This window comes from Anomaloglossus baeobatrachus, unplaced genomic scaffold, assembly GCF_048569485.1.
Source record: "Anomaloglossus baeobatrachus isolate aAnoBae1 unplaced genomic scaffold, aAnoBae1.hap1 Scaffold_3734, whole genome shotgun sequence".
NCBI classification, from domain to species: Eukaryota; Metazoa; Chordata; class Amphibia; order Anura; family Aromobatidae; genus Anomaloglossus; species Anomaloglossus baeobatrachus.
In genome coordinates this window covers 1-60,978 of record NW_027443081.1, presented here as the reverse complement: position 1 = coordinate 60,978, position 60,978 = coordinate 1, and the positions used below count along the sequence as shown (strand labels likewise).

General features: G+C 47.2%; 1 protein-coding gene and 1 long non-coding RNA gene across 2 annotated transcripts; both read left to right on the top strand.

Moving 5' to 3' along the window:
- The first annotated feature begins 26,209 nt into the window (after window positions 1-26,209).
- On the top strand, window positions 26,210-27,089 carry LOC142274605 (uncharacterized). Its single transcript, XR_012738889.1, has 3 exons — window positions 26,210-26,242; window positions 26,798-26,947; window positions 27,077-27,089. It is a non-coding gene; the product is annotated as an uncharacterized LOC142274605 (long non-coding RNA).
- A 48-nt stretch (window positions 27,090-27,137) lies between these two features.
- Window positions 27,138-33,894, top strand: LOC142274606 (uncharacterized). The gene is made up of 4 exons (XM_075332564.1): window positions 27,138-27,256; window positions 27,338-27,461; window positions 27,545-27,658; window positions 32,324-33,894. Exons 1-4 carry the CDS (start codon window positions 27,233-27,235, stop codon window positions 33,742-33,744), a joined length of 1,683 nt encoding a protein of 560 aa, XP_075188679.1. The 5' UTR covers window positions 27,138-27,232; the 3' UTR covers window positions 33,745-33,894.
- Window positions 33,895-60,978: the final 27,084 nt, after the last annotated feature.

Sequence of the window (60,978 nt, the reverse complement as noted above, 5' to 3'; positions counted from 1 at the left end):
GGAGGAGTAGGTGCAGGGTATTATATATCTAGTGTGCGGCTCTGCAGGAGGAGGTAGGTGCAGGGTATTATATATCTAGTGTGCGGCTCTGCAGGTGGAGGTAGGTGCAGGGTATTATATATCTAGTGTGCGGCTCTGCAGGTGGAGGTAGGTGCGGGGTATTATATATCTAGTGTGCGGCTCTGCAGGTGGAGGTAGGTGCGGGGTATTATATATCTAGTGTGCGGCTCTGCAGGTGGAGGTAGGTGCGGGGTATTATATATCTAGTGTGCGGCTCTGCAGGTGGAGGTAGGTGCGGGGTATTATATATCTAGTGTGCGGCTCTGCAGGTGGAGGTAGGTGCAGGGTATTATATATCTAGTGTGCGGCTCTGCAGGAGGAGGTAGGTGCAGGGTATTATATATCTAGTGTGCGGCTCTGCAGGTGGAGGTAGGTGCAGGGTATTATATATCTAGTGTGCGGCTCTGCAGGTGGAGGTAGGTGCAGGGTATTATATATCTAGTGTGCGGCTCTGCAGGTGGAGGTAGGTGCAGGGTATTATATATCTAGTGTGCGGCTCTGCAGGTGGAGGTAGGTGCAGGGTATTATATATCTAGTGTGCGGCTCTGCAGGTGGAGGTAGGTGCAGGGTATTATATATCTAGTGTGCGGCTCTGCAGGTGGAGGTAGGTGCGGGGTATTATATATCTAGTGTGCGGCTCTGCAGGTGGAGGTAGGTGCGGGGTATTATATATCTAGTGTGCGGCTCTGCAGGTGGAGGTAGGTGCGGGGTATTATATATCTAGTGTGCGGCTCTGCAGGTGGAGGTAGGTGCAGGGTATTATATATCTAGTGTGCGGCTCTGCAGGTGGAGGTAGGTGCAGGGTATTATATATCTAGTGTGCGGCTCTGCAGGTGGAGGTAGGTGCAGGGTATTATATATCTAGTGTGCGGCTCTGCAGGTGGAGGTAGGTGCAGGGTATTATATATCTAGTGTGCGGCTCTGCAGGAGGAGGTAGGTGCAGGTTATTATATATCTAGTGTGCGGCTCTGCAGGTGGAGGTAGGTGCAGGTTATTATATATCTAGTGTGCGGCTCTGCAGGTGGAGGTAGGTGCAGGGTATTATATATCTAGTGTGCGGCTCTGCAGGAGGAGGTAGGTGCAGGTTATTATATATCTAGTGTGCGGCTCTGCAGGTGGAGGTAGGTGCAGGGTATTATATATCTGTGTGCGGCTCTGCAGGTGGAGGTAGGTGCAGGGTATTATATATCTAGTGTGCGGCTCTGCAGGAGGAGGTAGGTGCAGGGTATTATATATCTAGTGTGCGGCTCTGCAGGTGGAGGTAGGTGCAGGGTATTATATATCTAGTGTGCGGCTCTGCAGGTGGAGGTAGGTGCAGGGTATTATATATCTAGTGTGCGGCTCTGCAGGTGGAGGTAGGTGCAGGGTATTATATATCTAGTGTGCGGCTCTGCAGGTGGAGGTAGGTGCAGGGTATTATATATCTAGTGTGCGGCTCTGCAGGTGGAGGTAGGTGCAGGGTATTATATATCTAGTGTGCGGCTCTGCAGGAGGAGGTAGGTGCAGGGTATTATATATCTAGTGTGCGGCTCTGCAGGTGGAGGTAGGTGCAGGGCCGGCTCCAGGTTTTTGTGGGCCCCATCCACACGCAGACACGCACATACAGATACATACACATACAGGCAAATGTATACATACATATTTAAAGAGAAATTCAGAAAAATACATATAAACAGACATAAATCTATACACAGTCATACACATTGACATACATAGATATATCCATCATACACACACACAGACACATTAGAGGATTGAATATAGGGAGGCCGGCAGCAGCCTCACTCACCTCCCCGCTTGTCTCCTGTCCAGATTCTCCCAGGCATGGGGCTGTACTGCATGATGGCCGTCACTAAGGCTGCTTTCACACTACGTCTTTTTAACATGCGTCATGAACGTTTTTTTGCTGTAAAAGCGGATCCTGCTTTTACAGCAAAAAACGCATGCTAAAGCATGTGTTATTTTGCAGGATCCTGTCACTGGATGTTTAGGGGCGGGCATTGGAGTCATGTGATCGGGAGTGAGGGGAACTAAACGTGCCAGACTGGGAGCCAGCTTCTTACAACTGCGGAGGTTCGTAACCAAGGTAAACATCGGGTAACTTGCTTGGATACCCGATATTTATCTTGGTTACGAGCGTCTGTACACGTAACCAACGTAAACATTGGGTAACTAAGAGAAGTGGTTACCCGATATTTACCTTGGTTACGAGTGTCCGCAGCTCTCAGGTGGGAGAGAGAGACAGGAGAGGGAGGGGGAGAGACAGAGAGAGAGGGAGGAATGAGAGGGTGAGAGAGGGAGGAGAGAGGGGGGACTGATCACCCAAGACTGGTTTCTGTGCATGCTCAGTAGAGCAAGCAGGATCCTGCCTAGCAGCATGCCAGCGGTCACATGCGTTTGCATGCTGTTTAGTCAGGATCCAGCAATTTGCAGTATTTGGACGCAGCACAAAAACGCTACAAGTAGCGTTTTTGAAAAATGTTAAAAAACTGCAAGTCGCTGGATCCTCACTATAACACACGCAAACGCAGGTGAACGCATGTTAACTCGAGTCCATTGCAAATGCATTGAAATGAAAACGCATTTGCACTGGATCCGCTTTTGCGTTAAAAAAACGTTCATGACGGATGTTAAAAAAACGTAGTGTGAAAGCAGCCTAACAGACATAGCCATGCACACTGACACTGCACTGCTGTATATACATCACAGGAGGGGCTGGGGGCTACAATATATTCATCACAGGAGGGGCAGCGGGCATAGACATTACTGGGTGGCATAGATGTTACTGGAGTGGCAAACAGCTCTGGGGGCATACACATTACTGGGGTAGCCGGCATAGTGTTTTTTGAGGCCATACATATGGTTCTGGAGGCCGCACATATAGCTTTGGGGGACAGCACATGGGGAGCCACACGCACAGCTCTGCTGGACAGACACACACACACACACATCTTTGCTGCAGATGTACAGACACAAACACACACAGCTCTCCTGTCTTCATGCACACTGCACTACTGCACACAAAGCACTGCTGTATATACACACAGGACTCTGCTGCCCAAAGAATACATACTGTATACAGACAGCTCTGCTGCACACATGCACCCTGATAGCACTGTTGCACACATCTCTGATGCAGATGTACAAACAAAAAAAAAACACACAGCTCTGCTGCCTTCACATTCATACACACAGCTCTGCTGTACACATACATACACACAGCTGTGCTGCACACACATTCACACAGCTCTGTTGCACACACACATACAGCTCTGCTGCACACACATGCACAGCTCTGCTGCACACACACATACAGCTCTGCTGCACACACATGCACAGCTCTGCTGCACACACACATACAGATCTCTGCTGTACATACACAGCTCTGCTGCACACACATAAACAGCTCTGTTGCACACACTCATACAGCTCTGCTGCACACACATACACAGCTCTGCTGCACACACACATACACAGCTCTGCTGAACACATACACAGCTCTGCTGAACACACACATACACACAGCTTTGCTGCACACATACACACAGCTCTGCTGCACACACACAGCTCTGCTGCACACACATACAGCTCTTCAGCACATACATACAACTCTGCTGCACACACATACACAGCTCTGCTGCACACACACATACACAGAGTTTTGCTGTACACACACAAACACACAGCTCTGCTGCACACACAGCGTTTCTACACATACATCTCTGCTGCACATGCACACAGTTCTGCTGCACACACACATACACACAATTCTGCTGCACACACTTACACACAGCTCTGCTGCACACACATACACATAGCTCTGCTGCACACACACACATACCACTCTTCAGCACACACATACAGCTCTGCTGCACACATACAGCTCTACAGCACACACACACATACACAGCTCTGCTGCACACATACACACAGCTCTAGTGCACACACAGCTCTGCTGTAGCCACACATACCACTCTGCTGCACACACATACACAGCTCTGCTGCACACACACATACACAGCTCTGCTGAACACACACACATACACACAGCTTTGCTGCACACATACACACAGCTCTGCTGCACACACACATACAGCTCTTCAGCATATACATACAGCTCTGCTGCACACACATACAGCTCTGCTGCACACACATACACAGATTTGCTGCACACACATACACAGCTCTGCTGCACACACACATACACACAGCTCTGCTGTACACACACATACACACAGCTCTGCTGCACACACAGCTTTGCTGTACACACACATACATCTCTGCTGCACATACACACAGCTCTGCTGCGCACACACACATATACACAATTCTGCTGCACACACATACACACAGCTCTGCTGCACACACATACACATAGCTCTGCTGCACACACATATACCGCTCTTCAGCACACACACATACAGCTCTGCTGCACACATACAGCTCTGCAGCACACACATACATACAGGTCTGCTGCACACACACATACAGCTCTGCTGCACACACATACTGTTTTAGTTATCTCTTTTTTATACAAGGCTTGTAGCTTATGGTGGGAGAAGCTGAGACATATGCCGATAAGGCTCTGCGGGGGCGACACACAGCTCCAGGGACCAGCACATATGGCTGTGGGGGGCCAGCACATACAGTTCAGGGGAGAGGGGGAGCCCATACAGCTCACTGGCGCCCATTAGATCTTGGGGGGTAAGAAAAGGGGCACACACAGCTCAGGAGGGAGGGGGACATAGAGATCAGAAGGGGGAGGGTGTGTTTGGAACATACCGCTCAGGTCTGGTGAAGAGGGGAACCATACAGCGCCGGACAACAGCGCTGTGTTGGGGGTCGCTACAAATCATCTTCATCTATGGGACTGGAGCAGGCTGCGCGGTAGCTCCGCCCACAGATAAACTTCAGAACAGGAGCTGCATGCCAATGTGGCTTAAAGGTTCAGCAGCCGCACTTTCCTGCCAAGCACTGCGATCCCCGGAACTCGGCCCAGGGGACACAGAACTGACGGAGGCAAGTGGGCCCCCCAGGCTGTCCAGGGCCCCAACACTTGACCAGGTGGCCGGGTGCTGACGCCAGCCCTGATGCAGAGTCTATTATTTTGCTCGGCTTCATTTTCCTGTTACTGTTATCATCTTTTTTAACTTTTTATGATGACGCTGAAGTCGGTTTCTTATTCAGCAATTATTTTTTACTATTTATTTGGAGTCTTTTTTACAGGTTTTTATCTACAAAAATAAATACAATATAATACACTGCAGTGCGGAGCCCGGATGTGAATACACTGAAAAGCAGCAACAAAAATAATAAAACTGGAACAAATATGGGCATCAAAGTGGCAGCGAAGGGCGTTATGGAAAGGGTTAAAGGACTCTGCACTGCATTGTACTTTATTATTGTGTTTTTTTTTGTTTGCTGTTAAACCTGTAAAAAAAAAAATCCAAATAAGAAACCATCTTCAGCATCGAGTTTTTATTGCTGATGTCGAGCGATACTGGTGGGAAAATAAGGGAAATGTCTGCTATTACCACATATATACCCTGCCCCCCGCAGTGACTGACAGCCGCTCAGCATTAGAACCTGCTGTCAGTCAGTCCTGAGAGCATGTATACAACCACTGATCACTATTCACATGAAAAAGAGGCGATCCAGCACAGATCCAGTATTTAAAAATAAAAAATCCTTTATTTGGAAAGCATTAAAAGTCCATTATGCCATGCTGCGAGGATGCGTTTCAGACTTAACGTCCTTACTCAGTCTCTAGACATCTCACAATGAATACAGTCTGCAAACATATGGCACAGGACATGAGGTCAGCAATCAGACAAAATTTGAATATGCAAAGATACAAATTCTTTTGACAATATGCATGCAACCAGACAAGGAAATGCACAAAAAATTCAATAGAAATACATTACATCTTTTCTTATATTTAATTCAGATGGGACCCTCGTTTCCATCTCAAAAATCCATTTTACCTCTTTATATTGGAGCATTATTTTCACATCTCCTCCCCTCCTAGGTAGCAGAACCTTCTCTATGCCGCTCACCTGCAGACTGCTCAAATCACCTCCATGGACACTGACCAAATGCTGGGAGGCTCCCGAGGGACTCCTTGTTGAATTATTTAGGACATTGTACACATGTTCTGATATTCTTTTTCTCAGTGTCCTGGTGGTGTGACCTATGTACTGCAGTCGGCATGTAGTACAAGAAATCATATAAATGACATTCACAGAGCTACAGTTTATCATTGTTCTGATGCTATATTGCTTGCCATTAGTATAAGATGAAAAATTCTTTTTGTTAGTAACATATTTACACAGACCGCAAGTTTTTCCACCGCACTTATATGAACCATTTATTGACAACCAATTGGATTTATCTGCTTTTTTGGACTTGTTCATATGGTCACTGGGGGACAATAGTGTGCCTAATGTGGCGTTCTTTTGTGAAACAAACTTGACACCTCCCTCCAGTATGTTGACACCTCCCTCCATACAGATCCCTGCACGATCAGATGATCGTTTACACCTGGCATCAATTTCGGCAAAATCTCCCTAGATCCATCATGAGGAAAAAAGGAAAAAATAAATGTGTAGAAAATAGAGTGAGTTTTTCCTCTACAGAGCCTGAAACCTCTGATGGCAATACGGACTTTTCAGAAACTGAAACAGCTATGCCATCTACCTCTGCCCTATCGCCAAAAAACACGTTTTCCAGTTTGAAAAAATCAAGAAAAAAACAAGAAGGGCTGGTAGGAAACATTCAAACAGAACGAAATCACCAACGTGGGTATCACACCAGGAAACAGCAAATATATCTTCAGTAGTCAATGTATCTGCTACTATTCTTAATACACATGAAATTACATTGTTGGAAAAAGGTTTAACCTTTGTACCAAGTACGAAATTTAATTTACTGGGAACCATTCTTGGTGTGAACTATTTTGTAAGGAGACTGACTAAAAAAAACATTTCTATGATGAAAATTAATCTGTATTGCCGACTTTGTGTCAGGATGACTTAACTCCAATGGTTTCTTTTCAGGAACAAATGGCGCTGCAAAATTTGGGTGAATTAGGGGATAACAGCATGGCTGATATTAATATAAATGACAGAACTGTATGTAATAGAGTACCTAACCCATCTTATTACCCCACCCAAACCCGTTGTCAACAGATGGAGGAATTTCAGAACCTTGTAGAAAAAGAACTAATTAAATTAGATAAAGAAAGTGGTATAGTGTCCCGTAATTTAACATCAGGAGAAAAAAGGGCTGTAAAATAATTAACAAGTAACACCAATATAATAACAAGTTCTGATAAGGGGGATCGATTGTAGTTATGGATGTGGGGTTATATGAAAGGGAGGCACCCGGGATGTTAAAGGATAGCAGTATTTACAAAAAAATATCCCATAACCCTATTAATGACATCAGAAAATCATTGGAAATTTTGTTAGAGGAAGGGGTTTCATTAGGGTTAATAAATCAAAAGAAAAGGATTACTTTAACCCTTTGCATTCAATAACTCCCCTTATGCATGCTCTCCCTAAATCTCACAAAGACCAGTTCCCGCTGAGTTTCAGGCCCATTATTTCGGGCATAGGGTCTGTCACTGAACATCTCTCGGAGTGGCTGGACCAACACCTCCAATTCTTGGCTAAAGCCTCTTCGAGTTTTGTTCAGGATAGCAAACATGTACTTAATGTGTTAAATGGTATAAAGTGGCAGGTGGGCAATCGTTGGTTAACGTGTGGTGTATGCACATTGTATACCTCCATCCCGCATTACCTGGCCATAATGGCATTAAACACTCAAATGGAAAAATACTCTGACTTTTAACAGGAATTACAACAATACATCCTGGACGTCACAATTTTTTTGTTAAAAAACAACTATTTCACTTTTTTGGAGGATTTTTATTTATAGACACAAGGATGTTTAATGGGGTCACGTTTTTCACCATCTTTAGCGAATATTTATTTGTTTTGGTGGGAGGAGGAATTTATTTTTAATTTAAAAAATCCGTTCAGCCCAGACATACTGATATTCCTCAGATTTATTGATAATATTTTGATTATTTGGAAAAATAGAGCAAATAAAATGGAAAATTTTATTTCATTTATTAATAACAATCTATATAATCTGGGATTCACATATCAGAGTGATCCACTGCAAATCCAATTTTTGGATATGGTACTGATGGGAAACATGGAGAAGGGTATTATTGATTGTAAATTATACCGCAAGCCCTCAGCAGGAAATTCAATCCTACATGCGACTAGTTGCCATCCAAGGTTTGTAGTGGAAAATATCCCTACTGGGGAATATGTAAGGGCTAAACGCTGCTGTACAAAGATGTCTGATTTGGAGCAAGAGTATAGGGAAATAGACAGACGGTTTGTTGCTAGGGGTTACTACCAAAAAAATGTTGGAAAGATCTAAAACAAAAGCGTGCTCCAAATCTAGAGAGCAGTACCTTGAAGAGAACAAAAAGGGAAATTCTCACAATGCGCAACCAGTTTTTTCAACTAAATTCAGCAAGAATTACTATGACATAGTGCACATTGTGAGAAAATTTTTACCGATTTTGTCGGCTGATGAAACTCTAAACCGCATACTGGAGGGAGGTGTTAAATTTGTTTAAAAACGAACACCACATTGGGTGCATTATTGTCCCCCAGTGATCATATGAACAAGTCCAAAAAAAACAGATAAATTGACTTGGTTGTCAGTAAGTGGTTCATATAAGTGCGATGGAAAAACCTGCGGTTTGTGTAAATATGTTACTAACACAAAGAATGTTTCATCTTATACTAATGGCAAGCAATATAGCATCAGAACAATGATAAACTGTAGTTCTATGAATGTCATTTATGTGATTTCTTGCACTATGTGCCGACTGCAGTACATAGGTCATACCACCAGGACACTGAGAAAAAGAATATCGGAACATGTGTACGATGTCTTAAATAATTCAACAAGGAGCCCTTCGCGAGCCTCCCAGCATTTTCTCAGTGTCCATGGAGGTGATTTGAGTAGCCTGCAGGTGAGCGGCATGGAGAAGGTTCTGCTACCTAGGAGGGGAGGAGATATAAAAAGAATGTTAAAATATAAAGAGGTAAAATGGATTTTTGAGATGGAAACGAGGGTCCCATCTGGATTAAATATAAAAAATGATGTAATGTATTTCTATTGAAAATGTATTTGTTTGTTTCCTTCTCTGGTTGCATGTGTAATGTTGAATTAATTTGTATATTTGCATATTCAAATTTTGTACTGATTGCTGAACTCATGTCCTGTACCATATGTTTTTAATCTGGATTCATTGTGAGATGTTTTGAGACTGAGTTGAACGGTTAGTTAAAAACGCGTCCTCGCAGCATGGCATAATGGACTTTTAATGCTTTTCCAATAAAGGACTTTTAATTTTATATACTGGAACTGTGCTGGATCGACTTTTTCATTTGAATTGTGGATAGCAAAGGACAGAGGTGACTCCATTTGGATCCCTGCACGGTCAGATGATGGTCTCCTAAACAGAGAGGTGAGCTGGACGCACTTTTGTAAATGCTTTGCTTTATTTTTACTAGCCTTTCATAGAGTACAGTAATGGGTTAATCTTTTAGTAAAATTCCTAAGTATGCCATTGGCTATATTAAAACATATGCAGAAAACCTGTGACGTTTATACATTTTTTGAGACTTCCCCTCCACCCCCCTACTGTGTCTCCAACTCTTTATCTTGCAGAGATTTTGACACATAGCACCTCAGGCCATAAATTTGGACTTTCGCCAGTATTTGTTATCACATCTACATTCCGTTCCTTTGTATCAGTCTTCAGCTGCTGACCTTGATATACACATACTTGCTTTTCTGATTCCAGCAGTAATCAGAAAACAGACTCTTTCTTCTTACTCATATAAAAAAAAGTTTGGTTATAGAAGAGTCATTGTATTCTCACAGTAGAAAAGCACATAGAAAAATATTCTGCATTCTCACAGTCCCCCCTAAAATACTTTTCTATCTGATTCTGTCACTCTCCCCGGTCCCCGTGTCACGCTCCCTGGTCCCCGTGTCACGCTCCCCGGTCCCCGCCTCACGCTCCCCGGTCCCCGTGTCCTGCTCTCTGGTTCCCGACGGCGCTCCGTGCTCACTGCTCCGGTCTCCGGTCCTCTCCTCCACGGCCTTCCTGCTCCCTCTCCCTCGCCTGCGTCCTTCATGCATCCTCTTCCCCGCTCCCAGCACTTCTCTGCGATGCAGGACACTCTGCCGGGCACTCCTGCTTCCTCTGCACCGCTTCCTGCCCTGCCTTCTGGCACACGGGCCTCGCGCATGCGCATTAGGGCGCGCGCGCGGTCATTGGCCCTCTCTTAAAGGGCCAGCATCCAGAAACAGGATATTGCCTATGCATGTACAGGGTATAAGAGGATTCTCTTTCCAGGTGGGCGGGGCCTGTTCTACCTGTTTAGTAAGCTAGGAGTTCAGGTCCCCCTTTTGCGTTGTCCGGTATTAACCCTTGTCTGTCTCGCAGAGCCTGTCCTGCCACGCCAACCGGTCCTAACCACGACTGCTCCAGAACTCCTGTCGGCTGATATTCCACTACCTCTTCAGTCCCGCCAGTCTCCGGTCCCTGGCTCCGTTTGGTGACCTGCGATCTCGCTCAGCTGGTTCCGGATTATGTCTGACATCTCAACCCGGCCTCTGACCCTGAGCCTCGTCACCCGGACTACCTTCTGGAACTCTGTGATCCCAGGGACATCTACTTCCCAGTTCTCCGTACGGACTGTCTTGCTACTAGGAGTGCTTCGGCTGCCGTGCATCAAGGCCCTCTGGCGGGGTGACCGGCCTGGTTGCCTCACCAGGGGAATCCGGTATATGGTCCAGTGTTTCCACCACCAGGACCTAACAGCTAGAACAGGCCATGGATTCCGTCGAAGCACTGGCATCCCAGCTGGCTGGATTGCAGCAGGAACTGGGACGACAACACGAGACCCAATCCCGCATTCTAGCCTTCATGACATCTGTGGACACCCGCCTGAATATGCTTCAAGTGACTGCCATGTCCCTGGCGACTCAGTCCACGTCCGCAGCTCCCATGGCACCTTCCTCGAAGACCTCTAAACTCCGTCTGGCCTCTCCACCCCGGTATGCCGGAGATCCTAAGACCTGCAGGGGATTTTTGAATCAGTGCTCCCTCCACTTCAAGCTGCTTCCGCATCTTTTTGCCTCAGACCAAGCCAAAGTAGCTTTTGTGATGTCCCATCTAGAGGGTGAGGCACTGGCCTGGATGAATCCCCTGTGGGAGAAGGAGGACCCTGTGACCACCAACATCCAGGACTTCCTGCAAGCTTTTTGCACCACATTTGACGAACCCGGACGCGCCTCCGCGTCCGCCTCATCACTCCTCAGGTTATGTCAGGGGACCTTGACGGTGGGCCAGTATGCCATCTGCTTCCGCACCTTGGCTTCGGAATTAGGATGGAACAATGAGGCTTTAACTGCCGCATTCTGGGAAGGGCTCTCTGGTCGTATCAAGGACGAGCTGGCCGGCCGCGACGTTCCCTCCACCTTGGATGCCCTGATCGCTCTAGCAACCCGAGTGGACCTCCGCTTTCAGGAACGATCCAAAGAACTGCCCCGCAAGAGACGTCCGGTACGGCACTCCTCTCCTCCTCTGAAATCCGCCGCTCCCCAGGCGGCGTCATCTGGCGTTCCTGCCCACGAGCCTATGCAAATCGACTGAGGCAGTCTGAGCAACGCCGAGCAGAACGGCTCGCCAAGGGCCTCTGCTTCTACTGCGGAGATGGCACACACTTGCTACATTCCTGTCCAGAGAACCCGGGAAACTCCAAAGCCTAGGGTTGGTAGGAGAGGCCACCCTAGGTAATGGGACTCTCTCAGACCCAGTGACATGGACGGTACTGGTGTCAACAGAAATGACTCGGTTCACGGCGGAGGCATATCTCGATTCCGGGGCGGCAGGCAACTTCATCCAGCAGACTATGGGGGACAAGTACCAGGTGCCTGTTATTCCACTAGTAAAACCCCTCGTCATTGCTTCATTGGATGGGAGACTCCTCTCTGACACCATCTCGTTGATCACCAAGCCTGTGGAGCTTGGTATCGGGGCCCTGCACACCAAGAGAATAGCCCTCTATGTCCTTCCGCGCATGTCTCATCAGATCCTGATGGGACTGCCCTGGTTACGGCCACACGAACCTTCGGTCGACTGGCGTGCTGGTGAGATTACCCGATTGGGCACCTCTTGTCATGAGAACTGCCTGAAGTCCATACAGCCCATCCGACGATCTCCGGTCCTGAAGTCTCTACCAGGTCTGCCTACCGCCCATTGGTCTTTCGCGGACGTTTTCGATAAAAAGGAATCAGAGGTTCTACCGCCACATTGTCCCTACGACTGTGCCATCGACCTGCTGCCGGGAACCACACCTCCTCGAGGAAGGATATACCCCTTGTCCCCTTCTGAAACACGGGCCATGTCTGCCTACATCACCAAGAACCGGGCAAGGGGATTCATTCGGAGACCCTCGTCTCCTGCTGGAGCAGGCTTCTTCTTCGTTAAGAAGAAAGAAGGCGACCTGCGCCCCTGCATTGACTACCGGGGATTAAACCAGATCACCGTGAAAAATAAATACCCTCTGACGCTAATCCCCGAATTATTCGATCGGCTCAGAGGAGCCCGTGTGTTCACCAAGCTGGACCTCCGCGGTGCCTACAACCTGGTTCGCATTCGCTCTGGGGACGAATGGAAGACCGCATTCAACACTCGTGATGGGCACTACGAGTATTGTGTGATGCCCTTTGGCCTGTGTAATGCTCCGGCAGTCTTCCAGGAACTAGTGAACGACGTGTTCAGGCATCTCCTCTACGTCTGTGTGGTCTTATATCTGGACGACATCCTGGTCTTCTCCCCAGACCTACAGACCCACAATGAGAATGTGCAGCTGGTACTACAAAGGCTCAGAGAGAATCGTTTGTACACCAAGTACGAGAAGTACGTGTTCGAACAGTCGTCTCTTCCCTTCCTGGGTTACGTGATCTCCGACACCGGCCTGCAGATGGACCCAGAGAAAGGTCTCTTCTCAACTGGTCCCCTCCTTCCGGACTGAAGGCTATTCAGCGCTTTCTCGGCTTTGCCAACTGCTACCGGCAGTTCATTCCCCACTTCCCTGCTCTGACTGCGCCTCTCTCTGCCTTGACCAAGAAGGGGGCTAACCCGAAGGACTGGTCACATGCGGCTGACACCAAGTTCTGCTCCCTGAAGCTGGCGTTTGCTTTCTCTCCTGTTCTCCATCGTCCTGAATTGAACCGACAGTTCACCTTAGAGGTAGATGCCTCCTCCTCAGGGACCAGGGCAGTGCTTATGCAGAAATCCTCCACCGGGAAGATGGTCACTTGTTGATTCTTCTCCAAGAGCTTCTCGGCACCAGAACGTAACTACACCATCGGTGATCGAGAGCTACTGGCTGTCAAGCTGGCTTTGGAGGAATGGCGCTACCTCCTGGAGGGAGTAGTATACCCTGTGATCATCTACACTGACCACAAGAACCTGGAATACCTGCGGTCTGCCCAAAGATTGACCCCGCGACAAGCCCGCTGGTCCTTGTTTTTTGCCCGGTTCGATTTCCAACTCTATTTTCGGTCCGCGGATAAGAACGTGCAGGCAGACGCCTTGTCCAGGTCCTTCATTTCCGTAGAGCAGGTGGATGAGACGTTCCAGCGCATCATCTGTCCCAGTAAAGTCATTCCAGTGGCTCCTGTCACTCTGGCTCAGATACCCCCTGGGAAGACCTATGTCTTAGATACCGACAAACAAAGAGTCTTATACTGGGGTCATGCCTCGAAAATCGCCGGCCATGCTGGTCAGAAGAAAACATGGAGTACGATTGTCCGTCACTATTGGTGGCCGTCCCTCCGTAAAGACGTCGCATCCTTCGTCTCAGCCTGCCAATCCTGTGCCCGGAAGAAGACGCCCAGGCACCTGCCATACGGTCGTCTCCTGCCTCTGCCAATTCCCTCCGTTCCGTGGCAACACATTGCAATGGACTTTATTACGGACTTGCCCTTGTCCTCCGGACACACGGTCATATGGGTCGTGGTGGACCGTTTCTCAAAGATGGCTCACTTCGTTCGCATGGTCGGACTGCCCTCTGCCCAGGAGCTCGCTGACGCCTTCCTACAGCACATCTTCCTATTGCATGGCTTTCCTGCACACATTGTGTCCGACAGAGGAACTCCGTTTACCTCGCGCTTCTGAAGGGCCCTCTGCAAACACCTGGGAGTGTCTCTGGACTTTTCTTCGGCCTACCACCCTCAGTCGAATGGCCAAGTGGAGCAAGTCAATCAGATCCTGACCTCCTTCCTGCGCCACTACGTCAACATCCATCACGACGATTGGTCCACACTCCTTCCTTGGGCTGAATTCTCCCATAACCATCACATCAGCGAGTCCACCTCCAGCTCTCCCTTCCATGTCGTTTATGGACTTCAGCCCCCTGTCCCGTTACCAGTATCCTTGGCTTGAGATGTCCCTGCTGCTGATGCTCTAGTCCGGGACTTCTCAGCTATATGGAACTCTGTCAAGACTTCCCTTGAGTGCGCTTCCCTGCAGATGAAGAGACACGCGGACAAGAGGCGCCTGGATCCTCCGTTTTTCTCTCCAGGTGATCTGGTCTGGCTGGCTTCCAAATATGTCCGACTGAAGCTACCATCGTACAAGTTGGGTCCTCGATACCTCGATCGGGCCGTTTAAGGTTATCAGCCGGATCAATGAGGTCTCCTACAAGCTGCAGCTCCCGGCCACGATGCGGATACCTAACTCCTTCCTGGAGCTCCTCTGCGACGCAGGACACTCTGACGGGCACTCCTGCTTCCTCTGCACCGCTTCCTGCCCTGCCTTCTGGCACACGGGCCTCGCGCATGCGCATTAGGGCGCGCGGTCATTGACCCTCTCTTAAAGGGCCAGCGTCCAGAAACAGGATATTGCCTATGCAGGTACAGGGTATAAGAGGACTCTCTTTCCAGGTGGGCGGGGCCTGTTCTACGTGTTTAGTAAGATTTTGCTTTGTCTGGTATTAACCCTTGTCTGTCTCGCAGAGCCTGTCCTGCCACGCCAACCGGTCCTAACCACGACTGCTCCAGAACTCCTGTCGGGGACTGTCGGCTGATATTCCACTACCTCTTCAGTCCCGCCAGTCTCCGGTCCCTGGCTCCGTCTGGTGACCTGCGATCTCGCTCAGCTGGTTCCGGATTCCATCTGACATCTCAACCCGGCCTCTGACCCTGAGCCTCGTCACCAGGACTACCTTCTGGAACTCTGTGATCCCAGGGACATCTACTTCCCAGTTCTCCGTACGGACTGTCTTGCTACCAGGAGTGCTTCGGCTGCCGTGCATCAAGACCCTCTGGCGGGGTGATCGGCCTGGTTGCCTCACCAGGGGAATCCGGTGTACGGTCCAGTGTTTCCACCACCAGGACCTAACAGATTCCCTAAATCTATCCCTTTGAATCGGACTGGTCCCAAGCTGGGACTCTTAACAGGATTGAGATTAATGATCCCTTTTGGAGTATTCCCCTTTGTACCTGGATTTCTCAGGACCAGAAGATTCCCATTATCCCTGTTAGTTCCCTGTACTGTCATTATTTTCCTATGGCATCAATATAAACACAGGGGTCTAAACTTCCCTTGATCTGTACTTCCCTTCTATTTCTATGTATACCCGCATATTGTGAGGCTCCTGCTTCCTCAGAGATTATGTGAAAAAGATTAAGAACCTTGGCCTGGGTACACTGTCCTAGCCTTGTAGGTCCCCCAAACAAAATCTCATAGGGAGTTAGCCCTATAGATTGGCGTGGGGTGTTTCTGACTGAGTACATGGCTATGGGCAATATCTCAGGCCACGGAAGAGACAGTTCCTGACTTGCTTTTAGGATTTTATTTTTTAGGGTCCCATTGAGTGTTTCAAGTCTGCCACTGCTCTGGGGGAGGTAGGGTGTGTGAAGACCTAAGTTTGCTCCCACTGGGGACCAGAGCTCTCTGGTCACATTTGCTGTAAAGGCTGGGCCTTGATTGCTCTCTATAACTTCTGGGATTCCAAAGCGGCAGACTACTTTTGTAAGCAATTTCTTGATAGTTGTTTTGGCTGTCATGTTGGAGATGGGGTAGGCCTAGGGCCATGCTGAAGAACATATCTGTTACCACCAGTATATACTAATTTTTTCCAGCCTTGGTTAACTGCATTTGGTCAATTTGGATCCTTTGGAATGGGTATAGTGGTTTGGCCAGATGTTTAGCCGGTGTCTTCACTCATCCTCCCGCATTAAGTTGGTTAATGATTGAAGATATCCCTGGTGCCAGAAAGAGACCTTCAATCACCGAAAGTGTTTGGTTTCTTCCTCGGTGGGTGATCCCGTGAGCCCACTGGGATACCGCATGATACAGATTCCTTGGCAATGAATACACAGAAGTCAAAAGGTAACATGTAAAATGTCTGTAAATATCATGGGACCATGATATTTATAGACATTTTACATGTTACCTTTTGACTCCTGTGTATTTCTTGTTCATAATAAAATTATTTTATATGCATGAAATATGATTTGGGCTCTATTTATTATGTTGCATGGCACTTTAAGTCCTTTCTTTCTTAAGTTTTCATTCCTATTTGGTGGGGCATGCCAACACAGCCTACAGAGAGGTGTCTTAGTGTCCTTTTCCTTACGGATTTGTTTATTAAGACTCCTTGGTAGGCAGACTTTCATCCCTTTTCTCCAAATCCCGTCTGTGTCTTGCTCAGCACCTTCCTCTTTCCATTGAGTTTTTTCTTCAGGTAAAGCCTTGTCTTGGAAGATCTTGAATTGGTGTATTCCTCAGACATCTTGTTTGTTCTGTTCATCTTTCTTTTGTTGTCTTGTCATGACATAGACTCCTGCTTCCTCTTGAATGTCACAAATGGCTACTTGTTTGGCTGCTTGATATGATAGTTGATTCCCTTTAGCTTCTTTGTGAGCCATCCGTAAAGAATTGCAGATCTGCATCTGGCAATAGTGTCTCTGTAGCTGAGGGCAGGAGGGAGCACTCAGATCGCATAAGTTCAAAGCAATCATATTCTTGGTTGTCTGGGTCTGCATAGTCAACCTCCATAGGCCTGGAGAGGATATCCCATGTAGAGAAGTATTCCCTACTTGAAAAAGGAAGCAGAATCAATAAATTGAGAGTAGTACAGTGCCGGAGCGTAACATCGTAGGGAAGGAGCAAGGCACACTGGAGTCATGTATGCCTTTGCGAGGAGATATTTTTCTGTTCACTTGTTCGAGGATAGCCTTGAGATCATGTGGGACAAGAATAGTGATGGGGTGACTTAGCATAATATCTTCATTTTGTTTTGTTTTTGTTTTGTTTTTCTTCTTTTTGGTTCTTTCTTGGCAGTCTTCTTTTTTACCGGACAAAGAGGGGTATTGGCAGGAGAGACGTATCGTATCAGGGCACCATTTGCAAGGAGGGATTGAATTTGTTCCTCAAGGCATTTTTCTTGGTTGGCCTTCAGGGAATATTGAGGTATTCAAGGTATGGTGACTCCTGGTTTTAGGATAACCTGTAGAGGTGATGTCCAATATCATTTGGGCTTTTTGACCAGAGATGTGAAGGAATTTGATTGAAATAGTATTCAGGTATTGGAGGCGGTGCCGTGGCCATGAAGAGGAGTGGGGCGGCTTCGAGAAGGCAGGCATCTTCTGGCGTCAGAGAATAGGGCAGACAAGTGCATCCCATCTTCATTATATACAATTGAAGCTCTGAGATTATGTAGGAGATCTGCTCCAAGTAAATTAAGTGAGCAAGTGGGTAAGACAATTAGCCATGAAATAACCTTTTGTGCTTGTTCAACTGGAATAGGGTAAGTTAGTGGGGAAGAGATGTGCCTACTGTCAACCCCTACACAGGTGGGGCAATCTGGGCATATCAAAGATAGATCTTCTAAGTCCTGGAGGCGTATAACTGATTTGGCTGTGCCTGTGTTGACCAGGAAAGGCAAGGATTGAGCATTAACATCAAGAGATACTGTCGATATGGGGCCTTATATAGAAGGAATATTGGTGACAATAATATTTGTAAAAGCATTTGCCACAGGCTTGCCAAATTCCTATGGATGGGATATTTGTTGTGGATGGTTGCTGTAGTTGTTCTGTGGGTGACCACTGTTTCTGGCTGGGCGTGGTTACTGCATATGGGTCCTGCAGTATCTTCTGACATGTCCATAGTTTCTGCATCTGAAACAGATAGTATATTTAAGATTCCTGGGTGGGAGACGTTGCTGGAGGCCGCCTGGATATGGTTGTTGAGGTGAGTATACTTGGAGAGGGGGGTACATCTGGCATTGGGTTTGTTGGTCTTGGTTAACAGGAGCATTATACAGTACATAACCGGGGCAGTATCAGGGGTAGAATTGGTGGAGGCACATTTTTTCTCAATGGACTTAAGAATGAGAAGAACTTGTTTAGTGGGGAGCTCCAGGTATTCAGGTCTGGTGTCCTCAATTTTCAATCTGATAGAGTCCTTAAGTCCTTTAACAAAGGAAATTATGAAGTGAACATGTTGAAACGGGACAGACATGTCATAGCCTTGATCATAAAAGGAAGTGAATAATCTCATGTAGAATTTTTCAGCCGACTCATTGTCTTCTTGGGAAGCATTGGTGATATTGGTGACGATCTTTCGCTCATGCTTGGTCTTGGCAGCAGATCTCAACTCCGGATCTAAAGTCCCCCGTGGAATCCAGAGGGCTCTGGTCAAGAGCAGATTGAATTACTGGGTAAAAAAACAGTACTGGCTTTAATGCTAGCTGAGTTGGAGAGATCCTTCCAAGTTGCAGAATAGGTTGGACAGATTTCCTGAAGTTTTCTGTACAAAGGCATAGGCTGCTTCTCCGGGTTTGGTAACTGAGTGAGTAGGCTATTCACTTGGAGTGGAGTAAAGGGGACATACTTGGGTTTTTCTGATTTAGGAACCAGAATGGTTTCAACCATCGGGGCTAGTGGGAGCATGACAACAGGGGGTGCTGGTAGGCTGTGCAATAATTCATCCGATGCCTCTGGAGGTGGTGATGTGGAAATACGTTCTGGTTGCAGTAACTGACTGGGGTAGTTAGGCGTCATAGCCGAAGGACGAATTGTTTCTTTGAAGTACCGTGCGTTGTCAGGACTTGTAGTGACCAGATTTCTTCAAGTGAGGATATGGGACAGTAACTAATTATTGCAGCCACAATAGCCTGTGTGCATTGTTTGACTGGGAAACCAAAGATCCCAGAGCTGATTGCAGGAATGGCAATGGATTGAAGATATTTCTTCCTGGTCAGTTCAAGTACATGGAGTATGGTCAACTGTAGATCCTCCACACAGTGTTGGTGTTTGTCGGGGTCATACATTGGTCCCACTGCATGTATGATCATATTACAATAGAGATTTCCTGTTCCTGTAACAGCCAGATCCGTGAGTTGGATTTTGCCCTGTTTCTTTATGATGGATAGACAATCAGATTGTATTTCTGGTCACCCTGCTTGTACTATAGCTTTGGCAATTCCCCCAATATGGCGGAGGGCCAAATTGGCCGAATTGACAATAGCAGAAAGTGTTTGCGCCTCTATGGGCCCTATGGATAGTATTAGTCCATATTTCGGAATGCATGATTGGGTCGCAGATTTCGGGCACCTCTGAAACTAAGAGGGTGTCCCTCTGAAGGAATGTCCTCATCTAAAGTTAATGAGGAACGGTTAGGATTGGAGAAGGTTACCACTGCAGGTATCAGCCGACTGCGGGTCTGGGGATAGGGACCTGTTTTCCCGGGAGGGGCAGCTGATGGGTCAGGATCAGGGACAGTCTCACTGAGTTCAATAACATCACATTTTTTGCGGAGAGCATTTTTAAAAGCAGGAGTATAAAAAAAAAACTTTCCGGGGATGGTAAGTGTGGGAACAGGGCTGCTACATGTTCAGGAGGAATGTAGTAACTTCCATCAGCTGCCAATCATGGATATAAGGGAACATGGCTTGGACCGGGTATACACATTGGGTGAACCAAGACAGCCGTTTGGGGATTAGCTTTCCACATGGGTAACTGCGTCACTGAATGGAGGCAGGGTTACATCAGAGGGGCAAAGGATGTGGAAATACAGGGTGGTGTGTCGAGGGGCAGGCCGTCACACAAAAAACACAGAACAAAGGAGTGGGAGGATTTTGCTGGGCACAGTGTGTGCAGGTCCAAGAATGTGAACTATTGACGCCATTATAGGGCGGTGGATATGGCAGAGACTTGTAGTAAGCATAACACAATACATTGTCTTCCTTATCACATACGTCTTCTTCCAAATATAACATTATTTTACAATTGCACAGGCTACTCTATACCAAGCTTGAGCTGTCCCAAATAATCCTGCATTTTCCAAAGTTCCCCTCTGTTCTTTCAATGCCTTATTTCATTATTCATATTGTAATCTACCACATTCTGACATACTGCAAATTAACATCAACTTTTCATTTTGTCACATGTTTGCTTTCATGTTTCTGGGGGTTAAGCCACCCTCAGACTTAAAAATGGACTTAAAGGCATCCATTTACTGGGGAATTTTCCAACTATTTGTGAATTCTGAGACAGAAACCTAACCCTGTGTCAACTCAGGGGGACACCCAACCAGGACATTGATTGGCCTTTACCCACTACTCAGAAGATGGCTAGCCCGAAGTCTGTAGCAAGGGCATATACCTTGAACGAGCCTTATGACATTTAAGTCTGCCAAGAACTACCAATCAAGCGTACCTGATCTACACAATAAAATTCACACACAAAAACCAGCGTCAGAAAACACAACTAGCTAGACATATCCCCGAGAACAATTTCAGCAGACATCCACTTACAACCTTTTCGGGTTCTTTAAGGTCGCCCAGGAGGAAGCGAATCCAGTTGTAGAGATAGACTCACGAGACCGACTAGACCAGTGATGGCGAACCTATGGCACGCGTGCCAAACAGGGCACGCAGAGCCCTTGTTGCTGGCACGCGCGCTGTCGCCATATTCAGCCACTCTGCACTGTCGGTGTGGTCGCGCCGACGTGCAAAGTGGTGTTGGAGCAGAGGAGACATCTCTCCTCCTTCTGACACTCCTCCTCTCCTGGGCTGCAGGCCTGTTGCCTAGGAGACGGAGGAGCGTCAGTAGGCGGCGCCGGCGTCTTGTGGCCGCGCGGGACCTGAACTAACTGAGGACGCAGCGATGGAGCGGGTTCTGCAAGGTGAGTTTTTTTTTTAATTTTTAAGCTGTGTGCGGCTGTGCCAAGGTGTGGGGGACAGAGCCAGCACGGGGCAAACATGGAGCGCACGGGGGAAACGTGGAGCGCACGGGGGAAACGTGGAGCGCACGGGGGAAACGTGGAGCGCACGGGGGAAACGTGGAGCGCACGGGGGAAACGTGGAGCGCACGGGGGAAACGTAGAGCACACGGGGGAAACGTGAAGCGCACGGGGGAAACGTGAAGCGCACGGGGGAAACGTGGAGCAAAGGGGGAACATGGAGCGCACGGGGGAAACATGTGGAGCAAAGGGGGAACATGGAGCGCATGGGGGAAACGTGAAGCAAAGGGGGAACATGTGAAGCAAAGGGGGAACATGGAGCGCACGGGGAAAACATGTGGAGCAAAGGGGGAACATGGAGCGCACGGGGGAAACATGTGGAGCAAAGGAGGAACATGGAGCGCATGGGGAAAACATGTGGAGCAAAGGGGGAACATGGAGCGCATGGGGAAAACATGTGGAGCAAAGGGGGAACATGGAGCGCACGGGGGAAACATACAGAGCACGGGGCAAACATGGAACGCACGGGGGAAACATGGAACGCACGGGGGAAACATGGAGCGCACGGGGGAAACATGGAGCGCACGGGGCAAACATACAGAGCACGGGGCAAACATACAGAGCATGGGGCATACATACAGAGCACGGGGCATACATACAGAGCACGGGGCATACATACAGAGCACGGGGGCAAACATACAGAGCACGGGGCATACATACAGAGCACGGGGGCAAACATACAGAGCACGGGGTCAAACATACAGAGCATAGGGCATACATAAAGAGCACGGGGCATACATACAGAGCATGGGGCATACATACAGAGCACGGGGGCAAACATACAGAGCACGGGGACAAGCATACAGAGCACGGGGGCAAACCTACAGAGCACGGGGGCAAACCTACAGAGCACGGGGCAAACCTACAGAGCACGGGGCAAACCTACAGAGCACAGGGCAAACCTACAGAGCACGGGGACAAACCTACAGAGCACGGGGGCAAACCTACAGAGCACGGGGGCAAACATACAGAGCACGGGGCAAACAAACAGAGCATGGGGCAAACAAACAGAGCAAAACAGAGCACGGGGCAAGCAAACAGAGCATGGGGCAAACATAGCTGCAAGGATGGGAGAAACATGCAAAGATGGAGAGAAACGTGCAAAGATGGGGAAACATGGCTGCAAGGATGGGGGGGAAACATGGCTGCAAAGATGGGGGGGAAACATGGCTGCAAGCATGGGGGGAAACATGGTTGTAAGGATGGAGGAAACATGACTGCAAGGATGGGGGGAAACATGCCAGGATGGGGTACATTTAGCAGGAAGCGGAACATGCCAGTAAGGGGTACATTTACCAGGATGGGGGATACATTTACCAGGATGGGGGGGAAACATGAAAGGATGGGGGGAAATATGCCAGGATGGGGGTACATGAACATGCCAGGATGAGGACAAATGCCAGGATGGGGAACATTTAGCAGGAAGGGTGACATTTATCAGGCTGGGGTACATTTACCAGGAAAGGGGAAATTTACCAGGATAGGGGAACATGCCTGGATGAGGTACATTTACCAGGATGGGGTCATTTAACAGCATGGGGGAACATGCCAGGATGGGATACATTTACAATGATGGGGTACATTTACCAGGAATGGGGTACATTTACCAGAGTGGAGGACATTTACCAGGAATGGGGTACATGCCGGGATGGAGGAACATTTACCAGGATGGGGCCATGATGGGGACAAATATACCAGAATGTAGGAAATACATATCAGGATGGGGACATGTTTACCAGGAAGTGGCCTAGGAAGGGGGGCATAACTTCAGAATGAAAGGGGAGGGGAGCAACTCGTACATCTTTATGGGATTTCAGGATGTTCAAACTTTGAAATGTAGATGTGGATTAGAGGGTGAAATGTGATTGCATTCCATGCTAAAATCTCTGTCTAATATGCTGCAATTTTTTTCCAGAGGGATCAATCCAACTGCTGTGTCTGGAAAGGGCAGGGGCTCAGCTTCAATGTGTGGTAAGCATGAGCGTGATGCCCCCTGCTGAGGAGAAGAGAAGACGGCAAAGGTAAGGTTACAATCAATTATTCACATAATAGGATTGGTTGGCACTTCGGAAAAAAAAAATGGGTTTAAGGCTACAGTTTGGGCACTCGGCCTGTAAAAGGTTTGCCATGACTGGACTAGACTGTCCCAGGCTAATGAGAGACTTCCAATGACACAGATAAGAGAATGATTATAAATCAAAAATCTTACCGTAGTCCGTTGGAATTGATCAGGTTCCGAAATGGGCAGCCCACAGTCACCTCAGGGAGTCCGGTGTTGGTCTCCTAAGTCTCCATTCCTCCCTGGAGCGATCTGAGTCTGGCGCCATCTGTCAAGGAAGAATTCCATAGTTTCGCAAATCTCCTTCATAACCGTGAATGTCTGCTGTAATCTCAAATTAATAGTCCGAGTGCCGGCAGAGAAATCCACACCACACAGATTAGATGGTATGAATTCCTTCTCAGTTAAGATGCACATCATAGTGTTTTATTTTTACAAGCCTTTTATAGAGAACAGTAATGGGTTAATCTTTTAGTAAAATTCCTAAGTATGCCATTGGCTATATTAAAGCATAGGCAGAAAACCTGTGACGTTTATACATTTTTTTGGGACTTCCCAGCCCGCTCCTGTGTTTTTAACTCCATATCTTGCAGAGTTTTTGGCACATAGCACCTCAGGCCATAAATTTGGACTTGCGCCAGTCTTTGTTATCACTTCTTCATTCAGCTTCTTAGGCCTATATAAAACCTATCAAGACATAAACCTGTGCCTTGGTAGTAAGACTTTTAGTTTGTATGTGCACAGCTACAGTTGAAACTAGAAGTTTCCATCCAATATTTTTAAAGACACAACTGCAGGTTTTGCTCAATATCTAATGTGAAATCAGAATACACCTTTCCCATTTTAGGTTAATTGGGAACCAAAATTATTTATATTTGTCAAATGTCAGAATAATGAGAGAGAGAAAGAGAATGTCTCCTGGCTGCCTGCGGCTTTTGTACTTCTGCTACTCGTCCCCAATCTTCCAAGACCTCTGCTACGTGTCTGTTTGCAGCTTCCAGTGCCGCACTTTATGACTCCTCACAACACTTATATATATAAATAAAAATGGGAACACATCATATGCACACGGCCCAACTCCATACCCCTTATATACACACGGCTCCGCTCCATACACCTCATATATACACAGCCCCACTCCATACATGTCAAATACACACATGGCCCCACTCTGCACACATTGTACACCTGCCCCAACCTCCAGCAGGAATTCAGGGCCTACTTGATTTAGGATAAATGGCAGCCTGGATTTTTCCTTTCCACAGAGAGTTTCCTTCTCCTTACCAGACTCCGTCACTAGAGGATAGAAGTGACTGGAAATAGCTCACCGCCTCCAGCGTCATACACCTCTCCCCCCAATACTCAGTCCTCAGAAACAGACATCTTTCTCTATTTTTCCTGTCAGAAAAGGACCTGGAAGTTTCCTCACTGCTGTGTCACTTCCTTTTACCATATAAGACAAAGGTAGTTTTGAGAATGGCCAGCAGAGGTCAGTGTAGATGCTACAACTCTCAGAGCAAGGCTTCAGAAGGCACAGATAATGCGCAACATTATAGAGAAACAAACGGCCCATCAGGGGACATTCTAGTAGTGTCTACTCTGGGTCACTGCACACTCACAGCCCCACTCATTACATGTCCTACACACGCGGCTCCACTCAGTACACATCGTACACACACGGTTCCGCTCCATACACCTCGTACACACACGGCTCTGCTCCGTACACCTCGTACACACACGGCTCCGTTCCGTACACCTCGTATACACACGGCTCTGCTCCGTACACCTTGTACACACACGGCTCTGCTCCGTACACCTCGTACACACACGGCACTGCTACATCCACACATAAACTTCCCCTCCTCCAGCAGCTGATCATGTGACCCCTGACTCCTCCCCTCCATGTGACATCATCATAGGTCCTGTAAGCACAGAGCAGCCATATATTTAGTGTGCGGCTCTGCAGGTGGAGGTAGGTGCAGGGTCTCTATTATTTTCCTCTTCATTTTCCTGTTCCTGTCGTCGTCTTTATTGTTTCTTTGCTTTTATGATGAGGCTGAAGTCCGTTTCTTATTCGGGTTTGTTTCTGGCTTTTTTCACAGTTTTTATCAACAAAAATAAAAAAATTCAACAATAAAATCCAGTGCAGTGCGGAGCCCGGATGTGAATACCCTGAAAACCAGCAACAAAAATGATAAAACTGGCACAAAAATCAGCATCAAAGCGGCAGGGAAGGGTTAAATAACTCCTCGCTGTATTGTACTTTATTATTGGGATTTTTAACGTTTGTTGTTAAACCTGTAAAAAGAAAAACAAAAAAAAATCCAAGTAAGAAACCAACTTCAGTATCACATTTTTATTACTGATGTCGAGCGATACTGGTTGGAAAATAAGGGAAATGTCTGTTGTTACCACATATACAGTACAGACCAAAAGTTTGGACACACCTCATTCAAAGAGTTTTCTTTATTTTCATGACTCTGAAAATTGTAGATTCACATTGAAGGCATCAAAACTATGAATTAACACATATGGAATGAAATAATTAACAAAAAAGTGTGAAACAACTGAAAATATGTCTTATATTCTAGGTTCCTCAATCAGCCACCTTTTGCTTTGATTACTGCTTTGCACACTCTTGGGATTGCACCGCAGAGCTGTGTATACAGTAACAGAGAAGGCAGAAACAGTAATTAACGGTTGGTGCCTTATGTAGAGATGGACGGATTTCCTCTCCATTGCTACATGTTTGTGTATAGATGCACTGCTATGTAAAGACATTGTAAAACATCACTGCAGAGTAGGAGTCAGATGTCCCGGACGTGTAAAGTCTACGAGCTCCGAAACCAGTTTAGAATATCTAAACTTTTTTATTTACATAATTTTTCTAGTTTAGGAGTGAAATATAATGTGGACACATTTTGTAATTGGATTAATTTTCACTATTTTGCTGCATTCATACAAGAAATGGGTGGTAAATTCTGCCCCTTCTTAACCGAAAATCTGGGATTTTTTTATTTTTGCACTTTTGTATTTTCCTCCTCTTATTCCGGGAACAATTACTCTTTTATTTCTCCATTCACATTGTCGTATGAAGGATTGTGTTTTTTTTTATAAAAATAATCTGCTACTTTTATCGGTCGGTTTTACTACTTATATAGCACGTCAGGTTGAATTTTTTTCCTATCCAAATGATATCTCACCTCCCTTATCTCCATTAATTTTACATATGGGTTCATCTTCTCCCCATTCAGGTCCCTACAATATCGGATCCTCTCAGTGGAGATCTTCTATATAAGAGAATTCTCCTGATTGCGCCGTGAAGGATGGATATGGACAGGGACAAGATGGCGGAGAGGATATTACACCTCACCCTAGAGATCCTCTTCCGGCTTACTGGAGAGGTGAGAGATTCTGATGACGTCACATTACATCATTCTTATCTATGGGAATAACAGATGGACAGAACTGGAGAGGTGAGGACTCTGGAAATGTCTGGAGTGAGATTTATTACTGTGTCTCTCCATAACCAGGATTACACAGTAGTGAAGAAGACCTCTAGTGAGCGCTGTCAGGCCCCTGTGTCTGAGGGATGGGGAAGACCCCTGAGCCCAATCACGGGGCCTCCACCTCACCCCCTGATACATGAGGACATCAATGACCAGAAGATCCTAGAACTCACCTACAAGATGATTGAGCTGCTGACTGGAGAGGTGACACTGCTGGGAATGCTGGGACATTATACAGTAACGCTATGAAGGGATCGGGGGTGACGGTATCATTGTATGTGTCAGGTTCCTATAAGGTGTCAGGACGTCACCATCTATTTCTCCATGGAGGAGTGGGAGTATTTAGAAGGACACAAAGATCTATACAAGGACGTCATGATGGAGGATCCCCAGCCCCTCACATCACCAGGTAATAGACAGGACTAAATACACACGGCTTATAATAATCTGTATGTAGGGAATGAATTTAGTCCCTGTATGTGTCTCCTCCAGGTCTATCCAGTAAAAGGACAACACCAGAGAGATGTCCCCGTCCTCTTCTCCAACAGGACTGTAAACAAGAAGATCCTGATGTTCCTCAAGATGTGTTAACTCTAGTTCTATCCGGTAAGAGATATCTACTCATGTACTTTATGCACTAATTTTGTGTTTACATTTTTAGGCTTTCTGCTGTTTGTTTTTTTCAACTGTATTGTGTTTCCTTCTGTTTGTTTCTAGTGCCTTCTCTATGTTGTTATGAAGGCAACTAAAAGTCCTGCAGAGGGTTCATGAATATCCTGTTTCCCTGAAAATTGAACCTAGTCAGAAAATAAGATCTAGCACGATTTTATGGGATTTTTGAAGAATGATTGAAATATAAGACCTACTCCAAAAATAAACCCTAGTTACAGTCAGGGCCAGCGTTGGGAGGAGTCAAACTGCACAAATTCTCAAGACCATACTTTCTTAGGGACCACATTAGTTGTATTCTGAGGTTGATTGTGTAACGGGGTGCCAGGGGTGCCTTGGGGGTTGTAGTCGTGGCCCCTTTTTCTATCAGGCTTACCCCCGGCTCCGCCGTCACTTTAGGGACAGGAGATGACTTGGTGGGGCAGAGTGTGGTGATGCAGATAACGTCGTCAGATGTACAAACACTTTGCAGACGTAGATCGGTTGAACCAGACGGCATGTTTATTGTACACTTCTTCATAACAGAGGCAATAATCAGATGTTTTCACCACTTCTGCTGGGGGAAAACCTTTTCTGGATGTCTCCTCTAGTGGGGATGTGCCCGGCTACTCCACTTCACCTGGCTCCCACTCCGGCTAACACAGACTGGACCCACACCAATGCTGCTTCACCCTTGAGGACACTTCTCTTCTTTTCCTCCGCTTTCCTGTCCACCCAGCTCCCACACTCTGCCCCTTCTGCTTCCTCTCTCCTGTCCCGGACTCAACTGCCTCTGACTCAAACTTTTTCCCTTAACAACTCTTCCCCCCCCCCCCCCTTTCTGCTGCCGGCTCCTCCTTTCCTCTGCCCTGTTTCTATGGGGACAGCCGTCCCACCCGGCCACTAGGGGGACCCACTAAAACAGTAAAACATTTTTATTAAATATCATCAACATTAACCACTTTGAGGGGGAAACTGCGCCTCCTTGTAAGGGGTCTGCCCACCCCTTACATTCCTCCCCTCTTTCTGCCTAAGCCTCCCGGCAAGGCACGACCCTGAAATTAACACAATTTAGCAGCAAAGTCATTTTTATAAAACTCTAAACATGTTCACATCAAGGCACACTCAAGGGGCGCACAAGTCTGGCGCCCGGAGTCCCTCCTGGGAGCTCCCGGTCTTGGTAGATAGTGTGCCCGGAGGCCTTCAGCAGGCACTCCCGGTCTTTGCTGGACTTCTGCCCGGAGGCTTTCACAGCACTCCCGGTCTTGGAAGGCCGGAGCATAAACAACAAAGTCTTCTTTAACAACACAGAGGGAGCCCCTGGCTCAGTCCAGCATCAGGCTCCTTCCGGGCTTGGTAGCTTAAACATGGTTGCAAACTGTGGAACTTTTCCGGCTCTTGAACAATGCCGGTATTCAACATGAACATGTCCATTACCTCCGGTCATTACGGGTCACTCGGGATGGTAAGCGCGCTGCCATTCGGCCCGCTGAGCCCTCACGTAATCAGAAAGGGACTGACCTGGCAGGCGGCGCAGCCTCCGGAATGATTCGTAGTTGACGGGTGGTTCTGGCGCCTCGGTCTCCGGTTTTGCCTCCTCAACCCCCGACGGGGGTGACGGGGTCGCTGAACGGGACGGCTGTGGGCTGCCCACGACGATCACCGGGTGTGTGACCAGACTCTGGTGAATTGCCAACACCGCCGGGGTCCCCTTCTCTGGGTCAGCACTCAGTCCTGTCATGACTTCTGGCGACACCGCCAGCGTGTTTCTCGGCCGGGAAGACTCAGCCAGCACCGGTCTCTGTTGGGTACGCCTCCGGTATTGGCACTCTTCCCATTCGATTTCTTGCTGCCACTGTGCGGCCTCTTGTGTAGTGGGCATCCGGGTCACTCCCACGGCAAATAGGCCCCGGCATCCCACTTCTCTCCGGAATTTCACTTTTTCTCCCGGGTACAAGGTATGAAGGCGTTGTGGTAAGCCCTCAGTGTCCAGGTTTACCCGGTTGTAGAAGAAATGGTCACCGGTCTCCTCGTCCTCAATGAATCCATAGCCCTCTTTCTGGTTAAATTTGACTACGGTGCCAACGGTGCACTACCGTTCAAACTCGTCGCTAAGGGGACCGGCCATCATTTCGCGGACCACGGTCTCGGCCAGTAACCTCTCCTGCACCGGATCGGGTTCAGGCGATGGGGACTTTCGCTGAGTCAGGGACGTCGGCTTCACCGGCTCCCAAAAGAATCCCCACTCGTCCTCTTCTAGCTCCCGGGCGTGTTGCTCTTCCGGGGCCGGAACTGCAGTGTGGGTTGGAGTTTCCAGGACTTTGTTTCTCGGTTGTAGCTGCGCCTTGTAGGTGGCCCGGACTTCAGTCGAGGTCTCACCGGTCGCGGCATCCCAGGTAGTGACCCATGTTACTTTTGTGGGCCGCTCCGGTCCTTCTGGCACAGCCGGTAGGGCAAGGGTAAGTCCTTCCGCGGCCGCAGTCTTCTTCGGGCGTCCTCTCCCCAGGCTGGTTGCTACCAGCGCGCCCACTGCAGCATGCTGTTTTCTTGGAGTCTCCATTTTGCTCGGAGTCAGTCTCTGAGTTGGCGTTTCTTACAATGGCGCCGGGGACAGTGGAGATACTGGAGAAGATGGAGGCGGGCTTTCTTTTCCCGCTCTTGGGTACACTCCACCCCCAGTCTCGCACATCACATCGACCCGGCCGAGGCGGCTCTTCTTTTTTTCTGTAACGCCGCCCACTTCACATATCTTCATCAGCATCCTGGGGCCAGCACCTCCCCTCTTTGAGCGGCGCTCTCCGCACTTCTTTTTCTTCACTGGCCAGCCCCAGGCTTTTCTTTTGGCGCCAATTCTTCGCACGCCCACTGTGTCCATGAAGACGGCGGCCATCTTGCCGCCATCTTGTGCCCGGTCCAACGCCTTAGGCACCACTTGTTCTTCCCACCATGGAATCGGGACCCTTCGCCAGTAATCCGGATCCTGCCGACTACGCCACATGTAACGGGGTGCCAGGGGTGCCTCGGGGGTTGTAGTCGTGGCCCCTTTTTCTAGTGGGTCCCACCCGGCCACTAGGGGGACCCACTAAAACAGTAAAACATTTTTATTAAATATCATCAACATTAACCACTTTCAGGGGGAAACTGCGCCTCCTTGTAAGGGGTCTGCCCACCCCTTACAATTGTTTAAGGACCTTTCACTTCAATGACATGTGACATGATGTAACCAAAGTTCTCTTAAGAGCAAACTGGGCAATTGCAGTCCCCCTTTCTCCTAGGGGCCCCAGTGTTTATATGCCAATTATAGGACAGCTTAAGGACCTTTTTGACATCATGGCATATAACCAAAGGTCTCAATTGCAAAAGTCTAAAGCTGAAGAGGAGACAGGCTGATGTCTGTCTGTGTGTGTTTACGCCAATTTTAACCAGCTTTGCCAAAATGGGCTGAGCTTTGCAGAAGAAGGGTGTGATGCTGTTTCTCTAATTCATAACAAACTGCGACGTTCCCTATGCCAGAAATCTCACTCCAGTCCCCGACGTCATTTTTCAGTGTACATCGCCAGTCTTGATGAATTGGAGCCCTAATGTTTATCTGCACAGACCCTGCTACCTGCTTTGGTTAAAAAGCCTAAGGATGGGTCATCAGCATTACAGTCCCAGACAACCCAGTTAAATTTCCAGCATCTGTCTTTATTTTTGTCTTAAAAAAAAACCCTCTTTGAAATTGTCTATGTTGTGGATCAATGTTCCAAGGAGATGTTTGCAGGTTTTGCCAACTCTCATGGCGGCGTAAGGATCTATGGAAATTATAGATTCTGGTTCTTTGCATGTTAACTGCTCTGATGTCTGTGAGCAGCGCAGGGAGACGCAGGCGTCGAACCACAGGCTTGGGCAGGCTAGCAAGCGTTATTCTCTGCTGGGCTGCTTGTTGATGTCTTTGATCACCTGCTGTAGAGGAGAAAGTATTGTTCTCTCCCGTTCTGTATATGCTGGCTGGACTATTTCATTAATGCCAGCTATAGTTTACCTATACTGGTCTGGTGAGGTGTTGTGATCCAGACTTACCGGTGGTTGTTGTGCATTATTACAGTGAGCTGTTGTGGTGTTAACCCTTGTTGTCTTTTTGTTGCTGCCTTTCTGCTCTTGCTTTTCTCCTTAGTCTCTCACTGTTTATTTCTTTGAGTTTGCAATGTGTCCCGTCTGTCTTAATCTGTATTTCCATCATGCTCCTGACCCTTCCTTCCCTTGGGGATCACGGATTAAATCTAGTCAGGAGACTAGTAAGGCACGGGACTTCTGCATCTCCATCTTCAGGGGTAATCCATAGGTTAGGAATAGCTTAGGGTCCCCTAGCGTGAGGGACCGTATAGGAGCCCCCGGTCCTTCATTAACCGCAGTCACTTGTTGACAATCAAACTGATTTTTTACTATAGTACATTCCAGAGAACTGGTGCTAGGAATTGGAAATCCGAATTAACGAAGATGTAACTCGTAGATGTCGAAATTGGAAAACAGATTCAGAATATATTTTTTGTTTATTTAATTTCAGTTGTTATGGTTTGAAAAAAATAAATGTACTTTCAAGATAATATTAAAAACTAATAACATTGTGTTTATTTTTAGCAGATGACTGTATTGGGAGTTCAGATGGACATCTAATATTTTCAGAATTTAAAACAGATGATCAAAGTATCACACATGATACATATGAAGAGCATGCTGTTGTCCCAGATATACCTCCAGTCCTTCCTCGGAAAGCTTTATCATCTGATCTTTTCAAACAAGTCCAAAATTCCGATTTATCACAGAATTGTAAGCAAAATAAAAGTTACAGAAGGGATCTGGAACATGAAACCGTTCCTACAAGGGAGAAACCATTTTCATGTTCAGAATGTGGGAAATGTTTTATTCAGAAATCACACCTTACTAGACATCAGAAAATTCACACAGGGGAGAAACCATTTTCATGTTCAGAGTGTGGGAAATGTTTTATTCGGAAATCAGAACTTGTTGAGCATCAAAAATCTCACACAAGGATTAAGCCGTTTTCATGTTCAGAGTGTGGGAAATGTTTTATTAGGAAATCAGATCTTGTTGAGCATCAAAAAATTCACACAGGGGAAAGGCCATTTTCATGTTCAGATTGTGGGAAATGTTTTATTCAGAAATCAAATCTTGTTACACATCAGAAAAATCACACAGGGGAGAAGCCATTTTCATGTTCAGAATGTGGGAAATCTTTTATTCAGAAATCACATCTTGTTACACATCAGACATTTCACACAGGGGAGAAGCCATTTACATGTTCAGAATGTGGGAAATGTTTTAGTTTGAAATCAAATCTTGTTGAGCATCAAAAAATTCACACAGGGGAGAAGACATTTTCATGTTCAGAATGTGGGAAATGTTTTATTCGGAAATCAAATCTTGATGCGCATCAAAGAATTCACACAGGGGAGAAGCCATTTTCATGTTCAGAATGTGGGAAATGTTTTATTCAGAGATCACATCTTGTTATACATAAGAAAAGTCACACAGGGGAGAAGCCATTTTCATGTTTAGAGTGTGGGAAATGTTTTATTCAGAAATCGGATCTTGTTGAGCATCAAAGAATTCACACAGGGGAGAAGCCATTTTCATGTTCAGAATGTGGGAAATGTTTTATTCAGAGATCACATCTTGTTACACATCAGAAAAATCACACAGGGGAGAAGCCATTTTCATGTTCAGAGTGTGGGAAATATTTTAATTGGAAATCAGAACTTGTTGTGCATCAAAGATCTCACACAGGGGAGAAGCCATTTTCATGTTCAGAGTGCGGGAAATGTTTTATTCGGAAATCAGATCTTGTTGGGCATCAAAGATTTCACACAGGGGAGAAGCCATTTTCATGTTCAGAGTGCGGGAAATGTTTTATTCAGAAATCAGATCTTGTTAGGCATGAAAGATCTCACACAGGGGATAAGCCATTTTCATGCCCAGAATGCGGTAAATGTTTTACTATGAAATTAAGTCTTGTTGACCATCAAAAATTTCACACAAAATAAACCATGTTTATGTTCTGAATGTGGAAAATGTAATTCTCAGAAATCATATCCTGTTAAACATGTGAAGAAGCCGCACAGGGAAGGAATCTTTTTCATGTTGTAAATAATTGAAATGTTTAACTAATAAATTAAGTCTTGCCGACATCAGAAAACCAACAGAGCGGAGCAGCCATTCTTGCTTTTAGAATTTGCCAAATGTTTTTAAGACTAATTAGCTCCTGTTGTCAGATGAGTCACACGGGAGAAGGCATCATAATGTACCATAATTCAAAGAGTTTTATCAAAAAAATCGGTTACAATTGATCAAATAAGAAATGGTCAGGGATAGAACCATTTTCTCTATTTTTAAACTTATCGTATTTTTTCGGACCATAAGACACACCTAGATTTTGAAGGAGGAATATAGGGAAAACGTTTGACTAAAAAATGTGGTCATGAAGCACTGCTATGGGGGGATCTACTGCTGACACTGTTACGGGGATAAAATGACTCAATTCTATACTAATGTCTCCCATCCTGATCCCCTTCTAGGTATATGTGTCTCCCATCCTTGTGTATATGTCCTTCATCCTCGTATATATGTTGCCCATCTTTATCCCATTCTGGTATATACGATCCCCATCCTGGTATATATGTCCCTTGTCCTAGTATATACATCACCATACTTGTATATATGGCCTTCATCTTGTGATCGCCCAGCCACAGCAGTAAGCCGGCGGCTGGGTGATTATGTGTACCCAATATTAAAGAGAATGAATATTCACTGCTCCCCATGCTAATAATACTGCCCACCTCTTGGTTGGCGCTGGCTTCATTGCCTAGAGGTGGGTGTGATTATGGCATCGGGAGCAGTGAATATTCTTTTTCTTCTTTAGTTGGCACACTGTTAGCCCTTTTGAGAGCCTTAAGGAACATTCGTGAATTGTTTTGATACTGGATTATATTTAGATAATTCACTAATCTCAGATTTCCCATTGATTTATTTACTAAAAAGTGCAGCCCCAGATTGGAGATAGGAATTCTTAAGTATATCACATTGTATATAATTGCATTTCAAAACTTGTTGTTTTGTTAATAAATGCTTGTAAATATACAGTGTGTCCACCCATATCCTGTCCACCGCCATTAACTTGAGAACGGCGGCAGCTACAGGCATAGAATTGGTGTTTAGGTATAGTAAAGTAGCCATGCACTACGCAATGAAACCACCTATAGTGCCACTTGGTGGAAAACAACGGAGTTAGCATTTTTATCTCAAACAATGAGATAGAGAAAAAAAGTGAATTACAAAGTTGTAGGGCATCATCACTTCAATGCGAATCGACACCTTGCATACAGAAAAGCTATGATATCAAACCTATGACCCCCCCAAAACATTGAATGCTGGTCACACATATGGCGCTCATTTAACTTTGATGATCAAAGTGGCCACGTCAGCTGCAATACACATCTGAACTCTGCACAGCATACTGTATCTTGCTGCACGTTGTGCAATATGGTAGGTGACACGTTTGCACAAGCATCTGTGATACGTCGTCGTAGGTCCTGCAGTGTTGATGGAGGGGTCGCATACACCTGCTGTTTGATGTAACCTCACAGAAAGAAGTCCAATGGGGTCAGGTCAGGTGAGCGTGGAGGCTACTCCACGCAGCCACCATACCCAATGACTTGTAGGAAGGTCTCCATGAGGTATCGCTTCACGTCCGCAGCCTAAGCCTGTAAGTTTTTCACGTTCTAATCATAGCATTTCTGTATGCAAGGTGTCGATTCGTATTGAATTGATAATGCCCTACAACTTTGTAATTCACTTTTTTCTCTATCTCGTTCCGTTTTCGAGATAAAAATGCTAATTCCGTTGTTTTCCACCAGATGGCGCTATAGGTGGTTTCATTGCGTAACGCATGGCTACTTTACTATACCTAGACACCACTTCTATGCCTATACAGTCATATGAAAAAGTTTGGGCACCCCTATTAACGTTAATCTTTTTTCTTTATAACAATTTGGGGTTTTACAACAGCTATTTCAGTTTCATATATCTAATAACTGATGGACTGAGTAATATTTCTGGATTGAAATGAGGTTTATTGTACTACCAGAAAATGTGCAATACGCATTTAAACAAAATTTGACCGGTGCATAAGTATGGGCACCTCAACATAAAAGTGACATTAATATTTTGTAGATCCTCATTTTGCAAAAATAGCCTCTAGTCACTTCCTGTAGCTTTTAATGAGATCCTGGATCCTGGATGAAGGTATATTTGACCATTCCTGTTTACAAAACAATTCCAGTTCAGTTAAGTTTGATGGTCGCTGAGCATGGACAGCACGCTTCAAATCATCCCACAGATGTTCAATGATATTCAGGTCTGGGGACTGGGATGGCCATTCCAGAACATTGTAATTGTTCCTCTGCATGAATGCCTGAGTAGATTTGGAGCAGTGTTTTGGATCATTGTCTTGCTGAAATATCCATCCCCTGCGAAACTTCAACTTCGTCACTGATTCTTGCACATTATTGTCAAGAATCTGCTGATACTGAGTTGAATCCATGCGACCCTCAACTTTAACAAGATTCCCGGTGTCGGCATTGGCCATACAGCCCCAAAGCATGATGGAACCTCCACCAAATTTTACTGTGGGTAGCAAGTGCTTTTCTTGGAATGCCGTGTTTTTTTGCCTCCATGCATAACGCCTTTTTGTATGACCAACCAACTCAATCTTTGTTTCATCAGTCCACAGGACCTTCTTCCAAAATGTAACTGGCTTGTCCAAATGTGCTTTTGCATGCCTCAGGTGACTCTGTTTGTGGCGTGCTTGCAGAAACTGCTTCTTTCGCATCACTCTCCCATACAGCTTCTCCTTGTGCAATGTGCGCTGTATTGTTGACCGATGCACATTGACACCATCTGCAGCAAGATGATGCTTTAGGTCTTTGGAGGTGGTCTGTGGATTGTCCTTGACTGTTCTCACCATTCTTCTTCTCTGCCTTTCTGATATTTTTCTTGGCCTGCCACTTCTGGGCTTAACAAGAACTGTACCTGTGTTCTTCCATTTCCTTAATATGTTCCTCACAGTGGAAACTGACAGTTTAAATCTCTGAGACAACTTTTTGTACCTTCCCCTGAACAACTATGTTGAATAATCTTTGTTTTCAGATCATTTGAGAGTTGTTTTGAGGAGCCCATGATGCCACTCTTCATAGGAGATTCAAATAGGAGAACAACTTGCAAATGGCCACCTTAAATACCTTTTCTCATGATTGGATACACCTGCCTATGAAGTTCAAAGCTCAATGAGGTTACAAAACCAATTTAGTGCTTTAGTAAGTCAGTAAAAAGTACTTAGGAGTGTTCATATCAAGAAATTGATAAGGGTGCCCATACTTTTGCACCGGTCAAATTTTGTTTAAATGTGGATTGCACATTTTCTGTTAGTACAATAAACCTCATTTCAATCCAGAAATATTACTCAGTCCATCAGTTATTAGATATATGAAACTGAAATAGCTGTTGAAAAAACACAAATTGTTATAAAGAAAAAAGGTTAACATTAATAGGGGTGCCCAAACTTTTTCATATGATTGTAGCTGCCGCCGTTCTCAAGTTAATGGCGGTGGACAGGATATGGGTGGACACACTGTATATATTCTTCATGCCTAGCTTTCTCTATTGTCTAGATGTGATGTTTTTATCTCAGAACCTCTGGAGTTGACTCAGACCTGTAGGCATTTCACACAAAAATAGTGAGGGGAGAAATGAATCGCACTGCATCCTAGAAATGTGGAAGTTGTTAAGACGCTCTGGTCCCAATTTATCAAATCTTTAGTGGCAAAAAAATTGTCACTAAAGTTCTGAAAAGTCTCAAATTTAGAAAGTTGTGCCAAAATTTGGCGGCTTTTGGCATTTTCACTCCAGAATTGGCAGTGTTTGGGTAGGACGGGGGCGTGACACCACAATTCCTTAAATTCATGACGAGCTGTGGTGTTCCCTATTCCACAAATCTCACCCCAGTCCCTGATGGGAGTAATAGTTCTTGCATGGCACGAAGAGGCACATGCCACTCATCAAACGCTCCAGATTCATGAAGAGGCATGCACCACTTCATGAATCAGGAGCGGCCCCCGCGTAAATTGGGCTCTTTATGTTATAAAAATGAGCCCTTTACAAAGGATAATTATTGTAATTAAAAAACTAAAAGATTTTATCTGTCTGATATCCAATGGATTATTTTTTTGTGGGGCTACCCACCAATAGAGATAAGTGGACCTGTTGAAGTTTCGGTTCAGCTTTTTCTGTTATAATTTAGGTCAAGTTCAGTTCGGGAACCGGACTGGTCCTGAACCCCGTTTGAAGTCACTGATTGGGCAGTTCGGGTCTCCGCCCACATGCATCCAGCCATTAACTGAGTATTTATTACCGGGGGAAGGATGACTGAGTTTTTTCCTTGTACACAATACCTCCTATAACAATGTTTTTACTTCCCCGTGAAAGCCATTCAAACACTGCAAGCGGCTCGCACTGGGCCGAGCACTGAGTGTACCCGAGCACACCGATGCTAGATCGAGTGGTTAGGATACATAAAGCACCCGAACTCCCAACTCGAACACTGATTTTTTTGTATAAAGTCTGTATTTGGTACAAACACCGAACTTTACTATTTAGGTTCACTCGTCTCTGCCCACAAACCTTTATTACAGTTTAGATTATGGGTGTAGAAGAGACCAGAACTGAAAGGGGCCTATCTCCTAATGAAGAGCAAGTAACATTTATGATACCTATGCTGGGGCTTTGTGAAATCAATGGGATTCGGTCATTCAGTGTTTACCACTTAATTAAAAATCAGAATAATATAGAGACAGTGTCACGCTAGGAATGGTGAAGTACTAAGCGAATGGCGAAAGAGAAAGGAAACCCCGTGCCTAGGGAAAGGAGATGAGAGCCTTGACCAAGCCTACTGCTGGGCCCCTGAGTTGCCTCACCACCCTATATAGATTCCACACCTATACGCCGAGCCGGATACCTGACTCTAGGCTGACGCTGATCTGAGTCCTAAATAGGGAACGGATGGGATGAGCTCTTCATCAACTTCGCCAGGTACTAAAGGATACACACGGGTAACAAACAAGGCAAACAACAAAAAACGTACCGCTAGATGACTCAGTAAGAAGTTCAGTAAAGAGCAACAACGATCCTTCTGGTGTGTGCAAGCCACCTGCTTGCATCCAGAGCTTGTGAAGGAACTGTATATCTCCACCATAAGTCCAGGAAAAATGAGAATATTTTAACCCAAGAGGAAATACAGATAATTAGTAGCAGAACGGAAAAGGAGCTTCCCAGTGTCCTAAAGTAAAAGGATGAAAACCCAGCAGAGAGGAGATACCTAGTACACAGAATACTAACAGCAAGAAAAATAGAAAGTCAGGGAACATTTTGCACAGCCGAACACTGTGACCTTCTATTGCCAGACACCACATGACTGTCTGTCACCAGTGACACACCTGTGAGAGAGAGGGACTCTGATTCCAATGATGTGTCATTTACTGGGCTGTTTGCTATAGTTTTGATAAAATCACTGTATTATCATTAGGGGATTATCACTAGAGAACTAGTAACCTGCTGCTATGTATCCTCTATCTCCATAAGCATTGTATAACTCCACCCCTGATTAGCAGCTTTCTGCCTATGCTCATTGTACACAGCTGCAAATCAGTGATGTGGGTGACGTTATACACAGAGCAGTATTTCGAGAACTGGTAGATTTTAACCCCTTCACGACCGCGGGCAGTAAAATTACGTCCTATTTTAACGTGACTTAACGACCAGGGACGTAATTTTACTGCCTAAACTTCATTTGATTGCCATGGCCATAGCAACGGCTTTCAAATGATGTCCCCTGCTGTTTCTTACAGCAGGGGACCTTTGCTTGACCCCAGGGGGGGTGGCATCGCATAGGCGATCGATGTGATTGGCTGTTCAAATCGGAACCGCCAATCACATTGATCACGCTGTTTTCGGCAAAAAAAAATGCCAAAAATGGTGTGATCTTGTAAAATCCAGCTAGGACCGGGGCTGCAGCACCTCCGATCATTGGCTGGAAGCAAGCAGACACCGTGGCCCCCCCCCTGCAGCACTGATTGGAGCGATCGTGCTATGACGCGCAATCGCTCCAATCAGTGTGGAGTGGGGCGGTCTGATCTGCCGGTGGCCGCCCTCCCCAGGCCTGTGCTGGTCTGGGGACCCTACCCCAACATGTCTGCAGCGTGCAGCACTGGCTGGTACTAGTGGTACCACGCCACCGCTGCTGCTGCCGCTGCTGTCACGTCACGGAGCAGGAGCGGTGAGTATTGTGCTCACCTTGCAGCCCCTGCGCGCTTCCGTAATGGCCCCTGCTCGTGCCCCCCTGCGATCTGCCCCCCCCCGACATCCCGATCTGCCCCCCCGCGACATCCCGATCTGCCTTCCCGACATCCCGATCTGCCCCCCGCCATCTCTATTCTGCAGCTCCTCCGGTATCCCTCCTCCCCTGCTCTCTTGCAGCCCCTGCGCGCTCTTGTGATTTGCTCCTGCGCGCTCCCGTAATGGCCCCTGCCCGTGCCCCCCTGCGATCTGCCCCCCGCCATCCCGATCTGCCCCCCCCGACATCCCGATCTGCCCCCCCACATCCCGATCTGCCCTCCGACATCCCGATCTGCCCCCCCGACATCCCGATCTGCCCCCAGACATCCCGATCTGCCCCCAGACATCCCGATCTGCCCCCAGACATCCCGGTCTGCCCCCAGACATCCCAGTCTGCCCCCCGACATCCCAATCTGCCGGCCTCCCCCATGATCTCTATTCTGCAGCTCCTCCGGTATCTCCCTCCTCTGCTCTCCCCCTCCCCCTCTGCTGTCCCCCTCTGCTGTCCCCGTCCCCCTCTGCTGTCCCCCCGACGTCCTCTTACCCATACCTCCCAACCGTCCCGGATACAGCGGGACAGTCCCTCTTTTGAGCCTTTGATCCCGAGTCCCGCCCGTGAGGCTGTTTGTCCCGTGGCTCCACCCACCCACTGTAGCACCGCCTCGCTGTTTCTCCCTTCTATTCATTACAGAGCCGAGCGCGCACCTTGAAACTCCTGTGACTGCTGCTGAGGTATGAATCACCCCCTGCAGCAGAGCGACCCCCCCCTGCAGCAGAGCCGAGCCCCCCCCCCTCCCCCAGAGCGGACATCCCCAGCCCCGGAGTTTATCCCCTGCAGCAGAGCCGAGCCCCCCCTCCCCCAGAGCGGACATCCCCAGCCCCGGAGCGGATCCCCTGCACCAGAGCCGACCCCCCCTCCCCCAGAGCGGACATCCCCAGCTCCGAAGCCTGCGTTTCTCTGCAGCTGTTCTCTGATTCCCCGTGTGCGGCTTCTCACTGCTGCAGACACATGGGGAATCAGTAAGCTGAGGAGAAAGTGCAATCAGCACTTCTCTCTCCTGCAGATAGCACTGGCCAGTAATAACCTATGCAGAGTGACATCTGCAGGCTTCTATTAGCTTACCGATCAGTGGTCTCCTGCCTGTGGAGCTGCTGGGTCCTAGCTGTCCAACAACTTCAGCTCTGCTTTATCCTGACTCCCCTACCAGTTAAAGGGAACCTGTCAGCAGAAATTTAGCAAAAAAAATAAAAGATTCCCTTCTGCAGCTCCTGGGCTGCATTCTAGAAAAGTTCCTATTGTTATTGTGCCCCCTTTGAAACCTAAAAAAGTACTTTATGAAGTCTTACCTTTTTGTATGCAAATGTTTTTTTATGGTCACGGAGGCGGGCTGTCTGGCGTCCGTTATTCCCCCTCCTGCCGCTTTACGCAGTCCCCCATTGCTCATTTACATACATGAGGACGCCTTCCTCATGTAACTGTCCTCCCGAAGTTTTGCGCATGCCCAGTGCCACTCTCGCGGGACTGAGCACTGTGCAAAGTGTGAACGCTTTTGAGGTGATTGCGTAGGTGCGAGATTATGGGTGGCGCTGTGATTGTCATCAGCAAAGTCATCCAAGTACCTGCCCATAATCTCGTGCCCGCGCTTCTCCCTCTGACAGCACCGCTATGCGCAAGCGCTGGCCATATGAACCATGTTACCTATTACCGTGGGCACGAGATTATGGGCGGCGCTGTGATTGTCATTAGCAGTGTCATCCAAGTACCCGCCCATAATCTCGTGCCCGCACTTTTCCCTCTGACTCCACTGTTATGCGCAAGCGCTGGCCATATGAGCCATGTTACCTATTACCGTGGGCACGAGATTATGGGCGGCGCTGTGATTGTCATTAGCAGTGTCATCCAAGTACCCGCCCATAATCTCGTGCCCGCGCTTCTCACTCTGCCTCCACTGTTATGCGCAAGCACTGGCCATATGAACCATGTTACCTATTACCGCTTGCACGAGATTATGGGCGGGTACTTGGATGACTTTGCTGATGACAATCACAGCGCCGCCCATAATCTTGCGCCTGCGGTAATAGGTAAAGTGGTTCATATGGCCAGTGCTTGCGCATAACGGTGGAGGCAGAGTGAGAAGCGCAGGCACGAGATTATGGGCGGGTACTTGGATGACGCTGCTGATGACAATCACAGCGCTGCCCATAATCTCGCGCCTGCGCAATCACCTCAAAAGCGTTCACACTTTGAACAGTGCTCAGTCCCGCGAGAGTGGCACTGGGCATGCGCAAAACTTCGGGAGGACAGTTACATGAGGAAGGCGTCCTCATGTATGGAAATGAGCAATGGGGGACGGCGTACAGCGGCAGGAGGGGGAATAACGGACGCCAGACAGCCCGCCCCCATGACCATAAAAACAGATTTGCATACAAAAAGGTAAGACTTCATAAAGTATTTTTTTAGGTCTCAAAGGGGGCACAATAGCAACAGGAACCTTTCCAGAATGCAGCCCATGAGCTGCAGAGGGGAATCTTATTTTTTTTTTTGCTAAATTTCTGCTGACAGGTTCCCTTTAAAGGGAACCTGTCAAGTGCAATCTGCACTCAGAGCCAGGAGCCGTTCTGGGTACATATTGCTATTCCCTGCCTAACTGTCCCTGTATACGCTAGCATAGATAAAGGCATCTATAGAAAAAGTATTTTTAAAGATCTTATATCTTATGCTAATTAGCGCGGGGACTAGTCCCAAGGGCGTTACTTCACTTGGCTAGTCGGCTCACATAGCGTGTGAGTACTCACACAGGGGCGTAATAACATGCTAACATGCTATGTGAGCCGACTAGCCAAGTGAAGTAACGCCCTTGTGACTAGTCCCCTGCTCATTAGCATAAGATATAAGATCTTTAGGAATACTTTTTCTAATGATCTCTTTATCTATGCTATCGTATACAATGACAGTTAGGCAGGGATTAGCAATATTCACGCAGAACTGCTCCTGGCTCTGAGTGCATATTGCACCTCACAGGTTCACTTTAAAGGGAACCTGTCACCAGATTTGGGGCCTATAAGCTGCGGCCACCACCAGTGGACTCTTATATACACATTCTAACATGCTGTATACATACCTCCCAACCATCCCGGATACAGCGGGACTGTACCGGATTTCAGCGAGTGTCCCGGTGTCACGATCGTGAGGCTTTTGTCCTGTGGCTCCGCCCACCCGCTCTCTCCCCATCTGACTTTCTCCCCCTCCTAATGCACATGAGCAGAGCCGAGCGCTGCTTCACTGCTCTGGCTCTGTGGTGCCGCTATTATGGGTGGGCGGCAAAAGCATTTCCCTGCCTGCCGGCGCTTTAAATCGGCACCTGCAGCTCAGCGTGCACTCACTGCTCTCAGTTGAGCTGCTTGTCTACGGACATTCATCTGTGGGCGGAGCTACCGAGCAACATGCTGAGCTCTGTCCATAGATGAAGAGACTGGAGGAAGAGGAGATGCAACACCAAGAAACGCTGTATGTGACCCCCCCCACCTACCCAGAGCTGTATGCCCCAGCCCCCCCTCACCAGATCTGTATGCCCCTTAGCCCCCACACCAGATTTGTATGTCCCCCAGCCCCCCCACCAGATCTATATGCCCCCCAGCTCTGTATGCCTCCAGGCCCCTCCCACCAGATATGTATCCCAGCCCCCCCTCACCAGATCTGTATGCCCCAGCAGCCCCCTCCTCACCATAGCTATATGCCTCCAACCACCCCCCCACCAGATCTGTGTGCCCCCCAGCCCCCACACCAAATTTGTATGCCTCCATCCCCCCCATCGGAGCTGTATGTGCCCCCAGAGCTGTATAAGCCCCAACACCAGAGCTATATGCTCCTTAGTAATATCTATGCTACCAGTAATTTGTATGCCCCAGAGTAAAGTGTATTTCCCCCAGTAGTGTGTATACCCCTTAGTAACGTGTATGCCCCTCAGTGAAAAACACAGACACTCTTCACTGACGTGTTAAACACGCATATGTCCCTTCATACTCCGTGATTCACGGTACACAGTGGTTGTCCATGTGCAATCCATGATACGTGATCCGTACGCCGTGATTGCACATGGACATATACTCACCTGCCCCCGCTCCTGCTCTCCATGGTCAGGAAGAGTCCCGCGATTCAGCATCCAGCCACCGCTCTCTCACCTCTGCAGCTACTTCCGGGTTGGCTCTGGCTGCATAAATGAATATGCATGCCATAATGAACCGGCCAGGAAGAAGCAGAGAGCAGCTGCCGAACTCAGCATCGCTGGAGAAGGTGAGTTGAAAAAGCTTTTTATTTTAAATGTCCGTGTTTTTCTGGTACGTGTTTCACGGATCATACCATAGTGTGGTCTGTGGGACATCAGTGATGCCAGAAAAAAACTGGACATGTTTCTGTGCGGTATTCACGGATATGCATGTACGCCGCACGGAGACACGGTCAGGGAAAAATCACTGATGTGTGTGCAGACCCATTGATTATGATGGGTCTGCATAGGTCAGTGATTCTGGTACGTATAAAAAGTAGCACATACATACCAGAATCACTGACATCTGAAACAGTCCTAATATGTATGCCCCTCAAGTACTGTCTATGCCCCCAGCCCCTCCTGTGCTGACTATACGGTAGCCCCCAGCCCCTCCTGTGCTGTATATACTGTAGCTCCCAGCCCCTCCTGTGCTGTATATACTGTAGCCCCCAGCCCCTCCTGTGCTGTATATACTGTAGCCCCCAGCCCCTCCTGTGCTGTATATACTGTAGCTCCCATCCCCTCCTGTGTTGTATATACTGTAGCCCCCAGCCCCTCCTGTGCTGTATATACTGTAGCCCCCAGCCCCTCCTCTGCTGTATATACTGTAGCCCCCAGCCCCTCCTGTGCTGTATATACTGTAGCCCCCAGCCCCTCCTGTGCTGTATATACTGTAGCCCCCAGCCCCTCCTGTGCTGTATATACTGTAACACCCAGCCCCTCCTGTGCTGTATATACTGTAGCCCCCAGCCCCTCCTGGGAGGATGGGGATTTTATATATTAGCATATAAACCCCCATCCTCCCTTGTAATACATACACAGCGGTGTCAGTGTGCACTGTGCGTGGCTAGGTCTGTTAAAGTGATGCCAAGTGATCACATGCCGAGGAGGAGCTGGATAGAGACAAGCGGGGTAGGTGAGTGCTGCTGCTGCCGGCTTCCCCATATTATTACCTCCAATGTCTGTAAATGTATGATGTATATATCTATGTATGTCAGTGCAGATGACTGTGTATAGATTTGTCTGTTTATATGTATTTTAGGGAATTTGTCTTCAAATATGTATCGTATATGTGCGTATGCCTGTGCCCACAATCAGGACTCACTGTGTCCTGGAGGCAGCGGGTCCTGACCTGCGGGGCTGCACGTCTCCTCCGCAGGAGAACGCAGGAGACCGCAGATGCCTGTGCCCACGATCAGGACTCGCTGTGTCCTGGAGGCAGCGGGTCCTGACCTGCGGGGCTGCACGTCTCCTCCGCAGGAGAACGCAGCTGCCTGTGCCCAAAATCAGGGTTCAGTGCGCTGTGGTCTCCTGCTGTGTTCTCCCTACGGAGGACGCATGCAACTGCAGCAAACAATTGATACGCTGCAGTCTGGAAATACGCTCCGCAGGTCAGTGTTTGCTGCAGAAAAAACAAGCACAGTGGGCACGGGATTTCTAGAAATCCCTCCACTGTGCTTGTACTGTACAACGCAGGGTTTTGGACACAGCAAAAACACGCTACATCCAAAATGCTGCAAATACTGATCGTGGGCACGCAGCCTTATACAATGTGATCAGCAGTGCTGAAAAGGATTGGATGTGGGCGTGTCCGATTGCAAAATGGGTGTGGTTAGGGGCGTGGCTTAAAATTGCTACGCGCGCCGCATACTTTGTCCCTCTTTCTCATCTTTAAATGTTGGGAGGTATGCGATAGCATTGGATACACGGCTCTGCAGACAGTATCACACAGGATAGGATTAGATACACAGCCGTGCAGACCACACAGCCGAGCCACACCAGAGAGGCAAAATGAGATCAGGGAGGTTAACAGGTGGCTCAGGAATTGGTGTAGGAAAGAGGGTTTTGAGTTCCTGGAGAATTGGGCCGACTTTTCAGTTGGCTACAGATTCTATGCTAGGGATGGGCTGCATCTTAATGGGGAAGGTGCAGCTCTGCTGGGGCAGAAAATGGCTAGAAGGTTGGAGGAGTGTTTAAACTAGGAATGGGGGGCGAGGGTATTCACTTTATAGAAGGGGAATGTAGTGCAGATAGTGACCAGGGCACAAGTAATGAAATTGGGGGTGGTACGGGGGGAAGGGTTAGGACAGTTAATACAGTAAGCAGGAATATAGGTACAGAGTCATACGTAACGTGCATGTACACTAATGCCCGAAGCCTCACAAATAAGGTGGAGGAATTAGAATTAATATTGTTGGAAGAAAATGATGATATAGTGGGGATATCAGAGACATGGCTGGATGAGAGCTATGACTGGGCTGTTAATTTACAGGGTTATAGCCTATTCAGGAATGACCGTACAAATAAGCGAGGGGGAGGTGTGTGTCTATATGTAAAATCATCCTTAAAACCCATCCTGCGTGACAACATATGTGAGGGTACTGAGAATGTAGAGTCCCTATGGGTGGAGATAAGGGGGGGGAGAATGAATAATAAAATACTGATAGGGGTGTGTTATAAGATGCCGAATATTATGGAAGAGGTAGAGAATCTCCTCATAAAGCAAATTGATAAAGCAGCGAGTCTCGGAGAGGTAATTATTATGGGGGACTTTAACTATCCTGATATAAATTGGGGAACAGAAACTTGCAGTTCCAGCAAAGGAAATAGATTTTTGATAACAATGAAAGATAATTACCTTTCACAAATGGTACAGGACCCCACAAGAGGGGGAGCACTACTAGACCTTGTACTAACCAATAGGCCAGACCGCATATCAAATATACAAGTTGGGGGTTACTTAGGGAATAGTGATCACAAAATAATAAGTTTTCATGTATTCTTTAGTAAGATGTCTAGTAGAGGGGCTACAAGGACACTAAACTTCAGGAAAGCAAATTTAAAACGGTTGAGAGATGATCTTAGTGCAATAAACTGGGATGATGTACTAAGTAATAAAAGTACACAAAGCAAATGGGAGACTTTTATGAGCATCCTGAATAGGGCTTGTGCAGAAAATATACCCTATGGGAACAAACATGCTAGAAATAGGAGGAAACCCCTATGGCTAAATAGAGCTGTAAGGGAAGCAATAAAAGAAAAACAGAAAGCCTTAAAAGAATTAAAGAGGGTAGGTAGTGATGAGGCATTATATAATTATAGAAAATTAAATAAAATATGTAAAAAGCAAATTAAGTTAGCTAAGTTTGAGACAGAGAGACTCATTGCGAGAGAAAGTAAAAATAATCCTAAAATATTCTTTAACTACATAAACAGTAAAAAACTGAAAAGCGATAGTGTTGGCCCCCTTAAAAATAGTCTTGGTGAAATGGTGGAAGGGGATGAGGGTAAAGCCAACCTGCTGAATGACTTTTTTCTACGGTTTTTATACAAGAAAATGCCATGGCAGATGACATGACCAGTGATACCATAAATTCACCCTTGAATATTACCTGTTTAACCCAGCAGGAAGTACGCTGCCGCCTCGAAATCACTAAGGTTGACAAATCTCCGGGCCCGGATGGCATACACCCCAGAGTACTACAGGAATTGAGTTCTGTGATAGATAGACCATTATTTTTAATCTTCTCAGATTCCTTAATAACAGGGTCGGTACCGCAGGACTGGCGCATAGCAAATGTGGTGCCAATATTCAAAAAGGGGACAAAAACTGAGCCGGGAAATTATAGGCCGGTAAGTTTAACCTCTATGGTTGGTAAAATCCTTGAGGGTTTCTTGAGAGATGCTATACTGGAGTATCTCAAGAAAAATAACCTTATGACAGAGTATCAACATGGGTTTATGAGGGATCGATCCTGTCAAACTAATTTGATCAGCTTCTATGAAGAGGTAAGTTCAAGCCTGGACCAGGGAAATGCAGTGGATGTTGTGTATATGGACTTTTCAAAAGCTTTTGATACGGTGCCACACAAAAGGTTGGTACATAAAATGAGAATAATGGGGATAGGGGAAAATATGTGTAACTGGGTTAAAAACTGGCTCAGTGATAGGAAACAAAGGGTGGTTATTAATGGTACGTACTCGGACTGGGTCTCAGTTCATAGTGGGGTACCACAGGGGTCAGTATTGGGCCCGCTTCTTTTCAACATATTTATAAATGACCTTGTTGGGGGCATGCGGAGTAGAATTTCAATATTTGCAGATGATACTAAACTCTGCAGGGTAATCAATACAGAGGAGGATAATTTTATATTACAGGGAGATTTATGTAAATTGGAGGATTGGGCTGAGAAGTGGCAATTGAAGTTTAATGTAGATAAATGTAAGGTCATGCACTTGGGTAGAGGAAATAACATTTATGATTATGTACTTAATTGTAGAACACTGGGTAAAACAGACACAGAAAAAGACTTGGGTGTATGGGTGGATGGTAAACTTCACTTTAGTGGACAGTGTCAGGCAACTTCTGCCAGGGCTAATAAAATAATGGGATGTATTAAAAGAGGTATAAGTGTTCATGAAAAGAATATAGTTCTACCTCTGTACAAGTCACTAGTGCGACCGCACGTAGAATACTGTGTACAATTCTGGTCACCGATATATAAGAAGGACATAGCTGAACTGGAGAGGGTGCAGAGAAGAGCGACCAAGATTATTAGAGGAATGGGTGGGCTGCAATACCAAGACAGGTTATTACACTTGGGGTTATTTAGTTTGGAAAAACGAAGGCTTAGGGGGGATCTAATCACAATGTATAAAAATATGAGGGGACAGTACAGAGACCTTTCCAAAGATCTTTTTACACCTAGGCCTGCGACTGGAACACGGGGGCATCCGCTACGTCTTGAGGAAAGAAGGTTTAATCATAATCACAGACGAGGATTCTTTACTGTACGAGCAGTGAGACTATGGAACTCTCTGCCGCATGATGTTGTAATGAGTGATTCACTACTAACATTTAAGCAGAGCCTGGATGCCTTTCTTGAAAAATTTAATATTACCAGTTATGTATATTAGATTTTATGACAGGGTATTGATCCAGGGAACTAGTCTGATTGCCGGATGTGGAGTCAGGAAGGACATTTTTTCCCCATTGGAACTTGTTTGCCACATTGGGGGTTTTTTGCCTTCCTCTGGATCAACATGTTAGGCTACGGGTTGAACTAGATGGACTTAGAGTTTCCCTTCAACCTTAAAAACTATGATACTATGATACTATGATTATGGAAATGTCGGACACTACACCGATGATACGATAACGACGCTTTTGCGCTTGTTAATCGTATCAAAAAGGATTTGCACACTACGATATCGACTGCGACGCCGGATGTGCGTCACTTTCGATTTGACCCCACCGACATCGCACCTGCGATGTTGTAGTGTGCAAAGCCCGCCTAATTGTCCTCTGTCCCACCTTCTAAATGCTATTCCTAACCTTCTGCCTCCTATTTCTGTCCTCACATCCTACATACAATCAATAGGTCGTAAGGGCACCTAAAAGGTTACTGTCTAATGACCGGCTCATTCATCTTTATATGAAATCAATAAATTAGCATAACGATGGCCGGACAGATGCTACAAGTGTGCTTTACCTTTTGTGTCCCCCTCTTTCCTCATAGATTTTAAGCTGTCGAGCAGAGCCCTCATTCCTACTGTAGCTGATGAACTTTGTACTATTTTGTTTTGTTTTGTCTGTACAAGCCCCCACCTGATTGTAAAGTGCTGCGGAATATGTTGGCGATATAAAAACAAACTTTATTATTATTATTAATAATAATAATAATAATGTGTCACTTACTTGGCAGCTTGCTGAAGCTTTGATAAAAATCAGTGTTATCTGCTTAAGATCTAGTTTTCAAAATGCTGCTCTGTGCATAAACCCACCCACACCACAGATTGGCAGCTGTGTACAATGAGCATAGACAGACAGCTGCCAATCAGGGGTGGGGTTATACAGAGCTTATGGAGATAGTCCTGTGGTGTTCGGCAACAGAAGGTCACAGTGTTTGGCTGTGCAAAATGTTCCCTGACTTTCTATTATTCCTGCTGTCAGTATTCAGTGGACTAGGCATCTTTTCTGCAGGGTTTTCATCCTTTTTTTCTTTAGGACCCAGTGGGGCTCCTCTTCCCTTTCAGCTGCTAATTATCTGTATTTCTCCTTGGCTTTAAATACTTTTTTCCTTGGATTTGTTGCTGGTGATATTCAGTTCATTCACAAGCTTTGGATGCAAGCAGGCGGCTTGCACTCATCACTAGAATCGTTGGTGCTCTTTACTGAACTTTTTACTGTGTCGTATAGAGATAAGTTGTTTTCCCTTGTTTGTTATCCCTGTGTGTCCTTTAGTGCTTTGTGAGGTTGACGAAGAGCTCATCCCATCCGTTCCCTGTTTAGGGCCCAGATCAGGGTCAGCCAAGGCTCAGGTATCTGGCTTTGCACATAAGTGTGGAAACTATCAAGGGAGACGAGGGAACCCAGGGCCCCAGCGGTAGGCTTTGTCAGGGTCACGGTCTCCCCCTTCCCTAGACAAAACAATCAATGCCGTAACCCTCAGTCTGATATAGCGCCGCACAACCAGTTCTACCCTAACCTACTGTATCCTCACCTATCCCTTGTAGACTGTGAGCCCTCGTGGGCAGGGACCTCTATCCTCCTGTACCAGTCTGTGTCTTGTATTGTTTATGATTATTGTACTTGTCCCTATTATGTATACCCCTTTCACATGTAAAGCGCCATGGAATTGATGGCGCTATAATAATAAATAATAATAATAATAACTGATCACGGGGAGACCAGCCAGAGAAAACACTGCCGGGAGCCAGCAAAGGCGCTCAACACAGTGAAATCCTAGGTGCATTGCCCCCTGGGAAGTATGCAAATCAAAAACCGTCCGTGGAGCCTCTGTTAGGAGTCTCGACACAGAAAATAGTCAGCTATCCCTCTGGGAACGTCCTAGCCAAGGAGTGGCTCTTTTTAAGGCGACCACCATAACCACCATATTAAGTGGCCCTTTTAGTCAATATCTAACTCTTTGACGAGTTTAAAGATATGACAAGGGAAATACCAAGGCCAGGTATCCATCCACAGACAGCTGTTTCGGGGTATTGCCCCTCATCAGTGTGGAGTAGACACAGGGTTTCCCTTTCGCTTTGTACTTCCCTGTACCTAGTGTGACACTGTCGTTATATTATTTGTTTTTTTAATTAAGTGGTAAACACTTAAGGCCCTGTCACACACAGAGATAAATCTGTGGAAGATCTGTGGTTGCAGTGAAATTGTGGACAATCAGTGCCAGGTTTGTGGCTGTGTACAAATGGAACAATATGTCCATGATTTCACTGCAACCACAGACCTGCCAAAGATTTATCTCTGTGTGTGACGGGGCCTTAAGTGATAGAATCCCATTAAATTCACAAAACCCCAGCATAGGCATCATAAATGTTACTTGCTCTTCACCAAGAGATAGACCCATTTTAATTCTGGTCTCTTCTACACCCATAGTCCAAACTGTAATAAAAGGTTTGTTGGCGGAGATGAGCAAACCCAAGCAGTAAAGTTTGTACCAAACATAAACTTTATAAAAAAAAAAAAAATAAAATAAAAAATCAGTGTTGGAGTTCAGAGTTTGGGTGCTGTACGTATCCTAACCACTCAATCTAGGATCGGTGTGTTCGGGTACGCTCGGTACTAAGCACAGTGTGAGCCGTTTGAATGGCTCTCACTGGGGGTAAAGAAGGGAATTTTGTTACTTACCGTAAATTCCTTTTCTTCTAGCTCCTATTGGGAGACCCAGACGATTGGGTGTATAGTACTGCCTCCGGAGGCCACACAAAGCATTACACTAAAAAGTGTAAGGCCCCTCCCCTTCTGGCTATACACCCCCAGTGGGATCACTGGCTCACCAGTTTTAGTGCAAAAGCAAGAAGGAGGAAAGCCAATAACTGGTTTAAACAAATTCACTCCGAAGTAACATCGGAGAACTGAAAACCATTCAACATGAACAACATGTGTACCCGAAAAACAACCAAAAATCCCGAAGGACAACAGGGCGGGTGCTGGGTCTCCCAATAGGAGCTAGAAGAAAAGGAATTTACGGTAAGTAACAAAATTCCCTTCTTCTTCGGCGCTCCATTGGGAGACCCAGACGATTGGGACGTCCAAAAGCTGTCCCTGGGTGGGTAAAGAAATACCTCATGTTAGAGCTGCAAAGACAGCCCTCCCCTACGGGGAGGCAACTGCCGCCTGCAGGACTCTTCTACCTAGGCTGGCGTCCGCCGAAGCATAGGTATGCACCTGATAATGTTTGGTGAAAGTGTGCAGACTCGACCAGGTAGCTGCCTGGCACACCTGTTGAGCCGTAGCCTGGTGTCGTAATGCCCAGGACGCACCCACAGCTCTGGTAGAATGGGCCTTCAGCCCTGATGGAACCGGAAGCCCAGCAGAACGGTAGGCTTCAAGAATTGGTTCTTTGATCCATCGAGCCAGGGTGGCTTTGGAAGCCTGCGACCCTTTGCGCTTACCAGCGACAAGGACAAAGAGTGCATCCGAGTGGCGCAGGGGCGCCGTGCGGGAAATGTAGATTCTGAGTGCTCTCACCAGATCCAACAAATGTAAATCCTTTTCATACCGATGAACTGCATGCGGATAAAAGGAAGGCAAGAAGATATCCTGATTAAGATGAAAAGAGGATACCACCTTAGGGAGAAACTCCTGAATGGGGCGCAGCACTACCTTGTCCTGGTGGAACACCAGGAAAGGAGCTTTGGATGACAGCGCTGCTAGTTCAGACACTCTCCGAAGAGACGTGACCGCTACCAGAAAGGCCACTTTCTGTGAGAGTCGAGAAAGTGACACATCCCTCAGAGGCTCGAAGGGCGGCTTCTGGAGAGCAACAAGGACCTTGTTTAGATCCCACGGATCTAACGGCCGCCTGTACGGAGGTACGATATGACAAACCCCCTGCAGGAACGTGCGCACCTGAGAAAGTCGTGCTAGACGCTTCTGAAAAAACACGGATAGTGCCGAGACTTGCCCTTTAAGGGAGCCGAGCGACAAGCCCTTTTCCAACCCAGATTGCAGGAAGGAAAGAACGACAGGTAACGCGAATGGCCAGGGGGATACTCCTTGTGCAGAGCACCAGGATAAGAAAATCTTCCACGTTCTGTGGTAGATCTTAGCAGAAGTGGACTTCCTAGCCTGTCTCATGGTGGCCACTACCCCTTGGGGTAATCCTGAAGACGCTAGGATCCAGGACTCAATGGCCACACAGTCAGGTTCAGGGCCGCAGAATTCCGATGGAAAAACGGCCCTTGGGACAGTAAGTCTGGACGGTCTGGTAGTGCCCACGGTTGGCCGACCGTGAGATGCCACAGATCCGGGTACCACGACCTCCTCGGCCAGTCTGGGGCGACGAGTATGACGCGGCCGCAATCGGATCTGATCTTGCGTAACACTCTGGGCAAGAGTGCCAGAGGTGGAAACACATAAGGGAGCCGGAACTGCCACCAATCTTGCACTAAGGCGTCTGCCGCCAGAGCTCTTTGATCGCGAGACCGCGCTATGAAGGTCGGGACCTTGTTGTTGTGCCGAGACGCCATTAGGTCGACGTCCGGCACCCCCCAGCGGCGGCAGATTTCCTGAAACACGTCCGGGTGAAGGGACCATTCCCCTGCGTCCATGCCCTGGCGACTGAGGAAGTCTGCTTCCCAGTTTTCTACGCCCGGGATGTGAACTGCTGATATGGTGGATGCTCTTTCCTCCACCCACATCAGAATCCGCCTGACTTCCTGGAAGGCTTGCCGACTGCGTGTCCCTCCTTGGTGGTTGATGTATGCCACCGCTGTGGAGTTGTCCGACTGAATTCGGATCTGCTTTCCTTCCAGCCACTGCTGGAAAGCTAATAGGGCAAGATACACTGCCCTGATTTCCAGAACATTGATCTGAAGGGTGGACTCCTGCTGAGTCCACGTCCCTTGAGCCCTGTGGTGGAGAAAAACTGCTCCCCACCCTGACAGACTCGCGTCTGTCGTGACCACTGCCCAGGATGGGGGCAGGAATGATCTTCCCTGTGATAATGAGGTGGGAAGAAGCCACCATTGCAGAGAGTCCTTGGCCGTCTGAGAAAGGGAGACTTTCCTGTCTAGGGAAGTTGTCTTCCCGTCCCATTGGCGGAGAATGTCCCATTGAAGTGGGCGCAGATGAAACTGCGAGAACGGGACTGCCTCCATTGCTGCCACCATCTTCCCTAGGAAGTGCATGAGGCGCCTTAAGGGGTGCGACTGACCCTGAAGGAGAGACTGCACCCCTGTCTGTAGTGACCGCTGCTTGTCCAGCGGAAGCTTCACTATCGCTGAGAGAGTATGAAACTCCATGCCAAGATACGTTAGTGATCGAGTCGGTGCCAGGTTTGACTTTGAAAAGTTGATGATCCACCCGAAAGTCTGGAGAGTCTCCAGCGCAACATTCAGGCTGTGTTGGCATGCCTCTTGAGAGGGTGCTTTGACAAGTAGATCGTCTAAATAAGGGATCACGGAATGTCCCTGAGAATGCAAGACTGCTACCACTGCCGCCATGACCTTGGTGAAAACCCGTGGGGCTGTCGCCAGACCAAATGGCAGAGCTACGAACTGGAGATGGTCGTCTCCTATCACGAAACGTAGAAAACGTTGGTGCTCTGTAGCAATCGGCACGTGGAGATAAGCATCTTTGATGTCTATTGATGCAAGGAAATCTCCTTGAGACATTGAGGCAATGACGGAGCGGAGGGATTCCATCCGGAACCGCCTGGCGTTCACATGCTTGTTGAGCAGCTTTAGGTCCAGAACAGGACGAAACGAGCCGTCCTTTTTTGGAACCACAAAGAGATTGGAGTAAAAACCTTGCCCTTGTTCCTGCTGAGGAACAGGGATCACCACTCCTTCTGCTTTTAGTGAGCACACCGCCTGCAGAAGGGCATCTGCTCGGTCGGGATGTGGGGAGGTTCTGAAGAACCGAGGCGGAGGACGAGAACTGAACTCTATCCTGTACCCGTGAGACAAAATGTCTGTTACCCACCGGTCTTTGACCTGTGGCAGCCAAATGTCGCAAAGGCGGGAGAGCCTGCCACCGACCGAGGATGCGGAGGGATGAGGCCGAAAGTCATGAGGCAGCCGCCTTGGAAGCGGTTCCTCCGGTTGCTTTCTTGGGGCGTGAGTGAGCCCGCCAGGAATCTGAGCTCCTTTGCTCCTTCTGAGTCCCTTTGGACGAGGAGAATTGGGTCTTGCCGGAGCCTCCAAAGGACCGAAACCTCGACTGCCACTTCCTCTGTTGAGGTTTGCTTGATCTGGGCTGGGGTAAGGAGGAGTCTTTACCCTTGGATTGTTTAATGATTTCAGCCAATTGTTCACCAAACAGTCTATCTACAGATAGTGGCAAGCTGGTTAAACATTTTTTGGAAGCAGAATCCGCTTTCCATTCCTTTAACCACAAGGCTCTGCGCAAAACCACAGAGTTGGCAGACGCCATTGAGGTACGGCTTGTAGAGTCCAGGACAGCGTTGATAGCGTAAGTCGCAAACGCAGACATTTGCGAGGTTAGGGACGCTACTCGCGGCACTGCTGGACGTATGATAGAGTCCACCTGTGCCAGACCAGCTGAAATAGCTTGGAGTGCCCACACGGCCGCGAATGCTGGAGCAAACGACGCGCCGATAGCTTCATAGACAGACTTTAACCAAAGGTCCATCTGTCTGTCATTGGCATCTTTAAGTGAAGCCCCATCCTCCACTGCAACTATGGATCTAGCCGCAAGCCTGGAGATTGGGGGGTCCACCTTTGGACACTGGGTCCAGCGTTTGACCACGTCAGGGGGAAAGGGATAACGTGTATCCTTAAGACGTTTGGAGAAACGCTTGTCTGGGTAAGCATGGTGTTTCTGGACTGATTCTCTGAAGTCAGCGTGGTCCAGAAAAGTACTCAGTTTACGCTTGGGATACCTGAAATGGAACTTCTCCTGCTGTGCAGCTGCCTCCTCTGCAGAAGGGGCAGGGGGAGAAATTTCCAATAGACTATTGATGGCCGCTATAAGGTCATTTACCATGGCGTCACCATCAGGGGTATCCAGATTGAGAGCGGTTTCAGGATTAGACTCCTGATCACCCTCCTCTGTCTCATCATGTAGAGACTCTTCTCGCTGAGACCCTGATCCGCGTGATGACGTGGAGGGTCTCTCCCAGCGAGCACGCTTAGGCGACTGTCATCTGAGTCAGAGCCGTCAGGCTGAGATGCCTGGGACCCCCTTGAATCACGGATTAACTCCAACTGAGGGGGACCGGGGAACGTTGCCGCAGCAGTGTCCATGGTCTGAGTAACTGGCCTGGCCTGCAAGGTCTCTAGTATCTTTGTCATAGTGACAGACATCTTGTCAGCAAAAACTGCAAACTCTGTCCCCGTCACCGGGACCGGGTTCACCGGCGACTCTGCCTGGGCCACTACCACCATAGACTCCGGCTGACGAAGTGGCACAGGGACCGAACATTGCACACAATGGGGGTCATTGTAACCTGCCGGTAGATCAGCCCCACAAGCGGCACAAGCAGCGTTCACAGCCTGTGTCTTGGCACCCTTGCGTTTTGCGGATGACATGTTGTCGTCTCCTCAGAACAAGATAGGGTATACAGCCAAGAAGCGACCTTACAGTGCAATATATATATGCATATATATATGGTATAGAGAAAAAAAGGTACACCAAAATAACACTGTGGCACTAGTGGGGCCAGCACTAAAGTGCTGCTTACCGCCCGCTTAACGCGGGTGTGTGGTCGCCAGAAATCCCTTGTCTGGGTCTCCCAGAGCCTGTGTCCGTTCTCCAGCCAGACTGCATGTAGGAATGGCTGCCGGCGTCCTATGGAGAGGGGCGGGCCCTGGGCGTGTGCAGACAAAGAGCGGGAAACCTGCGTCCCCCTGTGCTCAGTGAGAGGGCTGGAGCATGTAAATAAGACTCCAGCCCTCGGCGCTGATTAATCGTACAGCGTCTCTCCCTTGCCCTGATTGACAGGGTGGGGGCGGGAACGAAGCGGAGCTAGGCCGCAGAAGCCGGGGACTAAATTTATAAGCGACGCCGTCGTAAAAGCACGGTCGGCGCTAAGTCCCCGGCGCACTACAAGTCGCAGCCGCGCCGCCGCTCCAGGGGCGGCCGGCGCGGCAGTCCCCAACACATAAAGTCACTCAGAAAAACTGTAGTGACTGTAACCCCAGCGCGCAGCGCTACTGTCCCCGGCGCACTAGCACACCCAGCAAGTCTGGAATGTGCGCGGCCTGTTTGGGACACAGAGTACCTGAATGTCGCAGGGCCTTGTCCCTGAACGGTACCCAGCTCCGTATCCAGCAGGTTCCATGGGTCTGTGGATGGAGCCCGGCCTCAGGGCTTGGGGGCCGGTAAGATCCCACTTCCTCAGAGCCCCTCAGGGGGATGGGGAAGGAAAACAGCATGTGGGCTCCAGCCTCCGTACCCACAATAGGTACCTCAACCTTAACAAACACCGCCGACATAAAGTGGGGTGAGAAGGGAGCATGCTGGGGGCCCTAGTATGGGCCCTCTTTTCTTCCATCCGACATAGTCAGCAGCTGCTGCTGACTAAACAGTGGAGCTATGCGTGGATGTCTGACCTCCTTCGCACAAAGCAGAAAACTGGTGAGCCAGTGATCCCACTGGGGGTGTATAGCCAGAAGGGGAGGGGCCTTACACTTTTTAGTGTAATGCTTTGTGTGGCCTCCGGAGGCAGTACTATACACCCAATCGTCTGGGTCTCCCAATGGAGCGCCGAAGAAAACATTATTATAGTAAGTGTAAACCCTGACTTCACTCCCCTGGAAATGCTCTGTTTATGGCTGCATGTGGGCGAAGACACGAACTTCCCAATCAGTGACTTCCAATGGGGTTCAGACCAAGTCCGGTTCCCGAACTGAACGTTACCTAAAGTCCATCTGAAAAAGCCAAACCCGAACTTCAATACGTCCGCTCATCTCTATTTGTGGGTAGACCCACAAAAAATAATCCCTTTGATATCAGACATATAAAATCCTTTCATTTTTTTATTACAGCAATTCTCCTTTCTAATAGGTATTGTTCTTATAACATAAAGGGCTCAATTTATGCGGGGGCACTCCTGATTCATAAAATGGTGCATGCCTCTTCATGAATCAGGAGCGTTTGACGAGTGGCATGTGCGTCTTGTGCCATGCTAGAAATATTACTCCCTTCAGGGACTTGAGTGAGATCTCTGGCATAGGGAACACCACAGCTCGTCATGAATTTAAGGATATGTGCTGTCACACTATCGTCCCCTGTAAGCTCTGCCATTAGAGTGAAAATGCCAAAAGCCGCCAAAATTTGGCACAACTATGAATTGATGCAAATTTTTGTGACTTTTCAAAGTGTCACTTTTTGTGCCACGTTTTGGCACAAAAGCTTTGATAAACTGGGTCCAGAGTGTCTTAACAGCTTCCACATATCTAGGATTCAGTTCTCCCCTGCTATGGCTGGTGAAAGAAGCTATACCAGCAGTATAGTTCAATACAAAGGGAAGGGGAAAGGAATGCCCTATCACTAGGGAAAGGGGGAAGTGGTGACCCCTTACAATAACCTGCAGCTCACCCTCACTGCTCTTACCAACCCTATACAGGCTCTGCACCTATCGGCGAGCAGGAATACCTCAACCTAGGCAAACCCTGATTTGGGCCCTAAGTAAGGATGGTGGGTATGAGCTCTTCGTCAACACTACTAACGCTAAAGGAGACAAAAGGAAACAATACAGAGGAAATACAAATGCTACCACCTCAGCCAAGGTACATAGCAAAAGTCAAACACTTATCTTAGGAGCAGTTACCACAGAAGTCTCTGGAACAACAAGAAGAGCCAACCACTGCAAACCACAGCCAGGAACAACTATAAACCTCACCCAGAGCACCTCAGGGTGAGGTTTATAAAGGATGTCAGAGGCTGACAACTGAGAGGAAAAACTGACAGTTTCCCAGGGTCATGGAGTCCGCTGCTGCAGAAACAGAGAACTGTCAGATAACAACACGTGCTGCAAATTTCTGGGATTTTCCAACACTTCTGCCACTAGACTGTCAGGCGGCCGTGACATCTCTGTGACATCCCCTCACTATTTTTGTGCAAAAATGCCTACAGCTCTGCCTCAACTCCAGAGGTTCTGAGACAAAATCATCACATCTAGACAACAGAGAAAGACAGGCATGAAGAATATACATTTACAAGCATTTATTAACAAAACAACAAGTTTTCAAATGCAATTATATACAATATAATATACTTCAAAGCTCCTATCTCCAATCTGGGGCTGCGCTTTTTAGTAAATAAAGCAGTGGGCAATCTGAGATTAGTGAATTATCTAAATATAATCCAGTATCAAAACATTTTACAAATATTCCTAAAGGCTCTCGAAATACCCAATTTACTAGCAAAGTTGAGCCCGAACTTCTAGTATGTTGGATCTCAGTGTGCAGAGCGGGACCCCACAAATCTCTGCAGCTGCTCTAAGCAGGAGACATTGCTCTCTTAACTAAATCAGCGCTGTCACATACTTTTTAAGGTTTTACTGAACTGCTTAAGAAGGATGCCGTAGAGCTGGGGTCCTAGAGCTCATTCTTTCACGGAGAGTGTGATCTCTGAGGGTTGTGGGATCTCACAACCTGGAAGTTAATTTTGGGGGACATTAGGGACACTTCCAAAAGTTTTGGTACTGGATAATATTTAGAATATTCACTAATCTGCGGCTCTCCACTGTTTTAGTAAATAAAAACAGCAGCCACAGATTGGTGATAAGCACTATTTAAAGGAAAAGTCATCAAACACAATGTGCTAGAGATTGGGGATATTACCCCTGTAACAGTGTCAGCAGCAGATCCCCCCCATAATAGCAAGTCATGACCACATTTATTTGCGACAGTCTTTTTCCCTATTTTCCTTCTTCATAACCTAGGTGTGTCTTATGGTCCGAAAAATACAATAAGTTTAAAAAGAGATAAGAATTGGTGAGGGAAAGAACCATTTTACTTCAGCAATTGAAGCCGATTTTTCGATAAAACCCTTTGAATTATAGTACATCACGATGGCTTCTCCTGTGTGACTCATCTGACAACAGGACCTGATTAATGATAAAAAAAAATTTGGCAAATTCTAAACACAAGAATGGCTGCTCCGCTCTGTTTTTTTTCTGATGGTCGGCAACACTTGATTTACCAGTTATACATTTCAATTATTCACAACATGAAAAAGGTTCCTTCCCTGTGCGGCTTCTTCAGATGTTTAACAAGACCTGATTTCTGAGAATTATATTTTACACATTCAGAACATAAAAATGGTTTATTTTGTGTGATTTTTTTGATGGTAAAAAAGATGTGATTTCCTAGTAAAACATTTACCACATTCTGGGCATGAAAATGGTTTCTCCCCTGTGTGAGATCTTTGATGCCTAACCAGAGCTGATTTCTGAATAAAATATTTCCCACATTCTGAACATGAAAATGGCTTCTCTCCTGTATGATTTTTATGATGTCTAACAAGATCTGATTTCTGAATAAAGCATTTCCCACATTCTGAACATGAAAATGGCTTTTCCCCTTTGTGAAATCTTTGATGCACAACAAGTTCTGGATTTCGAATAAAAC

Coding starts and splice junctions, on each gene's coding strand:
- LOC142274606 (XM_075332564.1), top strand. CDS start 27,233: ATGATTGAGCTGCTGACTGGAGAG. Junction 27,257..27,337: donor TTGAGCTGCTGACTGGAGAG/GTGACACTGCTG, acceptor TGTATGTGTCAG/GTTCCTATAAGGTGTCAGGA. Junction 27,462..27,544: donor CCAGCCCCTCACATCACCAG/GTAATAGACAGG, acceptor TGTCTCCTCCAG/GTCTATCCAGTAAAAGGACA.